The 72,089-nt window shown below is 41.7% G+C and overlaps 2 protein-coding genes across 5 annotated transcripts; both read left to right on the forward strand.

Annotated features, from left to right (window-relative positions):
• The first annotated feature begins 23,011 nt into the window (after positions 1-23,011).
• On the forward strand, positions 23,012-38,551 carry hcn3 (hyperpolarization activated cyclic nucleotide-gated potassium channel 3). Of its 3 annotated transcripts, none has more exons than XM_024444242.2 (9): positions 23,012-23,310; positions 23,640-24,198; positions 32,268-32,472; positions 33,469-33,693; positions 34,380-34,541; positions 34,800-35,018; positions 35,348-35,494; positions 37,203-37,443; positions 37,795-38,551. In XM_024444242.2, the coding sequence occupies exons 2-9, from the start codon at positions 23,672-23,674 to the stop codon at positions 37,995-37,997; spliced, it is 1,929 nt and encodes a 642-aa protein (XP_024300010.1). In that variant the 5' UTR covers positions 23,012-23,310; positions 23,640-23,671; the 3' UTR covers positions 37,998-38,551. The 3 variants fall into 3 exon arrangements, with proteins under 3 accessions (XP_024300010.1, XP_024300009.1, XP_024300011.1); XM_024444241.2 differs by having other exon boundaries at positions 23,012-23,152; XM_024444243.2 differs by having other exon boundaries at positions 23,012-24,198.
• An 8,262-nt stretch (positions 38,552-46,813) lies between these two features.
• ndufv1 (NADH:ubiquinone oxidoreductase core subunit V1) lies at positions 46,814-53,050 on the forward strand. Of its 2 annotated transcripts, none has more exons than XM_024444239.2 (11): positions 46,814-46,956; positions 47,696-47,814; positions 47,926-48,008; positions 48,211-48,381; positions 48,619-48,802; positions 49,209-49,398; positions 49,618-49,830; positions 50,181-50,347; positions 50,611-50,692; positions 50,835-50,980; positions 52,817-53,050. In XM_024444239.2, the coding sequence occupies exons 1-11, from the start codon at positions 46,854-46,856 to the stop codon at positions 52,892-52,894; spliced, it is 1,536 nt and encodes a 511-aa protein (XP_024300007.1). In that variant the 5' UTR covers positions 46,814-46,853; the 3' UTR covers positions 52,895-53,050. The 2 variants fall into 2 exon arrangements, with proteins under 2 accessions (XP_024300007.1, XP_024300008.1); XM_024444240.2 differs by having other exon boundaries at positions 46,882-46,904.
• Positions 53,051-72,089: the final 19,039 nt, after the last annotated feature.

A 72,089-nucleotide genomic window follows, 5' to 3' on the forward strand; every position in this document is an offset into this window, starting at 1 on the left:
ACACTGCCGATTTTGCAGGTTTTCCTACTTACAAAGCATGTAAAGGTATGTCATTTTTATCATAGGTACACTTCAACTGTGAGACGGAATCTAAAACAAAATTCCAGAAATTCACATTGTATGATTTTTAAGTAGTTCATTTGCATTTTATTGCATGACAAGTATTTGATACATCAGAAAACCAGAACTTAATATTTGGTACAAAAACCTTTGTTTGCAATTACAGAGATCATACATTTCCTGTAGTTCTTGACCAGGTTTGCACACACTGCAGCAGGAATTTTGGCCCACTCCTCCATACAGACCTTCTCCAGATCCTTCAGGTTTCGGGGCTGTCGCTGGGCAATACGGACTTTCAGCTCCCTTCAAAGATTTTCTATTGGGTTCAGGTCTGGAGACTGGCTAGGCCACTCCAGGACCTTGAGATGCTTCTTACGGAGCCACTCCTTAGTTGCTCTGGCTGTGTGTTTTGGGTCGTTGTCATGCTGGAAGACCCAGCCACGACCCATCTTCAATGCTCTTGAAGGGAGGTTGTTGGCCAAGATCTCATGATACATGGCCCCATCATCCTCCCCTCAATACGGTGCAGTCGTCCTGTCCCCTTTGCAGAAAAGCATCCCCAAAGAATGATGTTTCCACCTCCATGCTTCACAGTTGGGATGGTGTTCTTGGGGTTGTACTCATTCATCTTCTTCCTCCAAACACGGCGAGTGAAGTTTAGACCAAAAAGCTCTATTTTTGTCTCATCAGACCACATGACCTTCTCCCATTCCTCCTCTGGATCATCCAGATGGTCATTGGCAAACTTCAATCGGGCCTGGACATGCGCTGGCTTGAGCAGGGGGACCTTGCATGCGCTGCAGGATTTTAATCCATGACGGCGTAGTGTGTTAATAATGGTTTTCTTTGAGACTGTGGTCCCAGCTCTCTTCAGGTCATTGACCAGGTCCTGCCGTGTAGTTCTGGGCAGATCCCTCACCTTTCTCATGATCATTGATGCCCCACGAGGTGAGATCTTACATGGAGCCCCAGACCGAGGGTGATTGACCGTCATCTTGAACTACTTCCATTTTCTAATAATTGCGCGAACAGTTGCCTTCTCACCAAGCTGCTTGCCGATTGTTGAGTGTGGAGAGGTTGGAGTCTGAGTGTGTGGACAGGTGTCTTTTAAACAGGTAACAAGTTCAAACAGGTGCAGTTAATGCAGGTAATGAGTGGAGAACAGGAGGGCTTCTGAATGAAAAACTAACAGGTCTGTGAGTTGGAATTCTTACTGGTTGGTAGCTGTATATCTATCATTCTATTGGTTGCAAGAATTTTGTCAAATTCATATGGAAAAATTATACGTTTTGAATCCGGCGTCGTTTTGCGTATCAGTTCATAAACCATGTGCCATGGAATCGTTACAATGCAAAATAGTTGGAAAAATACTTTGAATCTATATGGTACAGCTGTCAATATTTTTGGTCCTTAAACGTATACTATTATAGGATACTTTTTTGTATGTAGTTAACCTTTTTCCTTTTCACAATTTTTTTTAACCAATTTTGGACTTTAAAGCAGGGCCGGCAAAAGTTCCTTACTCTACATTTATTTAAATTTACATCTGGCTGTTTCTGGTGGGATTTTGGCAAGATGCCGGCAAAGATGGCTGAATTTCCTGTAGACGGAAATGGACGATTCTGGGCAGTCATTCATTTTTGATTCTGAGCCGAGTCTGACACCCGATTCCGGGCCAATTCAATCAGTGTCGGCACCCCGGAAGTGGGCCGCTTCCTCATTGCTAGCTGGCATGTGTGATAAATCCACTAGTCCTGTTTATGATATAATTTACAAAGATTATACTTTAAAAATATATATTTTTTTTATTGTATCAAATAGTATATTGGCGTTGTATTTTCTGTCTTTTCTGGTGGATTAAATTGACAATGCAACCCATTTTCTATGGCTTGTTTTAAAAATAGCGCTATTTTTACTCAAATAACCGAAAGTAAGGGGTTGTAATCTGAATAAAGGGGAAAAAGCCATTCTTGAACATGTGGTGAGACATTCTTACTCATTTTCTAGAGAACCAGTTTGGATTTAAGTATAACTTTTGTATGACTGACACCTTTTAGTGAGGTCTAATGTTTTAATATTTAACTATTTCTGCCCTCCGAATTTATATTCATTATATAAATAGGCCCTTTTAATATTGTCTGGCTTACCATTCCAAATAAAATAAAAATCTCATATCATTTTAAACTGTTCGCTAGGTGTAGGCAAGGCATAAGCAAATAGGTAAACTGGGATATGACTAAAGAGTTAATCAGGGTGATTTTTCCACATAGACAGGCATTTTCCTTTCCGTGGTGGCATGATCTTGTCTATTTTTGGTAGATTTCTATAATGTATTGGCGTGATATATATATATATATATACCGATTTATGTCCACATCAGTCAGACCATTTTGCTGGTAAACTACATGGTAATGTAAATGTTTTGTTTTTTAGTGATCCAATGCGTAATACAGTGGTTCTTCCTGTAAAAGTGTAAACTCTTATGGCCCGACAATTAGTGGTAGATGGTGGCATTCTGTCATTGCACCACCATCGTCAGACTGACGATTTTTGGAAAATAGGCATGGTGGGCTTTTGGTTTCTCTCCCTCTAAAAACAGAAATAAATAACAAACTGGCTTTATTTACCACAGTGTGAAAGAGTGATAAGAGGGGCTATGTAAAGTGAGTTTCTGAAACACGGAGTCCGTTGCTGATGTGAAGAAACGGAATGAAAGTCCTGCGATTTGTCTCAATCTTTAATAAAGAAATGTTTTGACCAAGTTAAGCTGCTCATGATGTTAGTGTTCAAATATTTGTGACATTTCATTTATTGAAGATATGTGCCTACATGAGTTCTGAGACCTGATCTGCTATCCAACGATTATGATTAACACTGCATTATAATTATATAAAAGGCCGTTAGATATTCTCAGACCAGATTTGCCCTAGAATCCTCTACATTTCATTAGCTCTACAGGGACATTTTATTGATCTGAAAGTATTTTCATTTAGAAGCCAAGAGTTCCGAGAGCCGTGTCATACCAATTATTATTGGATTATTCACTAATGGCTTTGGATCAAAATAAATAAACCAACATTATTTCTGGTATTCTGTCACACCCTGACCATAGTTTACTTTGTATATTTCTATGTTTTGGTTGGTCAGGGTGTGAGCTGAGTGGGCATTCTATGTTTCATGTCTAGTTTGTCTATTTCTATGTCTGGCCTGATATGGTTCTCAATCAGAGGCAGATGTTAGTCATTGTCTCTGATTGGGAACCATATTTAGGTAGCCTGGGTTTCACTGTGTGTTTGTGGGTGATTGTTCCTGTCTCTGTGTTTTCACCAGATAGGGCTGTTTCGGTTTTCGTTACGTTTCCACGTTTGTTGTGTTTTTGTAGTTTTTGTATTGATTCGTGTTTTACGTTTGTTGATTAAACATGAATCGCAATCTACACGCCGCATTTTGGTCCGACTCTCCTTCACCAAAAGAGAACCGTTACAGAATCACCCACCGCAACGGGACCAAGCGGCGTGTCAACAGGCAGGAGCCACAGGAGAAGCAACAAAGGCAGCAACAGCGGCGCAATGAGGATTGGACATGGGACGATATATTGGATGGCAAGGGTTGCTATACATGTGAGGAGATCCTGGCGGGAAGGGATCGCCTTCCATGGGAACAGGTAGCGGCAGCGAGGAGAGCAGAGGCAGCCGGAGAGAGGAGCCGGCGATATGAGGGAACACGGTTGGCAAGGAAGCCCGAGAGTCAGCCCCAAACATTTCTTGGGGGGAGGCTCACAGGGAGTAGGGCTATGCCAGGTAGGAGACCTGCGCAAACTCTCTGTGCTTACTGGGGGGCTAGAGAGACCGGGCAGTCACCGTGTTATGCAGTGGTGCGCACGGTGTCCCCAGTGCGGGTGCATAGCCCGGTGCGGTATATTCCAGCTCCGCGTATCGGCCGGGCTAGATTGAGCGTCGAGCCAAATGCCATGAAGCCGGCTCTACGCATCTGGTCCCCAGTGCGTCTCCTTGGGCCGGCTTACATGGCACCAGCCTTGCGCTCGGTGTCTCCGGTTCGCCTGCATAGCCCAGTGCGGGCTATTCCACCTCGCCGCACTGGCAGGGCGACCGAGAGCATTCAACCAGGTAAGGTTGGGCAGGCTCAGTGCTCAAGAGCTCCAGTGTGCCTGCATGGTCCGGTCTATCCAGTACCACCTCCACACCCCAGCCCTCCGGTAGCAGCTCCCCGCACCAGGCTTCCTGTGCGTGTTCTCGGTCTAGTACCACCAGTACCAGCACCACGCATCAGGTCTACAGTGCGCCTCGCCTCTCCAGCGCTGTCGGAGTCTCCCGCCTGTTCAGCGCAGCCAGAGCCTTCCTCCTCTACAGCGCTGCTGGAGTCTCCTGTCTGTTCAGCGCAGCCAGAGCTGCCAGCCTGCATGGAGCAGCCAGAGCTGCCAGCCTGCATGGAGCAGCCAGAGCTGCCAGCCTGCATGGAGCAGCCAGAGCTGCCAGCCTGCATGGAGCAGCCAGAGCTGTCAGTCTGCATGAAGCAGCCAGAGCTGTCAGTCTGCATGGAGCAGCCGGATCTGCCAGTCTGCAAGGAGCTGCCAGTCTGCACAGAGCTGCCAGTCTGCAAGGAGCTGCCAGTCTGCAAGGAGCTGTCAGTCTACAAGGAGCTGTCAGTCTGCAAGAAGCTGTCAGTCTGCACGGAGCTGCCAGTCTGTAAGGAGCTGCCAGTCTGCAAGGAGCTGCCAGTCTGCACAGAGCCGCCAGAGCTGCCAGTCTGTAAGAAGCCGCCAGAGCTGTCAGCCTATATGGAGCAGCCAGAGCCGCCAGTCAGCGTGGAGCAGCCAGAGCTGCCAGCCTGCATGGAGCAGCCAGAGCTGTCAGTCTGCATGAAGCAGCCAGAGATGTCAGTCTGCATGGAGCAGCCGGATCTGCCAGTCTGCAAGGAGCTGCCAGTCTGCAAGGAGCTGCCAGTCTGCAAGGAGCTGCCAGTCTGCACGGAGCTGCCAGTCTGCAAGGAGCTGTCAGTCTGCAAGGAGCTGTCAGTCTACAAGGAGCTGTCAGTCTGCACGGAGCTGCCAGTCTGTAAGGAGCTGCCAGTCTGCAAGGAGCTGCCAGTCTGCACAGAGCCGCCAGAGCTGCCAGTCTGTAAGAAGCCGCCAGAGCTGTCAGCCTATATGGAGCAGCCAGAGCCGCCAGTCAGCGTGGAGCAGCCAGAGCCGCCAGTCAGCATGGAGCAACCAGATCAGTCAGTCTGCCATGATCCGCCAGGCAGCCAGACTCTTCCAGATCCGCCAGTCAGCCAGACTCTTCCAGATCCGCCAGTCAACCAGACTCTTCCAGATCCGCCAGTCAGCCAGACTCTTCCAGATCCGCCAGTCAACCAGACTCTTCCAGATCCGCCAGTCAGCCAGACTCTACCAGATCCGCCAGTCAGCCAGACTCTTCCAGATCCGCCAGTCAACCAGACTCTTCCAGATCCGCCAGTCAGCCAGTCTCTTCCAGATCCGCCAGTCAGCCAGACTCTTCCAGATCCGCCAGTCAGCCAGACTCTTCCAGATCCGCCAGTCAGCCAGACTCTTCCAGATCCGCCAGTCAGCCAGACTCTTCCAGATCCGCCAGTCAACCAGACTCTTCCAGTGCCGCCAGTCTGCCCAGCGCCGCAAGTGCCGTCAGTCTGCCCAGCGCCGCCAGTGCCGCCAGTCTGCCCAGTGCCGCCAGTCTGTCCAGCGCCGCTAGTGCCGCCAGTCTGCCAGGATCAGTTAGATCCGCCAGCCAGCCAGGATCCGCCAGTCTGCCAGGATCCACCAGTCTGCCAGGATCCGCCAGTCAGCCAGGATCTGCCAGAACTGCCAGTCAGCCAGGATCCGCCAGTCAGCCAGACTCTTCTAGATCCACCAGTCTGCCAGACTCTTCCAGATCCGCCAGTCTGCCAGACTCTTCCAGATCCGCCAGTCTGCCAGACTCTTCCAGATCCGCCGACTCTCCTTCACCAAAAGAGAACCGTTACATATTCTTTTAATAAATAAAGTTTTGGCCAAATTAATCGGCTCAAGTTGCATGTGTTCAGTTATTTGTGAAATTCTGGTTACAATGAACAACATTTCTAACTATCACAGACCACATTTGCCCTATCAAAAAATGCATCAAGCATTATGTGCATTTTTATATTTGAATCAAATTAAATTATATTTGTACCACTTTAGATGCTGTGTTTCTATTTACAGTAGTGGACAGCTGGAGGCATTTTAAAAATGTGTTTTCAAACACTTGTTGTTGACAAGTGTAGCAGGTGGGGCCCATCATGCAATGTTTCCATGATGGGCTATTAGTAGGACAATAGACTCTTCATAATTTATTTACAAAATGGTAGAAATCTGACTTGCTGGCTAGATGAACAAGGTGTTTATCTTTCATTTGAGCTATTGGACTTGTTAATGTGTGGAGGTTAAATATTTCTAAGAATATTTTTGCCTTCCATGCGCCACGTCCCAGTTAACGTCGGAAGGGATCGTTCCTAAATGGGAACCCTAACCCGTCATCAGGTTAATAGCCTGGCTACTGTAGGGGAGAAAATCCCCCCCCCTCCCCAATTTCAATTTATTCGATGCTTAAGTACTCAAGTTTTACATTTCTAACTCAACCTCATGCAACTGCAAAATGCTGGACAAAGCATACAGTATCTGTTCAACATCTTTATGCTTTCGTTAATAAAATAACTAGACTTTCAAAATGCAATGTTTATTTCAGCTATTGTACATCTCAGTTACATTTTAGTTGCACTTCCACCCAGCTACACCCAGCTACAAGCCAAAACGTATTGATGGCCTTGACCAGTTCATCTTTGCTTGGTAGAGGTACGGATGAATGTTTTCAGTTGATGCCAAACAAGTTTGATCGGGTTTAAATCAGGAGACTTGCATGTAGAAATGAAAAATATACTCTAGGCCTACCGTAGGTGAGATGAGTCTCACTAGTGTTGTGTAATCTGCTGTTAAAAGTGTTGTAGGACTTTTATTTATTTAACTACATAAAGGTGTACTTACCCTGCTGGCGTCTTGACCCAGTTTATGCCCTCATTTTCAATGCAGACCCAGGCGGCAGTGTGTTTTGGGTCATTGCCTGCATTTTTTTTTTTTTTTGCCTAACAGCCAACATTAGGTACAATACTAGAAATATACATGTAAATAGACCAAAACATAACAAAATATTGCCATAATCCTTCCTTGACAGAAACGATGTGTTCCCAGAAACACCTCTGACTGTCACGACTTCCGCCGAAGTCTGTCCCTTTTCTTGTTCGGGCGGTGTTCGGCAGTCGACGTCTCCAACCTTCTAGCCATCACTGAGCCATTTCTCATGTTTCATTGGTTTTGTTTCGTCTTCCTTCACACCTGGTTCCAATTACATGTGTATTTAAACCTCTGTTTGATTGGATGTGATGCGCTATTTCGTGTTGGTGTGCAATGGGTTTTGTACCCACTTGTTTTGTTCATTTTGTTTTTTGGAGTTTTGTCAGCATTTATTAAACGACTCTGTTTATACCAAGTTTGTTCTCCTGCGCCTGACTTCCCTGCCACCAACATGCACCCCTTACACTGACATAGTGTCCAGCATATCTCGATGATTTCTTCCTCAAAGAAATCTCGAGCTGTGATAGCTGAAAAAGGAGGCAACAGTGAATTATTGTGGAACACATAGCAGTCTGTGAGGTGTTGGCAACAATATTGTATGTACATTTAGCTTTGCAAATAGCAAAACTTACCATCAAACATGGGCCTGATTCCTGGCGAGAATTGCCCTCCACACATGGAGTTCGACAGGATGCTTGGGACTCGGCTTGCTTGATCTTTTTTTTTCCCTGTCGCAATTGCTCAAAGACTACCGTTGATCCGTCTGTGAAAATTACATTGAATGTCTCACCAGCTTTGGTCCATTCCTGGTCCTGCAGCACAGTTTTTGTCAGACAAATCATTGGGTCGACACTTCAGAATAGTACAAAACAAGAGAACGCACATGGTTAATGTTCTGAAAAAAATGCATTCTATTTACACTACCGTTCAAAAGTTTGGTCACTTAACTTGAACGAAAAGCAATTTCTTGTCCATTAAAATGACATCAAATACAGTGTAGACATCGTTAACGTTGTATATGACCATTGTAGCTAGAAACATCTGATTTAATGGAATATTTACACAGGTGAACAGAAGCCCATTATCGCTAACCATCACTCCTGTGTTCTAATGGCACATTAGCTAATCCAAGTTTATAATTTTAAAAGGCTAATTGATCATTAGAAAACCCCTTTGCAATTGTTAGCATGCTGTTTTGATTAAAGAAGCAATAAAACCTTCAAACAAGTTGAGTATCTGGAGCATCAGCATTTGTGGGTTCGATTACAGGCTCGAAATGGCTAGAAACAAAGACCTTTCTTCTGAAACTCGTCAGTCTATTCTGAATTTTTAAATTATTATTTCACCTTTATTTAACCAGATGGGCTAGTTGAGATGTTCTCATGAGCAACTGCGACCTGGCCAAGATAAAGCAAAGCACTTCGACACATACAGAGCTACACATGGAATAAACAAAAATACAATCAATAATACAGTAGAAAGATCTATAAACAGCATGTGCAAATGAGGTAGGATAAGAGGTAAAGCAATACATAGGCCATGGTTGCAAAGTAATTATAATATAGCAATTAAACACCGGAATGGTAGGATGTGAAGATGAATTTGCAAGTTGAGATACTGGGGTGCAAAATGAATGAATGAATACAGTATGGGGATGAGGTAGATTGGATGAGCTATTATGTACAGGTGCAGTGATCTGTAAGCTGCTCTGACAGCTGGTGCTTAAAGCTAGTGGGGGAAGTAAGTCTCCAGCTTCAGATATTTTTGCAGTTTGTTCCAGTCATTGGCAGCAGAAAACTGTAAGGAAAGGCGACCAAATGAGGAATTGGCTTTGGGGGTGACCAGTGAGATGCGTGCTACGGGTGGGTGCGTGCTGCTATGGTGAGCTGAGAGAAGGCGGGGCTTTACCTAGAAGAGACTTGTAGATGACCTGGCGCCAGTGTTTGGCAACTGAAGCCAATGAGAGCATACAGGTCGCAGTGGTGGGTAGTACAGTATATGGGGCTTTGGTGACAAAACAGAACGCACTGTGATAGACAGCATCCAATTTGTTGAGTAGAGTGTTGGAGGCTATTTTGTAAATAACATCGCCGAAGTTGAGGATAGGAAGGATGGTCAGTTTTACGAGGGTATGTTTGGCAGCATGAGTGAAGGATGCTTTGTTAAGAAATAGGAAGCGGACTCTATTTTTAATTTTGGATTGGAGATGTTTAATGTGAGTCTGGAAGGAGAGTTTACAGTCTAGCCAGATACCTAGGTAGTTGTCCACATATTAAGTCAGAACTGTCCAGAGTAGTGATTCTGGACGGGCGGGCAGCGATCGGTTGAAGAGCATGCATTTAGTTTTTTTTTGTATTTTATTTATTTTTATTATCATTTATTTTTTTTACAGCGAAAACACAACATATATTTATGTTAGACCACCACCAAATCAAAAGAAAAACACAGCCATTTTTTTCAGCCAAAGATAGTCACAAAAGCAGGATTAGAGATTAAATGAATCACTAACCTTTTGAAAATCATCAGATGACACTCATATTATATGTTACACAATACATTTATGTTTGGTTCGATAATATGCATATTTATATCCACAAATCTCGGTTTACATTGACGCCATGTTCAGAAATGCCTCCAAAATATCCGGAGGAATTATAGAAAGCTATGCCAGATAACAGAAATACTCATCATAAACTTTGACTAAAGATACACGTTGTTACGGTTTTCTTCCGTCGAAGGAGAGTCGGACCAAAATGCAGCGTGGTTCATTCGATACATGTTTAATGACGAAGAAAAAACACGAACAATACAAAAACAACAAAGAGAACGTGAAAACCTATACAGCCTATCTGGTGACAACTAACACAGAGACAGGAACAATCACCCACGAAACACTCAAAGAATATGGCTGCCTAAATATGGTTCCCAATCAGAGACAACGAGAATCACCTGCCTCTGATTGAGAACCACCTCAGGCAACCATAGACTTTGCTAGAACACCCCACTAAGCCACAATCCCAAAACCTACGAAAAACCCCAATACAAAAACACACCACAAAATAAACTCATGTCACACCCTGGCCTGACCAAATAAATAAAGAAAACACAAAATACTAAGACCAGGGCGTGACACATGTTCTATATATAATTAAAGATCCACTGTTTCTTAATGTAACCGCTGTGTCAGATTTTTTTAAACTTTACGAAAAAAGCCTACCTTGCAATAATCTGAGACTGCGCTCAGACGTAAATATATTTCTCCGCCATGTTGGAGTCAACAGAAATACGAAATTTACATCATAAATAATCCCTTACCTTTGATCTTTCATCAGAATGCAGTGCAAGGAGTCCAAGGAGTTCCACAATAAATCGTTGTTTGTTCCATAATGTCCAATACTAGTGTCCAATTAGCTGCATTTGCTAGCACTTTCAGCTCACGTGCCCAAAAGCTGAAGCTGGTCCAGGAAAACTCGGACGAAAACTTCAAAAAGGTATATTCCAGGTCGAATAAACTGGTCAAACTAAGTAGAGAATCAATCTTCAGGATGTTATTTTCATATATATCCAATAACGTTCCAACCGGAGCATAAGTTTTCTTCTGCAGCCAAATGGAACGATGGTGACACCCACAGACAAATGCTCCACAGGGAAATGGCATTCTGTCGGGACAGTGACTATTTCCCCTCCCATTCGGTCAAAGTTCACACCAAAGCTCCATTCCATGATCTACTGAATGAGGACATCTAGTGGAAGCCGTAGGAAGTGCTACCAGATCCATATCTTATTTGGAAGTGGATAGGCGATGACTTGAAATTAGACATGTATTCAGAATTTCACTTCCTGTTTGGAAGATTGCCTGCCCTATAAGTTCTGTTATACTCACAGACATAATTTAAACAGTTTTAGAAACTTCAGAGTGTTTTCTATCCAATAGTAATAATAATATGCATATATTAGAAATCTAGGACAGAGTAGGATGCAGTTCACTATGGGCACGCAATTCATCCAAAGTGAAAATACTGCCCCCTATCCCCAACAAGTTATTAACTTGGCTTTCAAAGACTTTAGAAAGGCAGGGCAGAATAGATATAGGCCTGTAGTATTGTGGGTCTAAGAGTCTCCCCCTTTGAAGAGGGAGATGACCGCGGCAGCTTTCCAATCTATGGGAAATGAAGGCTATTTCATAACAGAAATTGCCAAGAAACTGGAGATATCGCACACAGCGTTGTACAACTCCCTTCACAGAACAGCGCAAACTGGCCCTAACCAGAATTTAAAGTGTGAGGCCCACATGCATCTCGTACAACGCAAGTATAAAAACCATGGGACTACGCAGCCGTCATACCGCTCAGAAAGGAGACGCGTTCTGTCTCCTAGAGATGAATGTACCTTGGTGCGAAAAGTGCAAATCAATCCCAGAACAGCAAATTACCTTATTAAGATGCTGGAGGAAACAAGTAGAAAAGTATCTATATCCACAGTAAAACAAGTCTTATATCGACACAACCTGAAAGGCCGCTCAGCAAGGAAGAAGCCACTGCTCCAAAACCGCAATAAAAAAGCTAGACTACGGTTTGCAACTGCACATGGGGACAAAGATTGTACTTTTTGGAGAAATGGCCTCTGGTCTGATGAAACAAATAGAGCTGTTTGGCCATAATGACCATCTTTATGTTTGGAGGAAAAAGGGGGATGCTTGCAAGCTGAAGAACACCATCCCAACCATTAAGCACGGGGGTGGCAGCATGTTGTGGGGGTGCTTTACTGCAGGAGGGACTGATGCCCTTCACAATATAGATGGCATCATGAGGCAGGAAAATTATGTGGATACAGTATATCACAAGTGAGTACACCCCTCACATTTTTGTAAATATTTTAGTATATCTTTTCATGTGACAACACTGAAGAAATGACACTTTGCTACAATGTAAAGTAGTGTGTACAGCTTGTCCTGTTAAGCCTACCCCCTACTTTTTCGAACATTCTGTTAAAAATCGCGCAACATTTCAGCGCCCTGCTACTCAGGTCAGGAATATAGTATATGCATATGATTAGTATGTGTGGATAGAAAACACTCAGACGTTTCCAAAACTGTTTAAATCACGGCTGTGACTATAACAGAACGTCTGTTTCATCGAAAAGCGCAGGAAAATCTGATCACTGGAGATGGAAAAAAATATCCATGCGCCACTTCAACCCATTGTTAAAGGTGAACCGTATTAAATGAGGCCGAGGTTGCAGTACCTACAGCTTCCACAGGATGTATAGAGTCTTCTCATTTGATTCTGATTTGATTCTTGGTAGAACCGACCAAAGGGAACCGATTCCCTCCGACCACCAATTTGATGCATCGTCTCTGTGTTTTTCCGGACATTTTTTCCAGACGACCAGCTATCGAATTTACATCGCCTCCTGATGATTTTTATAGCTTATTAGGTGTAGTAATACCTAAAGTTGCATTAGAAAGGTATTTCGAAGTGTTTTGTGAAAGTTTATCGTCGACTTTTTAACTTTTAAAAAATGACGTTACGTTATGAAACGCTATTTTTTTCCGTTTATCACACAGTCTTCATAGATCGATATCTAGGCTATATATGGACCGATTTAATCGAAAAAAAGACCCAGTATTGATTATGGGACATCAAGGAGTGCCAAGAAAGAAGATGGTGAAAGGTAATGAATGTTTTATATTTTATTGTGCGGTTTGTGTAGCGCCGACTATGCTAATTCTTTTGTTTACATCCCCTACGGGTCTTTTGGGGAGTTACATGCTATCAGATAATAGCTTCTCATGCTTTCGCCGAAAAGCATTTTAAAAATCTGACTCGGTGCCTGGATTCACAACGAGTGTAGCTTTATTTCAATACCAAGCATGTGTATTTTAATGAACGTTTGCGTTTTAACTAATACTATTAGCGTTTAGCGTAGCGCATTTGCATTTCCAGAGCTCTAGGTGGGACGTCTGCGTCTCAAGTAGGAGCAAGAGGTTTAACAGTGTAAATTTGCTGTCCCCTCAAAATAACTCGATACACAGCCATTAATATCTAAACAGCTGGCAACAAAAGTGAGTACACCCCTAGGTGAAAATGTCCAAATTGGGCCCAAAGTGTCAATATTTTGTGTGGCCACCATTTTCCAGCAATGCCTTAACCCTCTTGGGCATGGAGTTACCAGAGCTTCACAGGTTGCCACTGGCGTCCTCTTCCACTCCTCCATGACGACATCATAGAGCTGGTGGATGTTAGAGACATTGCACTCCTTCCGTTTGAGGATGCCCCACAGATGCTCAATAGGGTTTAGGTCTGGAGACGTGCTTGGCCAGTCCATCACATTTACCCTCAGCTTCTTTAGCAAGGCAGTGGGTGTGTTTGGGGTCGTTATCATGTTGGAATACTGCCCTGCGGCCCAGTCTCTGAAGGGAGGGGGATCATGCTCTGCTTCAGTATGTCACAGTACATGTTGGCATTCATGGTTCCCTCAATGAACTGTAGCTCCCCAGTGCCGGCAGCACTCATGCAGCCCTAGACCATGACACTCCCACCCCCATGCTTAACTGTAGGCAAGACACACTTGTCTTTGTACTCCTCCCCTGGTTGCCGCGACACACGCTTGACACCATCTGAACCAAATAAGTTTATCTTGGTCTCATCAGACCACAGGACGTGGTTCCAGTAATCCATGTCCTTAGTCTGCTTGTCTTCAGCAAACTGTTTGCAGGCTTTCTTGTGCATCATCTTTAGAAGAGGCTTCCTTCTGGGATGACAGCCATGCAGACCAATTTGATGCAGTGTACGGCGTATGGTCTGAGCACTGACAGGCTGACCCCCCACCCCTTCAACCTCTGCAGCAATGCTGGCAGCACTCATACGTCTATTTCCCAAAGACAACCTCTGTATATGAAGCTGAGCACGTGCACTCAACCTCTTTGGTCGACCATGGTGAGGCCTGTTCCGAGTGGAACCCGTCCAGTTAAACCGCTGTATGTTCGGCCACCGTGCTGCAGCTCAGTTTCAGGGTTTTGGCAATCTTCTTATAGCCCAGGCCATCTTTATGCAAAGCAACAATTCTTTTTTATCAGATCCTCAGAGTTCTTTGCCATGAGGTGCCATGTTGAACTTCCAGTGACCAGTCAGTATGAGGGAGTGTGAGAGCGATGACATCAAATTTAACACACCTGCTCCCCATTCACACCTGAGACTTTGTAACACTAACGAGTCACATGACACCAGCGAGGGAGGGAAAATGCCTGATTAGGCCCAATTTTGACATTTTCGCCTAGGGGTGTACTCACTTTTGTTGCCAGCGGTTTAGACATTAATGGCTGTGTGTTATTTTGAGGGGACAGCAAATTTACACTGTTAGACAAGCTGTACACTCACTATTTTACATTGTAGGAAAGTGTCATTTCTTCAGTGTTGTCACATGAAAAGATATACTCAAACACATTTTAGAAGCTAAAATCCCGTTTCATCCCATCACAAATAATTTCATATTCAAACATTTAAATTGAACAACAATTCCATGTGAATCCGATAACTCTGTGTAGACTTTCCACTGTCGAGTTTGTCATCTTATCATTGATGAGAATGTCTCAGATGACAACCGAACTGACATCATTATTCATTAAGTACCACCACACATATGTTCAATTGGTCGGATTACCAGAATATAGTTAATTTCCCCCCACCTTCTGATGTTCCTAGAATCTCTGTTAACCAAGGGGTTTGCAAATGTAACATCAGTAGGGTAGAGAGGAATAAGAGGGGATGACTGTCATAAACCTACCCCCAGGCCAACGTCATGACAACTGTATTTATTAGTTTAGACTATGCGATATTTAAGGATGACACCAATTCCCTTCAGTATCTAGGATTGTCAGATGGTATACTGTTCCATCAGTGTTACTTTCTCTTTCAATGTTCACAGTTAAACGGTAAGAAGGTGACTCTACCACGCCTGATGAGTAATGAGGTCTCAGTGAAGGTCTCTGACAAGACCGTGATGATTGAGAGGATGTCCGGCCTTCTCGTGTCATACAGCCTCTCTCAGGAGATCATAGTGACAGTGAGTGCCCACATGGCTGACAAGGTGTGTGGAGCTTGTGGAAGACTGAATCCTTCAGGAGACATCCCGGGCCCTAGTCTCAACCGGACTATGCAGGAATACATGGATGGCTGGAATGCACCGGACTTCCCAACCTGCAGCTGAGTAACTGTATAAATCTGGAACTGATTCAAATCTGAAAAGCAATCAATAACATTCAAGTTGTGAAAATGTATACTTCATTAGGGTTAACGCTACCTCAGTTGTAGGCTCTTTGACCCCTTACAGTGGCGGCCTTTGAACACCTTGGAATATTCTTTCATCCACAAGACAATTCAACTACCCAGATTAATCACCTCTGATAGAGAATCAATCTTCCATAAATGTTTGATAACTTTAATTCTATTCTTACCGAACATTTACATTTAGAAATTATTCTGTAAAAACCAAACAATAAAATGTTGACATGAAAGCATCAAGAACTGATGTATTATCTCTATTGTACTTCTCCAGATAATTCATTCCATGTTCTGCAATGGGGATTACATTAGGGACAGGTTATAGAAAATAGTTGATTATGTACACAGAAATATGGCTTCCTTGTGATGTCATGGCAGGACATACAGTGCATAGTGGAAGTCTATACACCCCTTGCACAATCTTCACATTTTCCTGTTTTAAAATTTTATTTTAAAAGGGATTCAATTAGAATGTTTTTCTGCCTACAGATCTCCACAATCTCCTCCACATTTTTAAAGTGAAAGAAAATTATAGAACATTTTCCTAATGAGCAAAGATGTTTTGATCGTGTACAGGCTAACCACACCGCTCACGTCGCGTTGCAAAATAAATGTAGAAATCTGTTATTCAATTATTGTACCCACACTGCTCGTGCGTGCCAATGAGCTTCTGTGTTGCCAAGGGCTAAAATAGAAATCAGTTCTATTTCTGATGCGGATCGCACTGCAAGTCCTGCCTCTCCCATCTCCTCATTGGTTTATAGAAAGGTACCCACGTGCCATATCCTCATTGGTTATACCCATGTGGGTGACTGAAAGACGAATGAGGTCAGGGGCGGTAAATGCACCTAATTTATGAAAGTTGCCAATCGCAGAGCAGAAAGGGAAGAGAAGAAAAAGCCTGGAAGGAAGAGATGACTAGAAATGATTCAGTTGACTGTTTTATGTGTGGATTAATTGGCGGAGTAGAGGACCTTGTGCATTTCAGGCAAAATAACAACTCAATGTTTATATCCCATGACAAATTAGCTAGCAACAGCAAGATAGCTAAATAGGACAAATTAGCTAGGAAGTGCAAGCTAACTAGCTAAATTGCCTTAAATGTTTAATGCTTTTTGACCTGTCCCCAAATTAATATAATTGGTTCAGAGTTTTTGATATTTTAACCTGTGTGTCGTGATCGTGTTTGGTGTGGGGACAAAATAAATGAATGCACGATGGCGCACGCTCACAGCCGGTTTGGGTCCGTGTAAGAATAAAGGCTCCAATAGGGTTATTCGGCTGTCCCCATTGTGTTCCCGAAAAGGTTCTACTTTGAAACAGGTAGACAGAAAAAATATATACTAAGAGAATGTCTTCACACACCAGAGTTAATACTTGATGGAAGCACCTTTGGCAGCCATTACAGCTGTAAATCATTTTGAATAATATTCCACCAGCCTTGCCAAACTCTTATGGCAACATTTATCCATTGTTTTTGTCAAAATTGCTCATTACATTTTGTTGGGAATCATTGGACAGCAATATTCAAACTTTGTCTGATTTTCAAGCTAATTTAAAATCAGGACTGAGACTGGACTACTCAGGAACACTCAACACCTTTTGGAAAGCCGTTCTGGTGTGTCATTGGCATTAAACCTTGTGAAATTGTCCCTCTGACTGTTAGGATTTCAGAAGACTGAACCAGGTTTTCCTCTAACTTTTTACCTGGGCTTTGCTCCTTTCATGTCTTTTTGATCCTGAAACATTTTAGATTTCATTTTAAGGCAGCAAAACGTGAAGTCTGTGCAAGGGGTGTGTAGACTTTCACTGGTGACTAGTGTTTTCTGGGCATGGGGAATGTTTCACATGATCAAGGAACAAGCTTGTATTTGACTGGTCACCACAGCACTATTTCCTTGATGTAATATACAAGTTTATGAACTGAGATTTAATTGTGTTTTTTGTTACAAGAATGTGTATTCGAAAGGATACTTCTCTCAGAACACTAATTTATAATTCAGTATAATTTAGATATCAAATTACATCTAGAGATAATGAATCCAGCAAATCCAGTTTAGTACTTTCTATTATATAGTAAATATTTAAATCGACTTGATTACCATTGTAATGATTTGACCATTCCAAATCGGAGGCGAGGTTTTGGCAGAAAATGTGATTCTACAAATATTTGAATTACTATTTGTACGAATCATTGAGAAATGGTCAATGAGGCAATATGCATTCTTGGTGGGATTCTCCAATAGCAGATTGTTCTTCAGTTATAGCATAGTCAGTTCTCTCATATCACTGTACAAGGGAAGGGGAGAGTTGTTGTGAGTGCATATAATTTCCAACTGGAAGCTGTCATGTAAGCATGAATGCTAACACCTGTTTTCAAAAGACGGTGTGTACTAACTTTCAAACCTTCATTATGGAAGTTAAAATCACAAGTTTCAAGTCCATAATCCCACAAACACCATTGTTTGACACCGTGATGGTAAGCTAAGGTTCTATATTTTGATTCCTTAGCCTGAATAACAGTCCTTCAGTCTCATATATTGAAGGTTAGTTTCATAATCATATAATAATTCATTAGTGAAGTGGCTCACCATTGGGGAAAGTCGGAGGCTACTTATTTAACCATGTATCCCTGCATTAAACTCTCTGCGCACCGAACCCGTTAGCGGGATGAAATTCGACAACATACGGTGATCGCTACATAAATAGTCATATTAAACATTCATGAAAATACAAGTGTCTCACATGTTTCGAAATCCTAGAATCTTGCTAATCCAACTGCGTTGTCAGATTTAAAAAAGGATTTACTGCGAAAGAATACGATGCGATTATCTGAGGATATATCCCCATAAAAAAATACTCTTTCAACCAGCACAGGCGTAACAAAATCACAAACTGCAATAAATTTACCTTTGACGATCTTCCTCTGTTTGCAATCCCAATGCTCATTGTTACACAATGAATGGTCTTTTGTTTGATAAAATCCATTTTTATAGCCTAACACGAAACATTTTGTGAACCGCTTGTGTCGTGAATTCCGTCTCATTCCATTTTCGATGACACATTCGATGTAAATACACACACTAAACGTGACTTTTCCAGTCATGTTTGGTTTCATTGCAATCAACTGGTTTGTTTGGAACACAACCAAACTTGATGGGTCATTTCGCGGGACGTATTGACTGAAAGAAACCGATTTGAAATCAACAAGTAATGATATCATTGTGCACCAATGATATGACCACTGTTTCGTTGATTGACTGTATTTTAACACAATGACCACTGATCGTCTTGAAATCTAGCTGGGTAGATAGCCAATGAGCTGAGGTAAACGGCAATATGTAATGTTTATGTGTTGGAAGACCAACCCATGTAGTAAACTCCGGCGTAAAGAGGGTCATTCGCCATTGAAGTTTCATACTGGAAGGAGCAACGCATGTTACGCACAGCGTTGTTTTGGTAAAGCGCATTTTCAGCTGTTTATATATCAATCAGTATGGCGACTAAGTCAGGGAAAGCTAAATCTATGTCTATATATTTAGATGTACACACAGATTGTTGGAGGATGATTCATTTAACAATTCCCAAATGGAGGAATATTTTTTGGACATTGTTTTTGGACTGGTGAATTCTTCTCATGCTAATGCCGTTGTTTGAAATTAATAAAATATTATTTGTGATTTTTATTTTATTTTAATTTTAGTAGCAATATATAAAAATGTAATGTAATGTAGTGAAATGTGTGATGCGTGTGTCTGCCGCCCCAACCCACCCCCCACCTGAAATAGCCTATTTGAGGCTGTTGAGGGGAGGGCAGGCCCACAACAATGGCCAAAGTGAAATGGAGACAGTAGATACAGCTGGTCTGTTGTAATATAATAAAGACAGTAGATCTAGCAGGTCTATAATAATATATTGAACCTTATGTTCCCTGTACTCTATATACAGTGCCTTGCGAAAGTATTCGCCCCCCTTGAACTTTGCGACCTTTTGCCACATTTCAGGCTTCAAACATAAAGATATAAAACTGTATTTTTTTGTGAAGAATCAACAACAAGTGGGACACAATCATGAAGTGGAACGACATTTATTGGATATTTCAAACTTTTTTAACAAATCAAAAACTGAAAAATTGGGCGTGCAAAATTATTCAGCCCCTTTACTTTCAGTGCAGCAAACTCTCTCCAGAAGTTAATCTCTGAATGATCCAATGTTGACCTAAATGACTAATGATGATAAATACAATCCACCTGTGTGTAATCAAGTCTCTGTATAAATGCACCTGCACTGTGATAGTCTCAGAGGTCTGTTAAAAGCGCAGAGAGCATCATGAAGAACAAGGAACACACCAGGCAGGTCCGAGATACTGTTGTGAAGAAGTTTAAAGCCGGATTTGGATACAAAAAGATTTCCCAAGCTTTAAACATCCCAAGGAGCACTGTGCAAGCATAATATTGAAATGGAAGGAGTATCAGACCACTGCAAATCTACCAAGACCTGGCCGTCCCTCTAAACTTTCAGCTCATACAAGGAGAAGACTGATCAGAGATGCAGCCAAGAGGCCCATGATCACTCTGGATGAACTGCAGAGATCTACAGCTGAGGTGGGAGACTCTGTCCATAGGACAACAATCAGTCGTATATTGCACAAATCTAGCCTTTATGGAAGAGTGGCAAGAAGAAAGCCATTTCTTAAAGATATCCATAAAAAGTGTTGTTTAAAGTTTGCCACAAGCCACCTGGGAGACACACCAAACATGTGGAAGAAGGTGCTCTGGTCAGATGAAACCAAAATTGAACTTTTTGGCAACAATGCAAAACGTTATGTTTGGCGTAAAAGCAACACAGCTCACCCTGAACACACCATCCCCACTGTCAAACATGGTGGTGGCAGCATCATGGTTTGGGCCTGCTTTTCTTCAGCAGGGACAGGGAAGATGGTTAAAATTGATGGGAAGATGGATGGAGCCAAATACAGGACCATTCTGGAAGAAAACCTGATGGAGTCTGCAAAAGACCTGAGACTGGGACGGAGATTTGTCTTCCAACAAGACAATGATCCAAAACATAAAGCAAAATCTACAATGGAATGGTTCAAAAATAAACATATCCAGGTGTTAGAATGGCCAAGTCAAAGTCCAGACCTGAATCCAATCGAGAATCTGTGGAAAGAACTGAAAACTGCTGTTAACAAATGCTCTCCATCCAACCTCACTGAGCTCGAGCTGTTTTGCAAGGAGGAATGGGAAAAAATGTCAGTCTCTCGATGTGCAAAACTGATAGAGACATACCCCAAGCGACATACAGCTGTAATCGCAGCAAAAGGTGGCGCTACAAAGTATTAACTTAAGGGGGCTGAATAATTTTGCACGCCCAATTTTTCAGTTTTTTGATTTGTTAAAAAGTTTGAAATATCCAATAAATGTCATTCCACTTCATGATTGTGTCCCACTTGTTGTTGATTCTTCACAAAAAAATACAGTTTTATATCTTTATGTTTGAAGCCTGAAATGAGGCAAGAGGTCGCAAAGTTCAAGGGGGCCGAATACTTTCGCAAGGCACTGTATATGTTTATTATACCTGTTGATACAGGGCTCATATGTGAAACTATTCTAACTGAACATTTTCTTTCACAGTGACACTGACTCCGAATGGGAGCCCCCAGTGCCAAGGTGTCCATCCCCCACTGAAGCTGGTTCATCCAGCTCCTGCCACAAGTGGTGTTCATTTGCCCAAATGTATTTCTGCAGGCATGGATGTGCCTCAGGGCCAAAAGGGCACAGCATGGAGGCGTCGATGTGTTCTTTGCTAAATGAAGTCCCACATCACCTGCACCACATGCTTGGTGACCCTCTGCTTCACAACAGAAAGAGACTGCTATGGCACCTGGCATCAGCAGCACAATATTGTGTAGAGGACTGAGGGTCTTCCAAATATTGAAAGTGTTATTTTGTAAATTTATATATTTTTTCTTAATGTTTTTTCTCCATTTTTTGGGGGGGGGGGGTGTGTTAGAATACCATTTTGGTATTTTGTATATAGTTATTCCATTCAATGTATAACTTCACCAATTTGGCCACTTGGGTACATTTGGGCTACTTGTGTGGGACACCTGGGTGACTTCATGATAAATGTCACATAAGCACACTCATTTTGGAAGTTATCATTCTGAAACTTTGCACAAGTACTGTTGCCTTCTTATGTTTTTCACCGAAATTGTCCCCATCCTCTATCTGAATGTTTGTTTTGTCTTGTTCATTTTAAAGATGATACAACAATAAAATGTTTTTTTCATTGTATTATCTAAACCAGATCTATTGTGTTATATTCTCCAACATTAAATTCACATTTACACAAACTTTTCTTTCAAATTATATCAAGAATATGCATATCCTTGGTTCTGAGCCTGAGCAGTTAGATTTGGGTATGTCTTCAGGTGGAAATTGAAAAAAGTAGGGGGGTAGCTGTAAGAGGTTATTAAAGAAATGGGTGGGGCTGGCTTAAGAGGGTGTGAACAATGCTGAATTGGTGTAGACAAAGGAGAGCTCTCCAGCAGTAGTACCAAAACATTCAAAGGCCATTTTCTCAATATTGAAGTTTATCAACTTTCAAAGCCGAATTACTTTCCCATTGTTCCTCAAATACAGTGTATAATATACCATTTTGTAGCTCTTTCTCTGCTTTCATTCAAAGTTTTTAAAAAACAACACAATTTCCAATGTTGCTACATAAGACCGAATCAAGGTGGTCGGTCACATATGGACTTGATATTTTACCAAGTAGGGCAATCTGTATACCACACTAACCTTGTCACAACACAAATGATTGTCTCAAACATATTAAGAAGGAAACAAATTCCACAATTGAACTTTTAAAAAGGTACTGTTAATTGAAATACATTCCAGGTGACTACCTCATGAAGCTGGTTGAGTGTGCAAAACTGTCAAGGCAAAGCGTCACTACTTTGAAGAATCAAAAATATATTTTGATGTTTTTAACATTGTTTTGGTTACTACATGATTCCATGTGTTGATTTCCATGTGATGATTTAATTATTCTACAAAATAGTAAAAATAAAGAAACCCTTGAATGAGTAGGTGTCGACACTTTTGACTGGTACTGTATATATTTACAAAAAACATCTGGGGGATTGGAAATAAAACTACAATCTGCAATAATAAAGCTGATCTACCCCCTAAAAAAATATGTATAGTTTTCTAAAGTATCTAATCTGATTACAATATTTTTGCTTGTAATGTAACTTATTACATTCACCTTGAATAATCAGCAATAGGGGTCAAGATGTTGCAATAAATCTTCAGTTAGTTTAGTTTAGCCTACTCTTTGTTAGTAACTTCAGGCGGTACTTAATTTTTTAAAAGGAAGATTACCCCTCTAAGATCTCCATCTACTTGTGCAATGTTGGTATTGTCCCCCTGTCATTTGTTGCTCCTGCAGCAACAGGTAAACTTTGCAAATCCGACACGTGCGCCTTCGAGACTCGCGAGTCTCCGTCGGAGCGGGACATTCCGTAGTAGAAGGATGAGAGAGGTGACAGGAACTCCGCCGTCATGACAACAATCCGATTACATTGAGACACTTATCTGTGCAGGCTATTTATGCGCATACCAGCAGTGCTTAGGAGCAAGACCCACTTAGAAGAACCGTCGCATGCACTGAACAAGGGGTATTTATTTGTATTTTTATACTAATTGTAATAGAACTAAAGAGAAAGTATTTATTGAGCAACATGGCAACTTTTCTTTGAGCTAGCCTACCTATGTATGGAGGAATTATCTGTGGACATTTAGGCTATCAAGTGGAGGACACTGCGCGCAAGAAAAGGTTGCCAAATTTTAAGGATTTAATCAAATGCATATTGTTGATTCGAAGTTTTCTTTTGAACAGTAATCATGTCAAATGTACGCATCAAGCTATATTTATGTTGGGTTTTGTTAGAAATTAGATATGTAGACGGGCGAGTCGGTCAGTTTTAGCTTGCATTCGCGCGTTTCGACGGGCTGCATTATAGGCTGACCAAAATAGGCATAGGCCGATTTGTTTTTACTGTCGTCTTGTTCCTTGAGGCAAGTTCTGAAAAACATATATAGAAATCTAGTTTCTGTGTTTTATATTGGAAGAAAAAGAGACTGTGCTCATCCTCTGTCATTCAGGGGCTGATGAAGGTAACCTACATGGTGTAAAGATGGATACTAGTCCTACAAGAAGTATTGATGGACAGACAGGTGTGGGGGAGAGCCCTGCCCGCAATGGGGAGTCCAGGCACCGAGGCAGCACCAGGGGCAGCTTCCACGCAGTTGCCACATGGAGCTCATCCTCCCAGTCCTCCCAAAAGGAAGATCTAGGGAGCAATGTTAGTAAGAGACTTAATTCTATTGTCAACTCCCAATACAATGACCATCACAGCACCACAGCAGATCCCAAGGGCCAACTGTGGGTGTCAGCAGAACCTGACACAACCACCACCAATACCGCTACTACCACATTCTCCAAAGGAGCAGAAGTCATCACTTCTACTCAGGCCTCAGAGACGGAGGAGAATGACCATGTGGACCAGTCCACCTACTTTCAGAGGCAGTTTGGGGCGCTGCTCCAGCCAGGGGTCAACAAATTCTCCCTGCGCATGTTTGGTAGTCACAAGGGCGTGGCAGCGGAGCAGGCCAGGGTCAAATCCTTTGGAGTGTGGATCATCCACCCCTACAGTGACTTCAGGTAACTCAGAGAAGTGGGAGTGGAACAGGGCTACATAGAGAGCACAGAGGATTGGAAAAATAAAAAGAAGCCTAGACTGGCAAGACCAATGGGGGAGGACAAAAAGATTTTTCAATGACTCAGATTAATAATCCAGTTCAAATTAAACCATCCATGATGCAATTTTTGTTCAGATTAGATAGAACCATCCATGATAACATGCTATTTCTTGTCCATAACTTCTAAACATTTCATAGAAACTCAAAAATGCTTTATTATTTAGGCCTATCACAAACTAGTTACATCAAGGGCAGTGTTCTGGACTCAGATTACACCTAGTCCTGGAGTCAAAAGCAAGAAAATGCTTTTTAGTCTAGAAAAAGCAAGATCAATGGAGAATCTCCATTGAAAAAGCTTTTTAGTCCAGGAGTAGGCTTGACTTCTGTACTGGAAACTGTCCCCAAGTGTACAGGAAGTAGACAGATGTTAGAGGGTAAAAATCTGCTATGATTTATTTTTCAAGGTCAGCCTGCACTGTCGATAAGAAGATAAAGGGATTTGATTAGTGATACAGTATATTGAATGAGATCATCTGGATTAGAGCAGAACCCTGCATACCTTTGTCTCGCCCTGTCTGTAAACCTAACCCTAAAGGAAATGTTAAAATCCCATGCATGTACTAATCCAAACTCCCACAAAAGTTGCAATCAATTGAAGAATCTTATCGTTTTCAATTGGAGTGGGTTCAGTTTTTAAGATTTTTATCCAAACACTTTTCATGGAACATATAGTAAAGCCAGTCAAAGGCTGTGGCAGTGGCTTTAATGTCTATATATACACGTCCTACATTTTCCACACATACTCAACAATATATAGGTCAATGCCAGACAGTGAGGTTAAATCCATGCTAAGGGATTATTGCCAACAAGAAGAAACCCCATAATTTCAATCTTGCCCTGTCATAAATACTGAGACAGATGAGAGGAAGATTACTGTAGGTCTGCCCTCTGCAACCTTATGTTCAACCTTCACTTTAATGGGGGTGGGTTTTGAAAACATACATCTACACATCCAATTGATTGCTTTACCAATGTTATCAATCTAAAAAGGAAATACTGTTCTGAAACAGTATTTCACGTGCTCAAATAAGGGCAAGTGAGAATATACTGTCTTGTTGTGGATTTACAGTACAACTACAAACAGCTACTTTTAAACTGCCATTACTTGAGTGCAGGTAAAAAAAACTTAGAGGAAGGGAGGCCGGGGGAAAGTAAGCCGGTAAGGTCTGGTATGGTACGGTATGGAGTAACGGCAAAATAAAAAAACAAATAGTGTCCGTACAGGGTAACGTACCGGTAAGACATGAGCCTATTACAATAATTAAAACAAAGATGTCAAGAAAACTATTAGGCTATTACACTATAATTTATCATTACTGCCTGTCAGCCGCATGAAAACTTTTTCCAAAGTAACTTCAATTAAGAAAACTATATTTTACTTGCTTTGGTGTAGATCAACTTCTTCCAGTTTGATGTAATTGGTAGCTTGGTAAACTATATTTTCAGAGCAGCTTCCCCAACACTGCTTTTAAGCCAATAGAAAATGTTTGTACACACACAAGTGTGTGCACACATATGAGGTCCCGTACCAGGAAGAAATTAAATCTACTTTCACCACTGCTTACATCCCAAGTGGCACTCTATTCTGGCACTCTATTACCTTTTATAGTGCACTTCTTTTGACCGTAGCTCAAAGGGCCCTTGTCAGAAGTAGTGCATAGGGTGCCATTGGACGCAGGCATTCAGTGGCAAAGAGATCCACTGAGTGACTGAGACCACATTGGACAGCAATTACACCCAAACCAAGTACACATTGAAAACCTAGACATGAGACAATGAGAGCTTATGTGACGACATGCAGTCATCTCTGTATGTACTGTAGAAGTCTTGGAGTGTTCAGAGCTTTAGTGTACTAACTAGTGCATTATTAAACCAATTTATATTGTACTGTAGCAGACCCTCTGTTTCTCTTCATGGAAGTTTGCTGAGGATGCTGTAGGCCTACTTGGTGTAATGTACATTTTTAATGAATGGCTTTCCTTTTACAGCAGGGAGTGTCTGTGTTAGGCTCAGTAGCACTCAGAAACAACTCATTGGACATCTATCACTGTTCTGAGTGGATGGGCTTGCTTGGCCTTTATCTTTGTGACACTATTATGTCAAGGGGTACTCCTGTCACTTGAGTTCAAATTTCACTCAACATACATTTAAATTTAGTGGCAACAAGTGTCTGACAGTTACGAGAGCATTTAGAACAGGGGAAATGCTGATGTCATACAATAGATATGGGTCTTTCTATAAATAATGGGGCCAATGTGTGACATTGGGATCAACATTTCAAAATGGGTAGAATTTAAAAAAATAAATGTATGCAGTTCCACATGAGTATTTCGAGGAATATATGTAAATTGACCCATAACTCCACCTATACAACAACATACATCCTTCAAGCAGGGTTCATACGGACATTGGCAAGTCAAATTCAAGGACTTTCGGTGACTTTTTCGAAAACTTAATTGTAATTTAAGGACCTCAATATTATACAATTGTATAATTGATTTAATTGTACATATAAGGCCTAATATAGAACCCCCCACCCCCCCAAAAAAGCATGTAAAAATTGTACAAGAAGTAGGCCATCGCCACTTTAAGAATGATTACTTGCATTGATATTCAAATTATTATTACATTCTAAAAGATGTGAGAATAATGTGGACTTGCCTGACTAAATAAATTGGATTCATTTTTCTGTAGCCTATGTGTGTGTGTGTGTATATATATATATATATATATATATAAAGTGGGGCAAAAAAGTATTTAGTCAGCCACCAATTGTGAAAGTTCTCCCACTTAAAAAGATGAGAGAGGCCTGTAATTTTCATCATAGGTACACTTCAACTATGAAAGACAAAATGAGAAGAAAAAAAAATCCAGAAAATCACATTGTAGGATTTTTAATGAATTTATTTGCAAATTATGGTGGAAAATAAGTATTTGGTCACCTACAAACAAGCAAGATTTCTGGCTCTCACAGACCTGTAACTTCTTCTTTAAGAGGCTCCTCTGTCCTCCACTCGTTACCTGTATTAATGGCACCTGTCTCTCATCTTTTTAAGTGGGAGAACTTGCACAATTGGTGGCTGACTAAATACTCTTTTGCCCCACTGTATATATATATATTTTTTATATTTTTATTATTATTATTTATTTTATTTTATTTAACCTTGATTTAACTAGGCAAGTCAGTTAAGAACAAATTCTTATTTACAATGACAGTCTACCGGGGAACGGGCAGAACGCCAGATTTTTATCTTGTCAGCTCGGGGATTCAATTCAGCAACCTTTTGGTTACTGGCCAAGTTGAAGCCAGCATTGGATATTGTTGTCCTCGTAATAACCGCACATGGTTTTACGGCAACAGAGTAGCGCAACACCACTCAATTGAAGTGACGGGAAAAAAACAAAAATGTCCAGGCACATCTCTAACAAAAACTGATTCACGGAAACGTATAAGGGACCAGGAGAACTTATACATTGGCTACGCTAATTACAAGGCCTTTTCAAATACCACATGTATGATTTTCAGGTAGGCCTTGAAGGTCAAAAAAATATAGTTCAAGTAACGTTAGACTACTTCAAGCCCCTTGTATTGTTTAAAATAGCAGGTTAACTTATTCTGTTGGGGTGAAACCATTTCATTACTAGATCATATTTTGAAGAAGCCCACTAGGCATGGTAATTTGTTGTAAATATAATTAATTTGGGATACCGTAAGATTTTGCGCATTACACAATTGCGCACACTGCACAGTATGACTCGCGGTGTCCAATCCGAGGCACAAAAACATTACCTTGATGCTTTTTCTGTTAAATCTAACGAGACCATACTGTAAATCAAGCAGACAACAACAGATGATCAGCATCAATTCGCTAGGGATATTAGATCCAACGTGGATCCAGGCACAACTGTCTTCACCGGTGTAACGAATAAGACACCAAAGTATTCTGGACATTCCTCCAGAACACCTTTTTTTCCTGCACTTGGGCTTTTGTTGCATCGCATGCGCTATGACTATGACAACAGCCAGGGCCGGCGTTATGGGCGGGCCTTACACGGAACCCAAACCGGCTGCGCGCGTGTGCCATCGTGCATACATTTATTTTGTCCCCCCACACCAAACGCGATCATGACATGCAGGTTAAAATATCAAAACAAACTCTGAACAAATTATATTAATTTGGGGACAGGTCGAAAAGCATTAAACATTTATGGCAATTTAGCTAGTTAGCTTGCACTTGCTAGCTAATTAGCCTATTTAGCTAGCTTGCTGTTGCGAGCTAATTTGTCCTGGGATATAAACATTAAGTTGTTATTTTACCTGAAATGCACAAGGTCCTCTACTCCACCAATTAATCCAAGCATAAAACTGTCAACCAAATCGTTTCTAGTCATCACTCTTCCTTCCAGGCTTTTTCTTCTCTTGACTTTATATTGCAATTGGCAACTTTCATAAATTAGGTGCATTACCGCCACTGACCTCGTTCATCTTTCAGTCACCCACGTGGTTATAACCAATGAGGAGATGGTACGTGGGTACCTGCTTCTATAAACCAATGAGGAGATGGGAGAGGCAGGACTTGCAGCGCGATCTGCTCAGAAATAGAACTGATTTCTATTTTTGCCTTTGGCAACGCAGACACTCATTGGCGCACGCGAGCAGTGTGGGTGCAACAATAGAATAACATAGATTTCTACATGTATTTTGCAACGCTCGTGCATGCGACGCGAGCGGTGTGGTTAGCCTATTAGGGGGCCTGGCCACTCTAACGTACTGCCTTGCCCATCCAAAAACATTGAAATAATGGTAATTTAGTTGACCGAGACACTATAACACCAGAGAAAGCATCCGAGCGAGCGAAACAGCGCCCCTCTGTATCAGTACGTGTATGTATCTGATGCTGTTTGGACCAAAAGACTATGCCATGTCATACTATTTCTGTCCAGACAGCATCAGACACATGGGCTACATATTAGAGGGGCGCTGTTTTGCTCGCTCGGATGCTTTCTCTGGTGTTATAGTTTTAGCAGAGTGGATGAGGTGAAGCGAGAGGGCTCACTCTCGCCTAAATCTGTCCAGTATAAACCCAATGCATTTCTATGGGAATAATATGCAGACCCAAGCTTGTCGCTTGGACAAATATCCATTGTTTGGGCGGAGACATGAGCATCTCGTCATTATATATTGATCTCTGGTTTCAACCTCTTGCGAATTGGAAAGGAAAGTTGGCGGGAGCACAGTGCAATGTTAGGATGCTGGATTGCCCTAAAGTTAATAGATGATTCGCCAAAATTCTACAATTACTTCTGTCTAAATACAAATCATTCAAAATACTTCCCCAGGGAGCATGACTTAGCCTCAGAGGATCATTCGCTTCTTACATTTTTTTTGTGGTGGATTGTTTCAAATCACAAGTGTGTTTGGGAAGCCCGAAATGTGGGTAGTGCACGTGACAATAGGTCTAGCTGATTGAGTAGCACCTGTCAGTGAAACACGTCTAAAATATGTGTGAAGATAATGTGAGAAAGGTTAACAATAAAAAAGGTTGCCTCATTAAGAGGATGGAACTGTGGCGAAGATGGTGCGTCTCCAGAATGCATGCATACAGTACTGTATGTAGGAAAGTGCCCATTTGGCAATGTATTTTTCCTGATTGGTTTAGCTCACCACTAATTTTTTCTTCGCCTCAAACAAGTCAACAAAGTCGGATTTTTTTAACATCCATTGGGAATGATAGTTCCTCAGTATTTGAAAAATCACTCCCTGCCTCGATAATCACCAAGCCTCGATGTGAAAGAGCAATATATCATGATCTGATGACCCCATATATCCAGTGGAAATGTCATTAAAAAAATATATCAACCGGGAATGTAGCTTCTTTAATAGGAGAGAGAGAAAATGGCTGCTCCAAGCTGTTGCGCATACAAAACGCTGCTGGCACCCAGCCATGTGATCTTTCTCGCTAATTTTTAAAAATAAAAGCCTGCAACTATGTCTAAAGACTGTTCACACCATGGGGAAGCCATAGGAAAAGGAATCTGGTTGATATCCCTTTAAATGGAGCAAAGGCAGGCAATGGAACATGGAGCTTTCAAAATAGAGGCCACTTCCTGGTTTGATTTTCCTCAGGTTTTCGCCTGCAATATCAGTTTTGTTAGACTCACAGACAATATTTTGACAGTTTTGGAAACTTTAGAGTGTTTTCTATCCTAATCTGACAATTATATGCATTTTCTAGATTCTGATTCTGAGAAATAGACAGTTTAATTTGGGTATGTTTTTCATCCAAAAATCAAAATACTGCCCCCTGCACTCAAGAGGTGTTAACTACAGCGTGAGCTCTTGATACAATGTTGAACTTCACAAGCCATAGCGCAAGTCAAGACAGATAGAAAGGGACAGACAGACAGAGAAGAGATTCATTTGATTGAAAGAACCAACATTTTCATCAGGATATTTTCTACTGTTTTTATTTTGTCGGCTTTAGTCCTATGTATTTTACTTAATGAATGATAGAGTATAGGCCTATAATTTCCATCTCTCAGTTACAGTATATGCTCTCTTTTATTTAGCCGCCAGCAGACAAACCAGAACACGCCATACACTCACCTAGATGAGCTGGATCACAGTCCAGGCCTAAAGGGTAAGGGGCGCAGAATTGAGACATAAGCCAACTGAAGGTGAGGCTTCTACCCCACCAAGCTCTCCAGCTCGTGGCCCTAATCCTACCCCTGTCAGAGCCAATAGTTACTCATGGGTTTGTCGGCTGTGCAAGCCACCGGACAGGCTTACTCTGTAAGCAAGAGACTGTGTTAACTTGTCCTCTGTTTGTATAAAAAAAGGAAGATGACAACTGAAGTAAAAATAAAATGTCATGCTTTTTCAAATGTTATGACTTGACTGTTAAGAACTTAACGTTATGCCGTTATGTTTGCACTTTCTATTGAAAAGGATGATGTTACGGAGTCTAGTTGATAAGTAATCGACTAGCAGATCACAGTGTATCAATTTGTCCATATTGCAGAGGCTAGATCACAGTGTATCAATTTGTCCATATGGCAGAGGCTAGGCTATAGCCATAGTTGGAATTTTACATTTTTATCATTTTACTTCAGATTTGTATGAGTAACCACGTGACAATGATTTTGAGAAACAAAAAGATTATTATGGAAATTAAACTGTTCCACGAAAATGTGCATATATAAATATTCATAACTGGCACGCAGAGCGGTAGAAATGGTAGGATAAATTGTAAACTTCCCCAAACCTGAAACTCACGAGTTGCCTATGGTCTTTACTATTACACCCATTTAAAAAATGCGTGCAAGTGCGCACATAGGAGGTCCCGTGAAAAAATGGGCCCGTCTATGGAAATCAAAGAAATGCCTGTCCAACTGATTTTGGGGGGAGTTGTGTGCCAATGAAAACTATTTTACCCCATAACCGGCCGTCATTGTAAATAAGAATTTGTTCCTAACTGACTTGCCTAGTTAAGGTTAAAGGTTAAGTAAAAAAAAAATTAAAAAATAAAAACAGCATATAGAGTTATGAAATGTTATGTAGTTACACTGCATTTTTGAGACCTCTATGCAAAAAAACTGTCCAACAACTATATCCAGGATTCTTACAGGGTTCAAGTTAGATGTGTGATTTCAGTGATTAATGCTTAATATATGATATAACAACAATTTACATTGCCATAAATGCATTGACAGAACAGTAATGTTTTTTGACACAGCTATAACAAGTTGCTCGGTGTAGTTAAGCCTCTCTGGTACCTACGTTTATAGAAAGAGCCATAGTCAATTTCACTATTTTGGATCCTGAAGTTTGACAGTAACTTTACATACTGTGGAAACACAATACTTTAATTTGATGTGGAAATACAAGATGTAACAATGGACTTCTCTCTCAGCCTGTTCCCAGATCTATTTGTGCTCTTCCCAACTCCCTGACCTCAACGTCCTATCCAGGTTCTATTGGGACATTGTGATGCTACTCCTGATGATGTGCAACCTGGTCATCCTCCCCTGGGGCATCACCTTCTTTGAAGACCAGAAAACTTTGCCCTGGATCTCGTTCAACGTCATCTCTGACACCTGCTTCCTGGTCGACCTGGTCCTCAACTTCCGCACGGGCGTCCTAGAGGGAGACGACCAGATCATCCTGGACCCCAAGGTTACATTTCACTCATTTTCAAAACAGCTGGAAACAAAGGGGGATATTGGCAAATGGGAGAACAGTAAGAAGGGTGGACACAGGTATTTCAAATCAAATTTTATTGGTCACATGTTGAGAATACAACAGGTGTAGATTTGACTTTGAAATGCTTACTTATGAGCCCATTCCCAACAATGCAGAGTTAAAAAGACAATTAATTGCTAAACAAAAAATGAAATAGTAACACAATTAAAACAATAAAGAGGCTATATACAAGGAGTACCAGTGCCGAGTCAATGTGCAGGGGTAAAAAGTAGTTGAGATAATACAGTATGTACATGTGGGTAAGGATAAAAGTGTCTAGGCAATCAGGATATATCATGTAAATTGTCCAGGTAGCCATGTTATTAACTGTTCATTCGTCTTAAGTCTTGAGGGTAGAAGCTGTTCAGGTGCCTTTTGGTCCCAGACTTGGCACTCCGGTACCGCTTGCTGTGCGGTAGCAGAGAGAACAGTCTATGACTTGGGTGGCTGGAGTCTTTGACAATTTTTAGGGCCTTCCTCTGGCACTGCCTGGTATATAGGTCCTGGATGGAAAGGAGTTCGGCCCCAGTGATGTACTGGGCCGTATGCACTACCCTCTTTAGCTCCTTACAGTCAGATGCCGAGCAGTTGCCATACCAAGCGGTGATGCAGCCAGTCAAGATGCTCTCAATGGTGCATCTGAACCCCAGTCTCCGGTGGGGAGTATATGTGCCTGGCCGGGAGTGTTATTGCTAGTGACAGGCTTTGCTGCATTAGCCTCTCAAGTCCACTGTTATTTTACTACCAATATCTATTTACACCTTGTCTAGAAATTATTATTATATATGTTTTATTTGTTATTATTCATTTTGTAGCTAGGTGAAACCCTTTGCACCGATGCATTTTATTGTATGAAATGTGCTTAATACAGTTTGAGTCAGTGATTTAATGAAGGTCAAATCAATCAGTCAATCAATAATTTAATCATAGGTGATCCGTATGCGTTATCTGAAGACTTGGTTCGTGGTGGACTTCATCTCCTCCATCCCAATGGACTACATCTTCCTGATAGTGGACCTGGAGGCCCAGATGGAGGCTTCGGATGTGTACCGCACGGCCCGTGCTCTCCGTATCGTCCGCTTCACCAAGATCCTCAGCCTGCTGCGCCTCCTGAGACTGTCCCGCTTCATCCGCTACATCCATCAGTGGGAGGAGGTGAGGGAGAGGGGGAAGGATAGAGTTTTATTGTGGACTGTGAGCATATTTCATGTAGGATAAGGCTATATACGTAAACGCTGTGTACTTACACACTCACATTGTAAAATCACTCGGTCAAAGATTCACTCATACTCATACTGTCTAGAAATTGATCCAATAGCCATACCTCTCTATTAGCATGAGCTCCAAAAGTATTGGGACAGTGACACATATTTGTTTATTACACTCTGTACTCCAGCACCTGCAGTTGAAATAATTTAACTTAAGGGTATTTTCATTCATATTAGGTGAAATAACAGCACTTGTTGTACATAGTCCCCCCATTTTAGGGTAGAAAAGGTTTTGTATAAAATATACAAAAAAATGTCACTGTCCCAATACTTTTGGAGCTCACTGTATTCATGCTAATAGAGAGGTATGGCTATTGGATCAATTTCTAGACAGTATGAGTGAATCTTTGACTGAGTGATTTTACCATGTGAGTGTGTATACCAATTAATCTGTGTCCCAAATGGCACTCTGTCACCTTTAAAATGCACTACTTTTGACCAGAGCCCTATGGCACCTGGTCAAAAGTATTGCACTAATAAGGGAGTAGGGTGCCATTTTGGAGACAACCATTGTAAGTCCTTGCCAGTGTTGAAATTCCTCTCTATAACTCTATAACAAATTCTCCCTCTCAGATATTCCACATGACCTATGACCTGGCCAGTGCTGTTGTGCGTATAGTAAACCTGATTGGTATGATGCTACTGCTGTGCCATTGGGACGGCTGCATGCAATTCATGGTGCCCATGTTGCAGGATTTCCCACCAGATTGCTGGGTTACCAAGAACAACATGGTGGTGAGTGAGGACTGGAAGTTGGCGAATTCTCATTGTGGTTTATAACAATAAATAATCATAATACATTTTATTTTAAGCACCTTTCAAAACACCTTCCACTATGTAAAGTAACACAAGTTACTTTACATAGTTAGCAAGATAATCAGCCAGGTAAGAAAGCAATCAAATTATCTTGCACATTGAATTCATCCTATTCAATATGACACCCCTTTGCTACTTCAGTCTTGCCTCCTCACCCCTTGTTTCTCTCTTTCACAGAATTCCACATGGCATTTACAGTACTCATATGCCCTGTTCATGGCAATGAGTCACATGTTGTGTATAGGATATGGTGCCCAGGCTCCCGAGGGCATGACGGACGTATGGCTGACTATCATGAGTATGATTGTGGGTGCCACCTGCTATGCCATGTTTCTGGGCCATGCCGCCAACCTGGTTCAGTCCATAGACGCCTCCCGACGACAGTATCAAGATAAGGTACCCAGCTCACATGAGCAGAGTACTTTTACAAATAGATGAGAAAAATCTACTCTAGTACATTGTTGTTCTTTCTTGTTGTTCACATAAATCTACATTTTACATCAAATATGTACAGTTTGCTGCCCTCTTTTTTAAATATTGTTTTAATTAACCTTTATTTAACTAGGCAAGTCAGTTAAGAACACATTCTTATTTACAATGACGGCCCCTTAGCCAGGTCTCCCTTGTAAAAGAGTTCTTCTGACCTCAACAGGACTTACTGGATAAGGTTAAAACAAATTAAACACACCCACTCAATGTTCTCTGTCTGGAACCCATGTTTTCAGTATAAGCAGGTGGAGCAGTACATGTCATTCCATAAGCTGCCGGCGGACGTGAGGCAGAGGATCCATGAGTACTATGAGATTCGCTTCCAGGGCAAGATGTTTGACGAAGACAGTATTCTGGGAGAACTCAGCGACCCGCTCAAGGAGGTCTCTTCCATTACACCTCAATCTCTTCTCTGTCTCTCTCTCTCTTTCACTCTCTCTCTCTGTCTATACCCTTACATACTTGCCATTTCCCCTTTCAAAACAGTTGGAGCAAACATACACTAACGGACAAAAGTTTTAAAACACTTACTCATTCAAGGGTTTTTCTTTATTTGTACTATTTTCAACATTGTAGTAAAATAGTGAAGACATCAAAACTATTAAATAACACATATTGAATCATGTAATAACCAAAAAAGTGTTAAACAAATCAAAATATATTTTAGATTTTAGATTCTTCAAAATTGCCACCCTTTGCCTTGATGACAGCTTTGCACACTCTGGGCATTCTCTCAACCAGATTCACCTGGAATGCTTTTACAACAGTCTTGAAGGAGTTCCCACATATGCTGAGCAATTGTTAGCTGCTTTTCCTTCACTCTGCGGTCCAACTCATCCCAAACCATGTCAATTTGTTTGAGGTCGGGGGATTGTGGAGGCTAGGTCATCTGATGCAGCACTCCATCACTCTCCTTCTTGGTCAAATAGCCCTTACACAGCCTGGAGGTGTGTTGGGTCATTGTCCTGTTGAATAACAAATGATAGTCCCACTAATCCTCAACCAGATGGGATGGCATATCGCTGCAGAATGCTGTGGTAGCCATGCTGGTTAAGTGTGCCTTGAATTCCAAATAAATCACAGACAGTGTCACCTGCAAAGCACCCCCACACCGTAGCACCTCCTCCTCCATGCTTTTACAGTGGGAATTACACATGCCGAGATCATCCGTTCACCCACACCGCATCTCTTAAAGATATGGCGGTTGGAACCAAAAATCTCCAATTTGGACTCCAGACCAAAGGACAGATTTCCACCGGTCTAATGTCCATTGCTCGTGTTTCTTGGCCCAAGCAAGCCTCTTCTTCTTATTGGTGTCCTTTAGTGGTGGTTTCTCTGCAACAATTCGACCATGAAGGCCTGATTCACTCAGTCTCCTCTGAACAGTAGATGTTGAGATGTGTTTGTTACTTGGGCTGCAATTCCTGATGTTGATAACTCTAATGAACTTATCCTCTGCAGCAAAGGTAACTCTGGGTCTTCCATTCCTGTGGCGGTCCTCATGAGAGCAAGTTTCATCATAGGGCTTGATGGTTTTTGCGACAGCACTTGAAGAAACTTTCAAGTTCTTGACATTTTCCGTATTGACAGATGACTAAAGTCTTAAAGTAATGATGGACTGTCATTTCTCTTTGCTTATTTGAGCTGTTCTTTCCAAATGAACTTTTAAAGAAGGCATACCTGTTAATTGAAATGCATTCCAGGGACTACCTTATGAATGTGGTTGAGAGAATGCAAAGAGTGTGCAAAGCTGTCATCAAGGCAAAGGGTGGCTATTTGAAATATAAAATATATCTTGATTTGTTTAACACTTTTTTGGACACTACATTATTCCATATGTGTTATTTCATAGTGTGATGTCTTCACTATTATTCTACAATGTAGAAAATAGTAAAAATAAAGAAAAACCCTTGAATGAGTAGGTGTTCTAAAACTTTTGACCGGTAGTGTAGAAAGACAAAGAAAACTATTTATATTTGCCAAAGATGTGGTCTATCTCTGTTTCACTGTCACAGACTATCTACAGTACTCTTGTACTGTACAGACATTCTGTTCTTAATGATTCCTCTCTTCTCTTCTTTTCTCCATTAGGAAATTGTGAGCTTCAACTGCCGTGGGTTGGTAGCCAACATGCCACTGTTTGCCAATACAGATCCTCATTTTGTAACGGTGATTTTGACCAAGCTGCGCTTTGAGGTCTTTCAGCCTAATGACTTCATCATACGTGAGGGAACACTGGGGCGGAAGATGTACTTTGTCCAACACGGCTGTGTTACCGTGCTCCCCCGCGGAAAAAAAGAGATACAGCTTAGCGATGGAGCCTACTTTGGGGGTGAGCTGTTTGCGAGTTTGGTTTCAAAGCGCTCTTCACCAATGTGTTACACCCTCTTTTCTCATTCACCCCTTTGATTTACTCTTCTCTCAACTCTCTTCCTTTGTCCTCAAGTCATGTTTCTACTCTCCCCTTTCTCTTTCTTCTATCCTTGCCTTCCTCTATATCGCTACTCTTCTTCCCTACTCTTTACTCAATTCTGTTTAATACCCTAGCATCCTAACACTGCGAAACAATCAATGTAACTGTTTTATACAGACAACTTTATTGGGAAATATTATTTACCTTAAACATCACATGTATGTTGAGTACATGGGGATAAACTGAATTAAATCTCCTCTCCTCCCTTAGAGATCTGCCTGCTGACCCGTGGACGTCGGACGGCAAGCGTGAGGGCTGATACGTACTGCCGCCTCTACTCCCTGAGTGTGGACAGCTTCAACGAGGTCCTGGAGGAGCACCCGCTGATGAGGAGGGCCTTTGAGAGCGTGGCTGTGGACCGTCTGGACCGGGTACAGGGGCGAGAACCCTTCATGAGCTTCTACGCAGACTGAATGACACTTATGGGCTCATAGAGGAGAGCTGACACAGGCAGCACAGTGGAAACCTATGTGACAAGATGGAGGGCATTCAACTGATAAAAATCTGACAGTCAATGGACATGTTGCTCTTGTTTTTAGTTTGGGAACCTACTTATAAAAAGTTATGCTTCAAATATGTTTATTAAGAAGCATATTACAATGGAAACAAGTGTATAAACATATCAATGAGCTTCCCTTTTTAACAGATAAAATAACAGTAATGTACATCAAAACAAAATATTAAATAAAAATGTATAGTACCCCCCTCTTCACACCCAGTCCCCCACATACAGTGCATTTGGAAAGTATTTAGACCTCTTGAATTTTTCCACATTTTGTTACGTTACAGCCTTATTCTAAAATTGATTAAATAGGTTTTTTCCTCATCAATCTACACACAATACCGCATAATGACAAAGAAAAAACAGGGTATTCAGTCCCTATACTCAGAAATTTGTTGAAGCACCTTTGGCAGTGATTACAGCCTCAAGTCTTCTTGGGTATGACGCTACAAGCTTGGCACACTAGAATTTGGGGAATTTCTACCATTCTTCTCTGCAGATCCTCTCAAGCTCTGTCAGGTTGGATGGGGACCATCTCTGCACAGCTATTTTCAGGTCTCTCGAAATATCTTCAATCGGATTCAAGTCCGGGCTCTGGCTGGGCCATTCAACGAAATTCAGCGACTTTTCCCAAAGCCACTCCTGCATTGTCTTGGCTGTGTGCTTAGGGTTGTTGTCCTGTTGGAAGGTGAAGCTTTGCCCCAGTCTGAAGTCCTCAGCGTTCTGGAGCAGGATCTCTCTGTACTTTGCTCCATTCATCTTCCCCTCGATCCTGACTAGACTCCCAGTCCCTGCCGCTGAAAAACATCCCCACAGCATGATGCTGCCACCACCATGCTTCACTGTAGGGATGGTGCCAGATTTCCTCCAGATGTGATGCTTGGCATTCAGGCCAAAGAGTTCAATCTTGGTTTCATCAGACCAGAGAATCTTGTTTCTCATTGTCTGAGAGTCTTTAGGTACCTTTTGGCAAACTCCAAGCGGGCTGTCATGTGCCATTTACTGAGGAGTGACGTCTGTCTGGCCACTCTACCATAAAGGCCTGATTGGTGGAGTGCTGCAGAGATGGTTGTCCTTCAGGAAGGTTCTCCCATCTCCACAGAGGAACTCTGGAGCTCTGTCAGAGTGATCATTGGGTTCTTGGTTACCTCCCTGACCAAGGCCCTTCTCCCCCTCTTCAAGCTCTGTCAAGCTGGTTGTTGCCATAGATTTTCAAGCCGATTTAAGTCAAAACTGTAACTAGGCCACTCAAGAACATTCAATGTCATCTTGGTAAGCAATTCCAGTGTATATTTGGCCTTGTGTTTTAGGTAATTGTCCTTGTGAAAGGTGAATTTGTCTCCCAGTGTCTCTTGAAAAGCAGACTGAACCAGGTGTTCCTCTAGGATTTTGCATGTGCTTTGGTCTATTTCGTAAATGTTTTTCCTAAAAAACTCCCTAGTCCTTGCCGATGACAAGCAATACCCATAGCATGATTCAGCCACCACCATGCTTGAAAATATGAAGAGTGATACTCAGTGATGTGTTGTGTTAGATTTGCCCCAAACATAACACTTTGTATTCAGGACATGAAGCTAATTTCTTTCCCATGTTTTTTGCAGTTTTACTTTATTGCCTTATTGCAACGGGATGCGTGTTTTGGAATATGTGTATTCTATACGGGCTTCTTTCTTTTCACTCTGTCATTTAGGTTAGTATTGTGGAGTAACTACAATGTTTTTGATCCATCCCCAGTTTTCAGCCCAATCATAGCCATTAAACTCTAACTGTTTTAAAGTCCCCATTGGCCTCATGGTGAAATCCCTGAGCGGTTTCCTTCTTCTCCAGCAACTGAGTTAGGAAGGATGCCTGTATCTTTGCAGTGAGTCTGTGTATTGATACACCATCTAAAGTGTAATTAATAACTTCTGTCTGCCTTTTAATTTTTACCCATCTACCAATAGGTGCCCTTCTTTGCAAGACATTGGAAAACCTCAATGGTCTTTCTGGTGGAATCTGTGTTTGAAATTCATTGCTTGACTCAGGGACCTTACATATAATTGTATGTGTGGGGTACAGAGATGTGGTAGTCGTTCAAAAATCATGTTAAACACACAGAGTGAGTCCATGCAACTTATTATGTGACTTGTTAAGCAAATTGTTACTACTGAACTTATTTAGGCTTGCCATAACAAAGGGGTTGAATACTTATTGACACAAGACATTTCAGCTTTTCTTTTTTAATGAATTTGGAGAAAAAAAATCATTAAATGTAATTCAGCTTTGACATTATGGGGTATTGTGTGTAGGCCAGTGACACAACATTGCAATTGAATCCATTTTAAATATAGTCTGTAACACAACAAAATGTGGAAAAAAGTCAAGTAGTGTGAATACTTTCTGAAGGCACTGTACATGTGATGTTACTTCATCTCACGATGCCAGAGATAGTTTGCATTGGCTTCACTGGCTAGTAGTTTTCGGCATTAGGTTAGTGAGGACATTTGCGATAATGCTGTTTAATATTTTACCTTTTGTAACCCCTTAAATTAGGCTTTACCAATGCTCAACATAAATATAAATGCAACATGTAAAGTGTTGGTCCCATGTTTCATGAGCTGAAATAAAAAACAAAAAGATTATTTATCAAAAATGTATGTATATCCTTGTTAGTGAGTATTTCTTCTTTGCCAAAATTATCCATCCACCTGACAGGTGTTGCATATCAAGATGCTGATTAAACAGCATGAGAATTACACAGGTTCACCTTGTGCTGTGGACAATAAAAGGACACTCTAAAATGTGCAGTTTTATAACACAACACAATGCCACAGATGTCTCAAGTTTTGAGTGTGTGTGTGTTTTGAGTGTGTGCATACTGACAGCAGAAATGTCCACCAAAGCTGTTGCCAGAGAATTTATTGTTAATTTCTCTACCATAAACTGCCTCCAATGTCGTTTTAGAGAATTTGGCAGTACGTCCAACCGGCCTCACAACCACATGTGTATGGCGTCATATGGGCGAGCGGTTTTCTGATGCCAACGTTGTGAACAGAGTGCCCCATGGTGGCGGTGGGGTTATGGCACTGTATGTGCAGGCATAACAAATGGACAACGGACACAACTGCATTTTATCGATGGCAATTTGAGGTATCTGTGATGATGCATATCTGTATTCCCAGTCATTTGAAATCCATAGATTAGGGAATTATTTATTTATTTCAATTGACTGATTTCCTCATATGAACTGTAACTCAGTAAAATCTTTGAAATTGTTGCATGTTCCGTTTATATTTTTGTTCAGTATAGTTTATTTCTATTTACTTCTGTTGCCCAAAATGTAACTTATTTATCTATCCTCTATGTTACGTTTAGGTTCTATTGACATAGTCTGTCTTATCAAATCAAATCAAATGTATTTATATAGCCCTTCGTACATCAGCTGATATCTCAAAGTGCTGTACAGAAACCCAGCCTAAAACCCCAAACAGCAAGCAATGCAGGTGTAGAAGCACGGTGGCTAGGAAAAACTCCCTAGAAAGGCCAAAACCTAGGAAGAAACCTAGAGAGGAACCAGGCTATGTGGGGAGGCCAGTCCTCTTCTGGCTGTGTCGGGTGGAGATTATAACAGAACATGGCCAAGATGTTCAAATGTTCATAAATGACCACCATGGTCGAATAATAATAAGGCAGAACAGTTGAAATTGAAGCAGCAGCACTGCCAGGTGGACTGGGGACAGCAAGGAGTCATCATGTCAGGTAGTCCTGAGGCATCAGGTCCTCCGAGAGAGAGAAAGAGGGCTCAGGTCCTCCGAGAGAGAGAAAGAGAAAATTAGAGAGAGCACACTTAAATTCACACAGGACACCAAATAGGACAGGAGAAGTACTCCAGATATAACAAACTGACCCTAGCGCCCCGACACATAAACTACTGCAGCATAAATACTGGAGGCTGAGATTATCAATTTATTTCTCATTATCTGAAGATGATGCTTTATTTGATTGTATATTATGTGTATTATGGCACATGTAAATACAATTTATTTAGCTCTTATGGGGAAAGAAATTGCACTTATGAATTGAAAAAGAAGGACATTGCTAATGACCGATATGTTGACAGACAGACAGAGACAGATAGACACAAAATGAGGGTGCCTCGTTGAATAAAACATGAGGGGGTGGTATACACTCAGAGGCCAGTTTATTAGGTTTGCCGTTCACGAAAATGCTTCACTCCTACAGACAGTGAGTCACGTGGTCGTGGCTTGCTATATAAAGCAGGCAGACGGGCATTGAGGCATTCAGTTACTGTTTGATTGAACAAAAATAGTGACCTAAGCAACTTTGAGCATGATTTGATCATCAGTGCCAGGCGCACCAGTTTCAGTATCTCAGAAACGGGCTTTTCACGCACAACAGTGTCTAGGGTTTACCGAGAATGTTGCGACAAACAAAAAAGATCCAGTCAGCAACAGTCCTGTGGGCAAAAAAGAATCTTGCAAGCTAACAGGCGGGGCATAAACAGGCAAATAATGGCACAGTATAACAGTGGTGTGTGTTCAATCTAATACTTACAACTCGTATTAAGTTAAGATATTATACTGAATGAAATTAACCAGACTCAGAGGTAAACTTCATGTCTTTACTCCATCACTATCTGTGTAATCCCCACATTCCTTTACTGACGTGGTGATGTCCTATCTCAGTATGTCATGTCAATACACGACATCCCTCCTTTACATGGATATGAACGTCAATGTCACCCTGACATACACAACAGCACTTATTCTTTATCTGTATAGCAACCTTTATCTTATCAATAAACAACTGAAATCTGTTCAAAGTCTTATTATTATTATAATTATTATTATATTATTATATTATTATTATTATTATATATTATAATAATATTATTATTATTATTATTATTATTATTATTTCTGTTCTCCTAATGGACTTCCCTTTCTTTTGTGACAAAACATTTTTCACATTTTCTTTTTCACAACATAACTCAAATATTCAGAGTCTTCGCATCAGGATAATTATTTAATGACAAAGTCTGTTAACTTCTGTGGCAGTTGAATTTGTCTGTGAGGCCTCTGACTGGCATGGGTGTCTGGTCTTTGTAGTGATCCCTCACAGATGGTCTCTGGCTTGGATTCTATGTACTGTCTCAGATTAGTTGTCCTTAGATTGTGGATCCGGCTCCTCAATTATATACCTCTTCACGAATGTTGTATTCCTTAAATACCTGGCTCCAGTTTGAGATTGAACAACCACATTGTTTCCCTCTTTATTGATCACCGTGTGTGGTATCTTGTTGAAAGTTGTTGTGAACTTGTCTGTTTTGTCCTGTTGTAGGAGAACCTGATCTCTGACGTCCACATCAGAGTGTTTGGCTCTGCGACGGTTGTCTGCATAGATTTTGGATTTTCCTTTCTGCTCGGCATCATAGTCCCGTGTCTCCAGGTAACTCTGTGGTGTAGCTATATCTGGGAGCTTTCCCCTCATTTTCCTTTTGAAAAGGAGCTCAGCTGGGCTCCTGCCCGTGGTAGAGTGATCAATGGATCTATATACTGTCACGTACTTGCGTAGCTCCCGCTTTCAGTCCAGCCCCTCAGCTTGTGCAATGCGAATCCATTTCATGAGGGAAGCATTTTGCCACTCCACTTCACCATTGCCTGTGCCCATTTTTACATTGTTTTTACCTGCTGTATCCCATTTTCCTGGCAGAAGTTCTGGAACTGGGATTATATGTACTGTGGGCCACAATCAGACCGGATTGTTAGTGGTAGACCATGACGACTGAAAATAGTCTCCAATCACCTTTTCTGTGGTAGTTGCATGATATCATATTCATAATATCTGCTGTAGTAGTCTACAACTACTAGTATTGAGTGTACTGTTGGTAGTGGACCCAATAGGTCAGTGGCAACGTCCTGCCACGGCCCATCAGGTAGCGCTGTGGGTCTCAGCGGTTTTGGCACATCTGGTCGTGGTACAATCTGACAACCATGGCATGACTTGAAGTGTCTCTTTGCAGCCTTGTCCGTGCATGGCCACCATACCTTACTCCTGAGGTTCAATGCTCGCTGATTTTGCTTTCCGATGCACAACAGAGCAATACAATTCCACCTCTGGTCACTCTCACAGACTCCACAGCACACAATGCATTCTTCACCATTTTGTAAACATAGAACAGATTCCCAACGTACATCTCCTTATCACAAAACCCTACTCCCACTACAAACTGAGAAGTTGGAGCATGAGCCTTCTGCTTACAAAACTGCATTTCAACTGACACTTTGGCTATCTTATCCGACGTTTAGCGACAGTCGTCCATCCAGAATTCTCATTCTCTTCACTCCTCTCACTGGTAGATGCATCAGGCTCAATCTTGACATCTGCCATTTCCCATGCATTCCTACAACCAACAATAGTCTGGTTAGTGCTGATCACCCAATCCCATAGGCCCAACATGTCATCTTCCTATCATACATTTTGTGTGGGTGGGGTTTAAGGATCACAAGTGCTGGTCCGCTAATACCGCTAAAGTGAATTTTCTGCATTCATCCCAAAACCCTGTTCTTTCCCCATTCATTTTCCCTATAGGAACGGATGAATGAACCTGAGGTAACTAATTTTTGGATGTTAGAAAAGTTTCAAATACCTTGCAATTGCGGCACCCGGACCATTTCCGAGGCGGACTGTTTCCGGGCGAGAGGTATTAGCTTCCGCTCATGAGGCGAAATGCTACAATTGTGGTGGCGAGCATGCGCCAGAATTCATGAAGTGCTCTGTTAGGGTGATGGAGACCGAGGTGGCAAGAATAAGGGCATGTCGCCTATCTGGAGGTGGTGAGAAGAGTGGAAGAAGGGAGTAGTAACATTGAAGAAACCATGGTAGTTGGATTAGAGACATCACTAAATATTACTCGCCAACAGGATCCTGAAATAAAAGGGTGGACTTTGTATTATTTATTGCATTGGTTATAAAGTGCACAGCGCAAACAACGATGAAATCGGAGAAAATAGGCATCGTTGTGTGAGTGCAGCTGAAGGTTTTTTGGGACTCAGGGATTTTACAGCAGAGGCATTACACGGAATCCCGTCGATGAATGTTGTGTCCATACAGGCACCTGGGCCTGTGTAGGGATGTGATTTGGATTAACACTGAAGGAGTGGGGTGGGGATGTTTTGGATTTATTAGATTTTTGTATTGTATAAGATGTTTATATTTCGTTCACTACCCATAGAGTAGGTGGTAGCAGTACACCAATAGGTGTAGACTGCCATGAAACCTTAAAGAAGAATAAAAAGCTAAAGAATGGAATGTTCAATGTAAAGGAAGGAAAATATGTGCCCAAGTGTTGGAGGCGAACATGATTATGGTGAATGTGGGAGCAATGTGAAGGTTACGTGTTGTAAATGTGGGGGGACAACATATGGTGTGGTAGAAGTTAGTAGGGATTTTTTTTTTTTTGTGACTTTTTTTTCATGGTAGTACAGAATTGGACAGATCCTGAGTGATCGTACAGATCATGAGTGATCGTAGGTGGCGGCATGCACTTAAACGATTGTTTGCGGACCGCCAAGCTATTACAGAAGAAGAATCTGCTGCTGCTGCTGCTTCTGCTCATTATTTTGTAGGGAGGTAAAGAAGCACATCAAGACGAAGCTGCTTTATGAGTGGGATGCACTGTTGAGCGCCACATCCCAAGGGGTTTGTGCTGATTGTATGGAGATTGTGACAGCCTGTTAAATGGCGTACCTTGAGAAGGCAAGAACAAGATGTATGTCAGGAGTGCAGTATTATCATGTATGAGCTTTTGTACCAAATACATTACATTGTTACAGGTGTCAAGCTTATGAGGATGTGGCAGCAGTGTGTAGGAGGGACGTTCCTAGGTGTGAGAAGTGTGCAGAAGGGCATGAGACAAAGGAATGTGTAGCATTGGGGAAAGTAGTGGAATGTGTTAATTGTAGGGGTGCCCATGGGGCTGGGGTTCAGAAATGTCCCGTGCGAGAGAGACAGGTTGAGGTTTCCAGGGTCAGAGTAGAGCAGAAGTTGTCATATGCTGAGGCAGTGAAGACAGTAGAGGAAGATGGGTCAAGGGGGAGGGATCCTGAGAGGAGTGGTGTGAGTAGTAGATCTGTACCAGTACAGAGGGATAGGCCATCAAGTGAATGTGTTTCAGTAAGATTGGATTTTTAGCATTTATAGTTATGGTTATCAATTGTACTGCAGTGATGGAATGTAAGTCACAGAACATTTAAGTTGTGGTGGTAGTTGCAGAGAGGTATTTGGGTGTACGAGATTTGACATCAAGAGTTACAGGGTGTGTGTTAAGTGGTGATGTCCCATCCTTTCCTTGGGGCTGCAGGTAGGCTAGTGGTTAGAGTGTTGGGCCAACACACTTTTCATGGCATGGAAAAGTTGCTTGATCAAATCCCTGAGCTGACAAGGTAAAAATATGTTGTTCTACCCCTGAACAAGGCAGTTAACCCACTGTTCCTAGGCTGTAATTGTAAAAAATAATTTATTCCTAACCGACTTGCCTGGTTAAATTGAAAACAAATTAAATTTAAATTCAGGATGATGAGGTAGGAATAAATGCGTTTAATTAGTGCAGTAGGGTGGTGTAAATTGTATTTGATATAATTTTGACATTTGTGAGCGTAGTTTTAGAGGGTATGGTATTTATTTTGTTACATTTTATCTATCAAGCGAAGTGTAAATTAGGGAGTTGTACTCCAGTCTAGTAGGTGGCGATAATGCAACAAATTGGATGCCTCATAGAAACCTCATAGAAGAAGAAGAATTTAATTTTGTAACACAGGTACGGGATTCAACACCAAGGAACGAAGACCGCTTTTGCAACAAAAACATTGGTGATTTTGTTGTTTTCATAGCTACATTAATATATCATGCAAAACGTAACAAAAATAATACGATTATTATGAGACTTGAAGCAGTTTTATGCATCAGAAGTCGATTGTCGTAGCCTGTTTAGCATGCTAGCTAGCTACTGTAACGTTAGCTATCACAAAGTGGAGGTCATGGTGGGACGTTTGCAGGTCCTGGTAGTGCTGTGCCAGGGGAAATGTGTTTGGCTTTTAGCTAGATATTTGACAATGTCTCCTACACACCTTTGGACATTTGGCCCGTGAAAGGTTACAATTTCAGTGCTATGCATCCTTATCTAGCTAACACCTTACACACCTTTGAACATTAGGCCCGTGAAATGTTACAATTTCAGTCCTATGCATCCTTATCTAACTAACACATCTGATTAGCTATATTGAGTTGACAATGACAACAGTATTCTTTGTTCAGTGGCGACGAAAAGAGTTGCCTGACATAAGCAATCGGTATGCTTCCTTGGCATGGATTTTATGATGGACATTGATGCTATTCATGTAACGGCGCCTAATGTTTTTGTGTTGTATTTGGGTCGTGTCACATTGCCATTGGGTTTTGTAATGTTGTTGCTTGAGCTTTTGTAATGGGGATGGAACTGAAGCCTGCCCTGGATGTTGACCAATGAATATAATTGTATTGTGGCTACATTTGAAATTATTTGAAATTGAAATTATTATTTGACTTGACTGCTTCCTGTCCTGCAAAAAGGTATCAGGATGCTGTCCCTGTCCCGGTTGGCTTTGGTCTGTGCTGCGGCTCGGGGCCCAGTTGCTGTCTGTCAAGGCAGAGTGACGTCCATCACACGATTTAACAGCACAACTGTTGAGGTATCCTTCCACAAGCTGTGGAAAGTGCAAACTTGACAGTTCCAGACTATTGGTAGCAAATATTCTGTATTGTAATTAGACTATTAGGCCTAATGTTTGCAATCTCTTTAGGCACCACCAAAGAAGACAACATTTGGACCCCTGGCTGACCAGGATAGAATTTTCACCAACCTGTATGGCCGACATGACTGGAGGTACCATTACAAACTGTTCTCTATACACAATAACACTCTACACAATGTCAGAAATGCTGGCCTTTGGGGTATGAGAGCTTGGACCATCATTTTTCATCTTTACAATTATATAACATTCCATGCATATTACTTAATAAATCAATCGTATAGTATTCTTAGGAATTAGGTGTCATATTATTTCTCTCTCCCTATGTCGCTCCAGGCTAAAGGGAGCTCAAAGTCGTGGTGACTGGTACAAGACCAAGGAGATCCTGCTGAAGGGAGTGGATTGGATCCTCAACGAGATCAAAGTTTCAGGGCTGCGGGGGAGAGGTGGAGCAGGGTTCCCCACCGGCATGAAGTGGGGCTTCATGAACAAGCCCAGTGATGGCAGGTCAGTGGTACTGCCTATGTTGCTCATGTGATGCTCCGTTGTGACGTTTCCCCTAGGTACTGATCTAGGATCAGCTTTCCCTCCCCCAATACTAATCTTAACCATTAGTGGGGAGAATGCTAAGCTTACCCAAAATCAGAATCCAGGTGCAACTTTACCCTACACCCCCATTTGACACTGCCAACTTTGACCTGAAAGGAATCTAAAACTCCTATCCCCCCTTCATCTGATCCTTAGACCAAAGTACCTGGTGGTGAATGCTGATGAAGGAGAGCCTGGCACCTGTAAGGACAGGGAAATCATGCGTAACGACCCCCACAAGCTGGTGGAGGGCTGCCTGGTGGCCGGGAGGGCCATGGGAGCCCGCGCTGCCTACATTTACATCAGGGGAGAGTTCTACAATGAGTCCTCCAACCTGCAGGTGAGAGCGTGGACTGCATGAAAGGGGAAAACAAATTCATAACTACAATGGTTTAGAGGTTGATCTCTAAACAGTTATGCTTACTCTTCTTACTTTTTCACCTTTTCCAATGTTCCTAGTACGTTCAACACATATGGTTCCTTTTAAAGTAATTGATTTTGGTTTTGAATGATGTCTTCTTTGATCTTGGCCATCTCCACCCGGCACAGCCAGAACAGGACTGGCCTCTCGGTTTCTTCCTAGGTTCTGGCCTTTCTAGGGAGTTTTTCCTAGCCACCATGTTTCTACACCTGCATTGCTTGCTGTTTGGGTTTTAGGCTGGGTTTCTGTACAGCACTTTGAGATATCAGCTGATGTAAGAAGGGCTTTAGAAATAAATTTGATTTGATCCTGGTTTTGACCTCAGGTGGCCATCAACGAGGCCTATGGAGCTGGTCTGATTGGTAAGAACTCCTGCGGCTCTGGCTATGACTTTGACGTGTTTGTGATGCGTGGGGCTGGTGCCTACATCTGTGGAGAGGAGACGGCACTCATCGAGTCCCTTGAGGGCAAGCAGGGGAAGCCCCGCCTGAAGCCCCCATTCCCTGCTGACGTTGGTGAGTTTCTGAGGTGGAGAGGAAGATGGAGTCCCCCCATGATGTAGTAATACCAGAATATGGAACTAATCATGGCATGGCAATGATATCTTTTTGATGATAATAGGTTAATTTAGAGGTTCAACAGAACACCCTCTACATCTATAACATCCAAATTTCCTTGAACTTTTCTTCTAAAAGTTTAGTTCTAAACTGGTTGACCATTTTGTTCCCTCCAAGGTGTGTTTGGTTGCCCAACAACTGTCGCCAACGTTGAAACGGTAGCCGTGGCGCCCACTATTTGTCGCCGTGGTGGCACGTGGTTCCTAGGCTTTGGCAGAGAGAGGAATTCAGGCACAAAGCTCTTCAACATCTCAGGTCATGTCAACACCCCCTGCACAGTGGAGGAGGAGATGTCTATTCCTCTCAAGGACCTCATCGAGAGACACGCAGGTACGTCCTTACCGTACACCACGTGAGCATTTAAAACTGAGCTGCATCTCTCTTCCCAATGTATAATAACCACCTCACTATTGTTGCTACAGTTAGCAAACATGTCAGTTCAAAGATATCCAATATATGTACTGTATGTTATCTTAAATTAGTAATAAAGCAATCCAGAGGATTTTAACATTATCAGGTGGTTGTGTATCAAAGCCCTCAATCAGGTTTCCTAGTAAACACTAATGCCACAACAGACCTTTCTCAGTATTAAGGTACAGTATATATATCGTACTTGCTCATTAACACACATGTGCAGCCTCAATTCAACTGACCAAAGTGAATGTCTCTCTCTCTCCCAGGTGGTGTGCGCGGTGGCTGGGACAATCTGTTGTGTGTGATCCCTGGAGGCTCTTCCACACCCCTCATCCCCCGTTCAGTGTGTGACACCGTGCTGATGGACTTTGACGGCCTGGTCCAGGCTCAGACTGGCCTTGGCACTGCCGCTCTCATCGTCATGGACAAATCTGTAAACTCTCATCCACACTGTATGGGCTGGTTTCCCATACAGTTGTCAAGCCTAGTCCTGGAATAAGAAACACTTTCAATAGAAAATCTCCATTGAAAAGGATATTTTGGACAGGTCTAGGGTTAATCTGTGTCTGGGAAACCGGCCCTGTATGTATACGTATCAATATAACACTGATGAGAAAGTGATTCTTACATATAGGGTAATTGAAATTAGATCTGACACATTGAGATATGTTGTTGAGAGATGTACTCTCATTGCAGACTGACGTCATCAGAGCCATCGCCCGCTTGATTGAGTTCTACAAACATGAGAGCTGTGGCCAGTGCACCCCCTGCAGGGAGGGTAAGGAAAGCTACTTACTTAACTATTTTGATCCATACATTGTGCCTTTTAAAGACCGCTTACAAGTCTGTTTGTCTCTCTTTCTACCCTATTCCCATATTTATCTTACTTATTTTCTCCATCTCTCTTTCCCTCTGTGAAGGAGTGGACTGGATGAACAAGATGATGTGGCGCTTTGTGAAGGGTGATGCGCGGGCGGCTGAGATCGACATGATCTGGGAAATCAGCAAGCAGATTGAGGGGCACACCATCTGTGCCCTGGGTGATGGAGCCGCGTGGCCCGTACAGGTAAATACACGAGATACTGTATACAAAGTGCATTCGGAAAATATTCAGACCCCTTTTTTCACATGTTGTCATGTTACAGCCTTATTCTAAAATGAATTAAATAGTCCCTCCCCCCTCCCCTCAATCTACACACAATACCCCATAATGAAAGCAATAACAGGTTTTGAAATTTTTGCAAATGTATAAAAAAAAAAAACTGAAATCACATTTACAGAAGTATTCAGACCCTTTACTCAGTACTTTGTTGAAGCACCTTTGGCAGCGATTACAGACTCAAGTCTTCTTGGGTATGACACTACAAGCTTGGCACACCTGTATTTGGGGAGTTTCTCCTATTCTCTGCAGATCCTCTCAAGCTCTGTAAGGTTGGATGGGGAGCATTGCTGCACAGCTATTTTCAGGTCTCTCCAGAGATGTTCGATCGGGTTCAAGTCCTGTCTGTGGCTGGGCCACTCAAGGACATTCAGAGACGTGTCCCGAAGCCACTACTGTCTTGTCTGGGCTAGAGATCGACCGATTTATGATTTTTCAAAGCTGATACCGATTATTGGATGATATTGTTTTATTTATTTGTAATCATGACAATTACAACAATACTGAATGAACACTTATTTTAACTTAATATAATACATCAATAATATCAATTTAGCCTCAAATAAATAATGAAACATGTTCAATGTGGTTGAAATAATGCAAAAACAAAGTGTTGGAGAAGAAAGTAAAAGTGCAATATGTGCCATGTAAAAAACGCTAACATTTAAGTTCCTTGCTCAGAACATTTGAAAGCTGGTGTTTCCTTTTAACATGAGTCTTCAATATCCCCAGGTAAGAAGTTTTAGGTTGTAGTTATTATAGGACTATTTCTCTCTAAACGATTTGTACATAATATACCTTTGACTATTGGATGTTCTTATAGGCACTTTAGTATTGCCAGTGTAACAGTATAGCTTCCGTCCCTCTCCTCGCTCCTACCTGGCCTTGAACCAGGAACACATCGACAACAGCCACCCTCGAAGCAGCGTTACCCATGCAGAACAAGGGGAACAACCACTCCAAGTCTCAGAGCGAGTGACGTTTGAAACGCTATTAGTGCGCACCCCACTAACTAGCTAGCCATTTCACATCGGTTACACCAGAATAAATGTTTTGTTTCCGGATACGACCATATTAATGACCAAAGGCTCGTATTTCTGTGTGTTATTATGTTATAATTAAGTCTATGATTTGATAGAGCAGTCTGACTGAGCGGTGGTAGGCAGCAGCAGGCTCGTAAGCTCTTCGCAATTCTTCAAGCATTGCGCTGTTTATGACTTCAAGCCAATCAACTCCCGAGATTATTGCAAAGAGCTGCTGGCAAACGCACGAAAGTGCTGTTTGAATGAATGCTTATGAGCCTGCTGCTGCCTACCACCGCTCAGTCAGACTGCTCTATCAAATCAGACTTAATTATAACATAATAACACACAGAAATACGAGCCTTTGGTCATTAATATGGTCGTATCCGGAAACTATCATTTCGAAAACAAAGTGTTTATTATTTCAGTGAAATGCCTGATTCACAATATAGTGCCAAACTAAACTATACTGGGCTGGCCTGGTTACACAATAATGCCTCATAGTGAAAATATCCAAGCCAGCACAGTATGGTTCGGGTCAGTCCTATAGAATGAGCAATTATTGTGCATTGGTGGTACGTAATACAGGGTTCTATGGACTGCCTGCATCTGTCCATAGAGACTGCTATTTAAACAGACTGTATTTGATTTGGTAATAGTGTAGTTGGCTGACTTGCCCTTTTCTTAACTCACTGCCCCATACTCTTCTTTCTCTCTATAGGGATTAATCAGACACTTCAGGCCTATCATGGAGACCCGAATTGCAGAGTTCCAGCAGAAGGACCAAGCCAGAGCTTAAATCACTCCTTCGTTCCCTTCCTCTACCCTTCATTCACAAATTATTTAAATAAGAATGCATTGCCTCATTCATTGTGAATAATTGCCTTCCCGTTTTTGCCTTTGTCTGAAGTCACCAATAAAGCTGTATGTAACTAAAATAAACAATTTAACAGTTGTGCTGTATATGTATTGTTCATTTAAGACTTACAAAATTCAATCTTGGAATTGGTATTTATTTGTTTCTTCATTTTGATGAATCGGTGTTCGTCTCTCCTGTCGTTTAACAGAAGGAACATTGTTGAGGAGCATGGTACATGCAATTGCAGCTGTTGATGATGCAAATGAACTACTGTATGAATATCAGTATCCTGCAATTGCCTTATGAGGTCATTTACATTTCTCACAGCAGAAATAGATGAATCCAGTCCACCATGTCAGAGTGAAACAGACCAAGAACAGTCTGGCATGTGATCTGAGTTAGGACCCCCCACCCCCAATTTTTATTTTTATTTTTTATATATATATAATTTTTGATTGGGCTCTTCAGATAGTATATGAACATTTCATAAGCATTTAAAAATATATATATATATATATTACAGAAAATTTGTTTTAAAAATGCAACATGTTCTCTCATCCTCATGGCAAATGTGTAAAATAGCATGAGTTAGCGATAAAACTGCAAATGTTTCTCTGCCCCGTTAACTTTGCTGGGCCCGCGAAACAGAGGTACGCCACTGTTAGGACCGCATGGTCTATTAAGCACTTACAATGCCACAGATTCATAATACCCATAAAACCTAGCATTCAAACAGGAAAATGGTTCCAATTGTTTTTTGTTTTTTTGCATTAAATTTTAGAAACACTTAAAATAAGGGTTGTGTTTTCTGTAGGCTTGCCCTAACGTGCCCTTTTGATAATCGTGTAAATCTCTCGGGCAAGGTGACATAAATATATTCGGCTTTCCTCTGATTCGAAAATGCTGTTTAGCAGTAGAAGTAGACATCGTGCAAGACTACAAATCCCTGCATACTCCGGCAGTCGTTACTAGCTACCTTGATCCAAAACGAAAGATATATTGAACATTTTAATTTACTGTTCCATATTAACTAATGTCTTATTTGTCTATTTAGTCTTGTACAGAATACTTTCCTAGTAGCAGTCAGATATTTATAGTGTGCCATGAATACTAGGCTAAGTTTTTTTTGCAAAGAAGCTATGTTGCTAGCTACCTACAGTACCAGTCAAAGGTTTGGACAGATCTACTCCTTCCAGGGTTTTTCTTTGTTTACTATTTTCTGCAGTGTGGAATAATAGTGAAGACATCGAAACTATGAAATAACACATATGACATGTTGTAACCAAAAAAGTATTGAATCAAAATATATTTGAGATTCTTCAAAGTAGCCACCCTTTGCCTTGTAGACAGCTTTGCACACTCTTGGCATTCTCTTAGCCAGCTTCATGAGGTAGTCACCTGGAATGCATTTCAATTAACAGTTTTGTCTTGTTAAAAGTTAATTTGTGGAATTTCTTTCCTTAATGCGTTTGAGGCAATCAGTTATTTTGTGACAAGGTAGGGGTGGTATACAGAAGATGTCTCTATTTGGTAAAATAACAAGTCCATATTATGGCAAGAACAGCTCAAATAAGCAAAGAATTGACAGTCCATCATTACTTTAAGACATGAAGGTCAGTCAATGCGGAAAATTTCAAGAACTTTTAAAGTTTCTTCAAGTGCAGCTTCAAAAACCAAGCGTCCTCTTATGAGGACCGCCACAGGAAAGGAAGACCCAGAGTTACCTCTGCTGCAAAGGATAATATTTTTTGCAGGAATCTCCTTGTGAATGATTTTGCCGAAGATTCTATCTCTGCTGGGCTGGGCAACCTGCTTTTGCGATCTCGGATTGCAGCCCAAATAAATGCTTCAAAGAGATCAAGTAACAGACATCTCAACATCAACTGTTCAGAGGAGATAGTGAATCCGTCCTTTGTGGTCGAATTGCTGTGAAGAAATCATTACTAAAGGACACCAATAAGAAGAAAATACTTGCTTGGGCCAAGAAACATGAGCAATGCACATTGGACCGGTGGAAATCAAATCCAATTTTATTGGTCACAAACACATGGTTTGCAGATGTTAAGGCGAGTGTAGAGAAATGCTTATGCTTCTAGAGCCGACAGTGGAGCAGTATCTAAGAGATAATATCCAACAATTCCACAACAAAACCAAATATCTAACAAATTCCACAACAAAACCAAATACACACAATCTAGTAAAAAAAGGGATAAGAATAAGTATAAAATATATGGATGAGCAGTGACAGAACGGCAAGATGCAATATAACTCTATAACTATCTATTGTTTTTATTTTTGTTGTTGTGTGATTTGGATTAATCCCCTCTACCACACGGAACCCCACTAATCTACTGACGGAACGCAAGAGGTGGCTAATAACAGACATCCATCCTATGCTAGCTTGCTACCGATGGCCTGGCTAGCTGTCTAAATCGCCGTGACCCCCAACCAACCTCTACACTCACTGGACCCTTTTGATCACTCGACTAAGCATGCCTCTCCTTAATGTCAATATGTCTTGTCCATTGCTGTTCTGGTTAGTGTTTATTGGCTTATTTCACTGTAGAGCCTCTAGTCCTGCTCACTATACCTTATCCAACCTATTAGTTCCACCACCCACACATGCAATGACATATCCTGGTTTCAATGATGTTTCTAGAGACAATATCTCTCTCTTCATCACTCAATACCTAGGTTTACCTCCACTGTATTCACATCCTACCATACCTTTGTCTGTACATTATACCCTGATGCTATTTTATCGCCCCCAGAAACCTCCTTTTACTCTCTGTTCCAGACGTTCTAGACGACCAATTCTTATTGCTTTTAGCCGCACCCTTATTCTACTCCTCCTATGTTCCTCTGGCGATGTAGAGGTGAATCCAGGCCATGCAGTGCCTAGCTCCACTCCTATTCCCCAGGCGCTCTCTTTTGACGACTTCTGTAACCGTAATAGCCTTGGTTTCATGCATGTTAACATTAGAAGCCTCCTCCCTAAGTTTGCTCTATTCACTGCTTTAGCACACTCTGCCAACCCGGATGTTCTAGCTGTGTCTGAATCCTGGCTTAGGAAGACCACCAAAAATTCTGACATTTTAATTCCAAACTACAACATTTTCAGACAAGATAGAACTGCCAAAGGGGGCGGTGCTGCAATCTACTGCAAAGATAGCCTGCAGAGTTCTGTCCTTACTATCCAGGTCTGTACCCAAACAATTTGAACTTCTACTTTTAAAAATCCACCTTTCTAAAAACAAGTCTCTCACCGTTGCCTCCTGCTATAGACCACCCTCTGCCCCCAGCTGTGCTCTGGACACCATATGTGAACTGAATGCCCCCGATCTATCTTCAAAGCTCGTGCTGCTAGGCGACCTAAACTGGAACATGCTTAACACCCCAGCCATCCTACAATCTAAACTTGATGCCCTCAATCTCACACAAATTATCAATGAACCTACCAGGTACCTCCCCAAAGCCTTAAACACGGGCACCCTCATAGATATCATCCTAACCAACTTGCCCTCTAAATACACCTCTGCTGTCTTCAACCAAGATCTCAGCGATCACTGCCTCATTGCCTGCATCCGTAATGGGTCAGCGGTCAAACGACCTCCACTCATCACTGTAAAACGCTCCCTGAAACACTTCAGCGAGCAGGCCTTTCTAATCGACCTGGCCGGGGTATCCTGGAAGGATATTGATCTCATCGCGTCAGTAGAGGATGCCTGGATATTTTTTTAAATGCCTTCCTAACCATCTTAAATAAACATGCCCCATTCAAGAAATTTAGAACCAGGAACAGATATAGCTCTTGGTTCTCCCCAGACCTGACTGCCCTTAACCAACACAAAAACATCCTATGGCGTTCTGCATTAGCATCGAACAGCCCCCGTGATATGCAGCTGTTCAGGGAATCTTGAAACCATTATACACAGGCAGTTAGAAAAGCCAAGGCTAGCTTCTTCAAGCAGACATTTGCTTCCTGCAACACTAACTCAAAAAAGTTCTGGGACACTGTAAAGTCCATGGAGAATAAGAACACCTCCTCCCAGCTGCCCACTGCACTGAAGATAGGAAACACTGTCACCACTGATAAATCCACCATAATTGAGAATTTCAATAAGCATTTTTCTACGGCTGGCCATGCTTTCCACCTGGCTACTCCTACCCCGGTCAACAGCACTGCACCCCCAACAGCAACTCGCCCAAGCCTTCCCCATTTCTCCTTCTCCCAAATCCGTTCAGCTGATGTTCTGAAAGAGCTGCAAAATCTGGACCCCTACAAATCAGCCGGGCTAGACAATCTGGACCCTTTCTTTCTAAAATTATCTGCCAAAATGGTTGCCACCCCTATTACTAGCCTGTTCAACCTCTCTTTCGTGTCGTCTGAGATTCCCAAAGATTGGAAAGTAGCTGCGGTCATCCCCCTCTTCAAAGGGGGGACACTCTTGACCCAAACTGCTACAGACCTATATCTATCCTACCATGCCTTTCTAAGGTCTTCGAAAGCCAAGTCAACAAACAGATTACCGACCATTTCAAATCTCACCATACCTTCTCTGCTATGCAATCTGGTTTCAGAGCTGGTCATGGGTGCACCTCAGCCACGCTCAAGGTCCTAAACGATATCTTAACCGCCATCGATAAGAAACATTACTGTGCAGCCGTATTCATTGATCTGGCCAAGGCTTTCGACTCTGTCAATCACCACATCCTCATCGGCAGACTCGACAGCCTTGGTTTCTCAAATGATTGCCTCGCCTGGTTCACCAACTACTTCTCTGATAGAGTTCAGTGTGTAAAATCGGAGGGTCTGCTGTCCGGACCTCTGGCAGTCTCTATGGGGGTGCCACAGGGTTCAATTCTTGGACCGACTCTCTTCTCTGTATACATCAATGAGGTCGCTCTTGCTGCTGGTGAGTCTCTGATCCACCTCTACGCAGACGACACCATTCTGTATACTTCTGGCCCTTCTTTGGACACTGTGTTAACAACCCTCCAGGCAAGCTTCAATGCCATACAACTCTCCTTCCGTGGCCTCAAATTGCTCTTAAATACAAGTAAAACTAAATGCATGCTCTTCAACCGATCGCTACCTGCACCTACCAACCTGTCCAACATCACTACTCTGGACGGCTCTGACTTAGAATACGTGGACAACTACAAATACTTAGGTGTCTGGTTAGACTGTAAACTCTCCTTCCAGACCCATATCAAACATCTCCAATCCAAAGTTAAATCTAGAATTGGCTTCCTATTTCGCAAACAAAGCATCCTTCACTCATGCTGCCAAACATACCCTTGTAAAACTGACCATCCTACCAATCCTCGACTTTGTCGATGTCATTTACAAAATAGCCTCCAATACCCTACTCAACAAATTGGATGCAGTCTATCACAGTGCAATCCGTTTTGTCACCAAAGCCCCATATACTACCCACCATTGTGACCTGTACGCTCTCGTTGGCTGGCCCTCGCTTCATACTCGTCGCCAAACCCACTGGCTCCATGTCATCTACAAGACCCTGCTAGGTAAAGTCCCCCCTTATCTCAGCTCGCTGGTCACCATAGCATCTCCCACCTGTAGCACACGCTCCAGAAGGTATATCTCTCTAGTCACCCCCAAAACCAATTCTTTCTTTGGCCGCCTCTCCTTCCAGTTCTCTGCTGCCAATGACTGGAACGAACTACAAAAATCTCTGAAACTGGAAACGCTTATCTCCCTCACTAGCTTTAAGCATCAACTGTCAGAGCAGCTCACAGATTACTGCACCTGTACATAGCCCACCTATAATTTAGCCCAAACAACTACCTCTTTCCCAACTGTATTTAATTTATTTATTTATTTTGCTCCTTTGCACCCCATTATTTTTATTTCTACCTTGCACATTCTTCCATTGCAAAACTACCATTCCAGTGTTTTACTTGCTATATTGTATTTACTTTGCCACCATGGCCTTTTTTGCCTTTACCTCCCTTCTCACCTCATTTGCTCACATTGTATATAGACTTGTTTATACTGTATTATTGACTGTATGTTTGTTTTACTCCATGTGTAACTCTGTGTCGTTGTATCTGTCGAACTGCTTTGCTTTATCTTGGCCAGGTCGCAATTGTAAATGAGAACTTGTTCTCAACTTGCCTACCTGGTTAAATAAAGGTGAAATAAAAAAATAGATAGTGAAGGATACAGTATATACATATGAGATAAGTAATGCGAGATATGTAAACATTTTTAAAGTGGCATTATTAAAGTTACTAGTATTCCATTTATTTAAGTGGCCAATGATATCAAGTCTGTGTAGGTAGGTAAGGCCTCTTTGTGCTAGTGGTGGCTGTTTAACAATCTGGTAGTCTTGAGATTGAAGCTGTTTTTCAATCTCTGTCCCAGCCTTGATGCACCTGTACTGACTTCACCTTCTGGATGGAAACTGGGTGAACAGGTAGTGGCTCAGGTGGTTATTGTCCTTGATGATCTTTTTTCCCTTCCTGTGACATTGGGTTTTGTAGGTGTCCTGGAGGGCAGGTAGTTTGCCCCCAGCGATGCGTTGTGCAGACTACACCACCTTCTGGAGAGCCCTGCGGTTGTGGGCGGTGCAGTTGCCGTACCAGGCGGTGATGCAGCCCGACAGGATGCTCTCAATTGTGTAAAAGGTAGTGAAGGTTTTTGGTGGCAAGCCACATTTTTTCGCCTCCTGAGGTTGAAGAGGTGCTGTTGCGCCTTCTTCCCCACACTGTCTGTGTGTGTGGACCATTTCAGTTTGTCAGTGATATGTACACTGAGGGACTTAAAACTTTCCACCTTCTCCACTGCTGTCCCATCGATGTGGATAGGGGGGTGCTGCCTTTGCTGTTTCCTGAAGTCCACGATCATCTCTTTTGTTTTGCTGACATTGAGTGAGAGTTTTTTTTCCTGACACCACACTCCGAAGGCCCTCACCTCCTCCCTGTAGGCTGTCTCGTCGTTGTTGGTAATCAAGCCTACCAAGCCTATGGTGTTGAATGCTGAGCTATAGTCCATTAGCAGCATTCTAATGTAGGTATTCCTCTTGTCCAGATGGGTTAGGGCAGAGTGCAGTGTGATGGCGATTGCATCGTCTGTGGACCTATTGGGGCAGTAAGCAAATTGAAGTGGGTCTAGGGTGACAGGTAGGGTGTAGGTGATATGATCCTTGACTAGTCTCTCAAAGCACTTCATGATGACAGAAGTGAGTGCTACGGGGCGATAGTAATATAGTTCAGTTACCTTAGCTTTCTTGGGAACAGGAACAATGGTGGCAGGCTTTAAAAAATATATATATTTCACTTTTATTTAACCAGGTAGGCTATTTGAGAACAAGTTCTCATTTGCAACTGCAACCTAGCCAAGATAAAGCGTAGCAATTTGGCACATACAACAACACAGAGTTACACATGGAATCATACTACTCCAGTGCTAGCCTCCCTACACTGGCTTCCTGTCAAAGCAAGGGCTGATTTCAAGGTTTTACTGCTAACCTACAAAGCATTACATGGGCTTGCTCCTACCTATCTCTCTGATTTGGTCCTGCCGTACATACCTACACGTACGCTACGGTCACAAGACGCAGGCCTCCTAATTGTCCCTAGAATTTCTAAGCAAACAGCTGGAGGCAGGGCTTTCTCCTATAGAGCTCCATTTTTATGGAACGGTCTGCCTACCCATGTCAGAGATAGCCTCATGGCCGGGTGGACTGGGGACAGCAAGGAGTCATCATGGCAGGTAGTCCTGAAGCATGGTCCAAGGGCTCAGGTCCTCCGACAGAAAGAAGGAGAGAAAGAGAGAGCAGACTTAAATTCACACAAGACAGGAAAAGTACTCCAGATATAACAAACTGACCCTAGCCCCCGACACATACAAAACTGCAGCATAAATACTGGAGGCTGAGACAGGAGGGGTCAGGAGACACTGTGGCCCCATCTGATGAGACCCCCGGACCCCCACTTGGTTGGTTTGTTTCTCATGTACTGTTTGAGGCCAATTCTGACCTTTGAGGCTACCATCAAATAGGCTATTTCATGTGGGGGTGGGGTGGAGCCGTAGACACACGCATCTCAACCATGCTCCCTCTAATCCATAATATTTAGACTGAGAGGAGGAAGCATAGTTGCTGTGTTGCGATGTGTGGGTTTGCTGTTACATTCTACTCCATTCTATATATATATAGAATGGAGTAGAATTTAACAGCAAACCCACACATCGCAACACAACGACCATGCTTCCTCCTCTCAGTATATGTATATATATATATAGAATGGAGTAGAATGTTTTTCTGGGGCTTTATGGGGCTCTTAGGCTCTATGCTCAGACAATCGCATCGTGTTCTGTCGCAGTAAATCCTTTTTTAAATTTGACAATGCAGTTGGATTAGCAATATTCTAGGCTTTCGATACATGTGAGACACTTGTATTTTCATGAATGTTTAATATGACTATTTACATAGCGATCACCGTATGTTGTGGAATTTCAGCCCGCTAGCAGGTTCCGTGCGCAGAGAGGTTAAATCGCTCTCGCTCGAGAACAGTAGACCCAATTTTAAAAGCGTTTCCACCCTTGAGAAGCAGAGAAGTAGAGGAAGATTTTATGCCAAACTACATTTGTGTAACTGTTTGTTTAGTGGTCAAAACGATAGTTGTTTGGAAAGTAATGAATTGCCTTGCTGCTGGCATGATTTACAGACACTTGAAAGTGAGGCGACGGGTTACGAAAACGGCTATAGTTACAGATTGGTAGCACCGATTTGAAATCCGCCTTTTTCTATGAAGAGGGGAAGATTTTAGCTTGCGGAACTTTTTTCCTCAAAAATGCTCCGAAAGTGGTCAAAACGACCGTTGTTTGGGAAGATTGAAAAACACGTTGTAATGCAGTTACAAAACAGCTGTACCGTAAATTCCGTATGGAATATTTTGATTCTGCACACAGCTATGAATAGCAGAGAAGTAGACGAATATCCCATTCACTCTAACTTCTTGTCTAACTTGTTGCAGTATTGGTCAAAATAGACACTGCTTGCCAAAATGTTACTCATGCCAGGAATATATGCATATGATTAGTAGGTGTGGATAGAAAACACTCTGAAGTTTCTAAAACTGGTTCAATCATGTCTGTGACTATAACAGGACTTATGTAGCAGGCAAAACCCCAAGGAAAACCCCAGAATTATTTATTTATTTTTCCTCTGACCGCTCCCTCAGTTGTCTTTGCCAAGGGAAATTTGATAGCGCCCATTTTACAGTTCCTACGACTTTCACGGGATGTCACCAGTCTTTGGAATTGGGTTGAAGTTAATCATTGGTGCAACGAAGAAGAAGGACATCCTGGAACAACGTTACACTGTTGAGAGTTAAGCAATAGGGAAAAAGGGGCATGTTTTGTTTACTTGCTCTATCGAATACAGATTCCCCCGTCTACAATTTGATCGATTATTAACGTTTAAAAATACCTAAAGTTGCATTACAAAAGTAGTTTGAAATATTTTGGCAAAGTTTATAGGCAACTTTTGAAATGTTTTGTAGTGACGTGTTTTGGAAAGCTGTTTTTTTCCGGATCAAACCTGCTTTATAAATGGACATTTTGGGTATACATGGACGGAATTAATTTTTAAAAAGGACCAATTGTGATGTTTATGGGACATATTGGAGTGCCAACAAAGAAGCTCGTCAAATGTAATGCATGTTTTATATTTTATTTCAGCATTTTGTGTAGCGCCTGCTAACGCTAGTTCTTTTGTTTACAACTGGTTCAGCTGGTTCAAGGGGGTGCATGCTATCAGATAATAGCTTCTCATGCTTTCGCCGAAAAACCTCTGCTATTCATAGCTGTGTGCAGAATCAAAATATTCCATACAGAACTTATGGTAAAGCTGTTTTTGTAACTGCATTACCACGTGTTTTTCAACCTTCCCAAACAATGGTCGTTTTGACCACTTTCGGAGCATTTTTGAGGAAAAAAGTTCCGCAAGCTAAAATCTTCCCCTGCTTCTCTGCTCTTCATAGAAAAAGGCGGATTTCAAATCGGGACTAACAATCTGTAACTATAGCCGTTTTCGTAACCCATCGCCTCACTTTCAAGTGTCTGTAAATCATGCCAGCAGCAAGGCAATTTATTACTTTCCCAAACAACTATCGTTTTGACCACTAAACAAACAGTTACACAAACATAGTTTGGCATAAAATCTTTCTCTGCTTCTCAAGGGCGGAAACGCTTTTAAAATTGGGTCTACCGTTCTCGAGGGAGAGCGGTTTAAGAAACCCCTCACCTGCTCTTCACTAACAGCTCTCTGTGTCAATACTGATATTCCAAAATGGAACCGTTGGCTAGGATACTCGCAGACGCTGCAGGGCCAAAATCATGAGGAGACACTCCTCCTACACCGTTTAAGCTAGAAATGCCGTTCCAATATCAACAAATTTGCAACGGTCTCAATCAAGTTGTTTGTATAGAATTTTTGATATCTGTTGTAATGTTTCTGTTTTTCACTTACTTGTCCTCTTTATTTCCTCCTTCCACTTTCATTGGATCTCTCAAGAAACTCAAGGGCCCCATTGTGACATCATCACTTCCAAGTGACATTCTTTGTAAGTGAAATCAAGCCATTTCTGACACAAATCAGTGAATAAATCCACTTTGCAACCACTTAGACAAGAAATGTCAAGTGTTCCAGCTTCGTCTACTTCTCTGCTACTCAAATCTGGAGTTTGGAGACAAAAATGATGTTCGCATCAAAAGTTACAGGAGTTTAAGTAACACCACCAACATCAGTTTCTGTAACAGTTTGGCAAGCAGTGTCTATTTTGACCAATACTGCAACAAGTTAGACAAGAAGTTAGAGTGAATGGGATATTCGTCTACTTCTCTGCTATTCATAGCTGTGTGCAGAATCAAAATATTCCATACGGAACTTACGGTACAGTTGTTTTTGTAACTGCAAACCCACTTGTTTTTCAACCTTCCCAAACAACGGTCGTTTTGACAACTTTCGGAGTATTTTTGAGGAAAACAGTTCCGCTTCTCTGCTCTTCATAAAAAGCTAGCTTTCCATTAAACATCTGAATCATTTTGACAACTTTCGGAGTATTTTTGAGGAAAAATGTTCCGCAAGCTAAAATCTTCGCCTGCTTCTCTGCTCTTCATAGAAAAAGGCGGATTTCAAATCGGGACTAACAATCTGTAACTATAGCCGTTTTCGTAACCCATCGCCTCACTTTCAAGTGTCTGTAAATCATGCCAGCAGCAAGGCAATTTATTACTTTCCCAAACAACTATCGTTTTGACCACTAAACAAACAGTTACACAAACATAGTTTGGCATAAAATCTTTCTCTGCTTCTCAAGGGCGGAAACGCTTTTAAAATTGGGTCTACCGTTCTCGAGGGAGAGCGGTTTAAGAAACCCCTCACCTGCTCTTCACTAACAGCTCTCTGTGTCAATACTGATATTCCAAAATGGAACCGTTGGCTAGGATACTCGCAGACGCTGCAGGGCCAAAATCATGAGGAGACACTCCTCCTATACTGTTTAAGCTAGAAATGCCGTTCCAATATCAACAAATTTGCAACGGTCTCAATCAAAGTTGTTTGTATAGAATTTTTGATATCTGTTATAATGTTTCTGTTTTTCACTTACTTGTCCTCTTTATTTCCTCCTTCCACTTTCATTGGATCTCTCAAGAAACTCAAGGGCCCCATTGTGACATCATCACTTCCAAGTGACATTCTTTGTAAGTGAAATCAAGCAATTTTTGACACAAATCAGTGAATAAATCCACTTTGCAACCACTTAGACAAGAAATGTCAAGTGTTCCAGCTTTGTCTACTTCTCTGCTACTCAAATCTGGAGTTTGGAGACAAAAATGATATTCGCATCAAAAGTTACAGGAGTTTAAGTAACACCACCAACATCAGTTTCTGTAACAGTTTGGCAAGCAGTGTCTATTTTGACCAATACTGCAACAAGTTAGACAAGAAGTTAGAGTGAATGGGATATTCGTCTACTTCTCTGCTATTCATAGCTGTGTGCAGAATCAAAATATTCCATACGGAACTTACGGTACAGTTGTTTTTGTAACTGCAAACCCACTTGTTTTTCAACCTTCCCAAACAACGGTCGTTTTGACAACTTTCGGAGTATTTTTGAGGAAAAATGTTCCGCAAGCTAAAATCTTCGCCTGCTTCTCTGCTCTTCATAGAAAAAGGCGGATTTCAAATCGGGACTAACAATCTGTAACTATAGCCGTTTTCGTAACCCATCGCCTCACTTTCAAGTGTCTGTAAATCATGCCAGCAGCAAGGCAATTTATTACTTTCCCAAACAACTATCGTTTTGACCACTAAACAAACAGTTACACAAACATAGTTTGGCATAAAATCTTTCTCTGCTTCTCAAGGGCGGAAACGCTTTTAAAATTGGGTCTACCGTTCTCGAGGGAGAGCGGTTTAAGAAACCCCTCACCTGCTCTTCACTAACAGCTCTCTGTGTCAATACTGATATTCCAAAATGGAACCGTTAGGGATACTCGCAGACGCTGCAGGGCCAAAATCATGAGGAGACACTCCTCCTATACCGTTTAGCTAGAAATGCCGTTCCAATATCAACAAATTTGCAATGGTCTCAATCAAGTTGTTTGTATAGAATTTTTGATATCTGTTATAATGTTTCTGTTTTTCACTTTCTTGTCCTCTTTTCCTCCTTCCGCTTTCATTGGATCTCTCAAGAAACTCAAGTGCCCCATTGTGACATCATCACTTCCAAGTGACATTCTTTGTAAGTGAAATCAAGCCATTTTTGACACAAATCAGCTAATAAATCCACTTTGCAACCACTTAGACAAGAAATGTCAAGTGTTCCAGCTTCGGCTACTTCTCTGCTACTCAAATCTGGAGTTTGGAGACAAAAAATGAGATTCTTATCAAAAGTTACAGTAGTTTAAGTAACAGCACCAACATCAGTTTCTGTAACATTTTGGCAAGCAGTGTCTATTTTGACCAATACTGCAACAAGTTAGACAAGAAGTTAGAGTGAATGGAATATCCGTCTACTTCTCTGCTATTCATAGCTGTGTGCAGAATCAAAATATTCCATACGGAACTTACGGTAAAGCTGTTTTTGTAACTGCAAACCCACGTGTTTTTCAACCTTCCCAAACAACGGTCGTTTTGACCACTTTCGGAGTTTTTTGAGGAAAAATGTTCCGCAAGCTAAAATCTTCCCCTGCTTCTCTGCTCTTCATAGAAAAGGCGGATTTCAAATCGGGGCTACCAATCTGTAACTATAGCCGTTTTCGTAACCCATCGCCTCACTTTCAAGTGTCTGTAAATCATGCCAGCAGCAAGGCAATTTATTACATTCCCAAACAACTATCGTTTTGACCACTAAACAAACAGTTACACAAACATAGTTTGGCATCTACTTCTCTGCTTCTCAAGGGCGGAAACGCTTTTAAAATTGGGTCTACCGTTCTCGAGGGAGAGCGGTTTAAGAAACCCCTCACCTGCTCTTCACTAACAGCTCTCTGTGTCAATACTGATATTCCAAAATGGAACCGTTGGCTAGGATACTCGCAGACGCTGCAGGGCCAAAATCATGAGGAGACACTCCTCCTATACTGTTTAAGCTAGAAATGCCGTTCCAATATCAACAAATTTGCAACGGTCTCAATCAAAGTTGTTTGTATAGAATTTTTGATATCTGTTATAATGTTTCTGTTTTTCACTTACTTGTCCTCTTTATTTCCTCCTTCCGCTTTCATTGGATCTCTCAAGAAACTCAAGGGCCCCATTGTGACATCATCACTTCCATCACTTTCTTTGTAAGTGAAATCAAGTAATTTTGACACAAATCAGTGAATAAATCCACTTTGCAACCACTTAGACAAGAAATGTCAAGTGTTCCAGCTTCGTCTACTTCTCTGCTACTCAAATCTGGAGTTTGGAGACAAAAATGATATTCGCATCAAAAGTTACAGGAGTTTAAGTAACACCACCAACATCAGTTTCTGTAACAGTTTGGCAAGCAGTGTCTATTTTGACCAATACTGCAACAAGTTAGACAAGAAGTTAGAGTGAACGGGATATTTGTCTACTTCTCTGCTATTCATAGCTGTGTGCAGAATCAAAATATTCCATACGGAACTTACGGTACAGCTGTTTTTGTAACTGCATTACCACGTGTTTTTCAACCTTCCCAAACAACGGTCGTTTTGACCACTTTCGGAGTATTTTTGAGGAAAAAAGTTTCACAAGCTAAAATCTTCCCCTGCTTCTCTGCTCTTCGTAGAAAAGGGCGGATTTCAAATTTGGGCTACCAATCTGTAACTATAGCCATTTTCGTAACCCATCGCCTCACTTTCAAGTGTCTGTAAATCATGCCAGCAGCAAGGCAATTTATTACTTTCCCAAACAACTATCGTTTTGACCACTAAACAAACAGTTACACCAACATAGTTTGGCATAAAATCTTCCTCTACTTCTCTGCTTCTCAAGGGGAAACGCTTTTAAAATTGGGTCTACCGTTCTGGAGGGAGAGCGATTTAAGAAACCCCTCACCTGCTCTTCACTAACAGCTCTCTGTGTCAATTCTGATATTCCAAAATGGAACCGTTGGCTAGGATACTCGCAGACGCTGCAGGGCCAAAATCATGAGGAGACACTCCTCCTATACCGTTTTAGCTAGAAATGCCGTTCCAATATCAACAAATTTGCAATGGTCTCAATGAAGTTGTTTGTGTCGAATTTGTGGTATCTGTTATACTGTTTCCGTTTTTCACTTTCTTGTCCTCTTTATGTCCTCCTTCTGCTTTCATTGGATCTCTCAAGAAACTCAAGTGCCCCATTGTGACATCATCACTTCAAAGTGACATTCTTTGTAAGTGAAATCAAGCAATTTTTGACACAAATCAGCTCATAAATCCACTTTGCAACCACTTAGACAAGAAATGTCAAGTGTTCCAGCTTCGTCTACTTCTCTGCTACTCAAATCTGGAGGTTGGAGAGAAAAATGATATTCGCATCAAAAGTTACAGGAGTTTAAGTAACAGCACCAACATCAGTTTCTGTAACATTTTGGCAAGCAGTGTCTATTTTGACCAATACTGCAACAAGTTAGACAAGAAGTTAGAGTGAATGGGATATTCGTCTACTTCTCTGCTATTCATAGCTGTGTGCAGAATCAAAATATTCCATACGGAATTTAAGGTACCGCTGTTTTTGTAACTGCATTACCACGTGTTTTTCAACCTTCCCAAACAACAGTCGTTTTGACCACTTTCGGAGCATTTTTGAGGAAAAAAGTTCCGCAAGCTAAAATCTTCCCCTGCTTCTCTGCTCTTCGTAGAAAAGGGCGGATTTCAAATCGGGGCTACCAATCTGTAACTATAGCCATTTTCGTAACCCATCGCCTCACTTTCAAGTGTCTGTAAATCATGCCAGCAGCAAGGCAATTTATTACTTTCCCAAACAACTATCGTTTTGACCACTAAACAAACAGTTACACCAACATAGTTTGCATAAAATCTTCCTCTACTTCTCTGCTTCTCAAGGGCGGAAACGCTTTTAAAATTGGGTCTACCGTTCTGGAGGGAGAGCGATTTAAGAAACCCCTCACCTGCTCTTCACTAACAGCTCTCTGTGTCAATTCTGATATTCCAAAACGGAACCGTTGGCTAGGATACTCGCAGACGCTGCAGGGCCAAAATCATGAGGAGACACTCCTCCTACACCGTTTTAGCTAGAAATGCCGTTCCAATATCAACAAATACGCAACGGTCTCGATCAAGTTGTTTGTGTCGAATTTGTGGTATCTGTTATACTGTTTCCGTTTTTCACTTTCTTGTCCTCTTTATGTCCTCCTTCTGCTTTCATTGGATCTCTCAAGAAACTCAAGTGCCCCATTGTGACATCATCACTTCAAAGTGACATTCTTTGTAAGTGAAATCAAGCAATTTTTGACACAAATCAGCTCATAAATCCACTTTGCAACCACTTAGACAAGAAATGTCAAGTGTTCCAGCTTTGTCTACTTCTCTGCTACTCAAATCTGGAGGTTGGAGAGAAAAATGATATTCGCATCAAAAGTTACAGGAGTTCAAGTAACAGCACCAACATCAGTTTCTGTAACATTTTGGCAAGCAGTGTCTATTTTGACCAATACTGCAACAAGTTAGACAAGAAGTTAGAGTGAATGGGATATTCGTCTACTTCTCTGCTATTCATAGCTGTGTGCAGAATCAAAATATTCCATACGGAACTTACGGTACCGCTGTTTTTGTAACTGCATTACCACGTGTTTTTCAACCTTCCCAAACAACAGTCGTTTTGACCACTTTCGGAGCATTTTTGAGGAAAAAGTTCCGCAAGCTAAAATCTTCCCTGCTTCTCTGCTCTTCGTAGAAAAGGGCGGATTTCAAATCGGGGCTACCAATCTGTAACTATAGCCATTTTCGTAACCCATCGCCTCACTTTCAAGTGTCTGTAAATCATGCCAGCAGCAAGGCAATTTATTACTTTCCCAAACAACTATCGTTTTGACCACTAAACAAACAGTTACACCAACATAGTTTGCATAAAATCTTCCTCTACTTCTCTGCTTCTCAAGGGCGGAAACGCTTTTAAAATTGGGTCTACCGTTCTGGAGGGAGAGCGATTTAAGAAACCCCTCACCTGCTCTTCACTAACAGCTCTCTGTGTCAATTCTGATATTCCAAAACGGAACCGTTGGCTAGGATACTCGCAGACGCTGCAGGGCCAAAATCATGAGGAGACACTCCTCCTATACCGTTTAGCTAGAAATGCCGTTCCAATATCAACAAATTTGCAACGGTCTCGATCAAGTTGTTTGTGTCGAATTTTGATATCTGTTATACTGTTTCCGTTTTTCACTTTCTTGTCCTCTTTATGTCCTCCTTCTGCTTTCATTGGATCTCTCAAGAAACTCAAGTGCCCCATTGTGACATCATCACTTCAAAGTGACATTCTTTGTAAGTGAAATCAAGCAATTTTTGACACAAATCAGCTCATAAATCCACTTTGCAACCACTTAGACAAGAAATGTCAAGTGTTCCAGCTTCGTCTACTTCTCTGCTACTCAAATCTGGAGTTTGGAGAGAAAAATGATATTCGCATCAAAAGTTACAGGAGTTTAAGTAACAGCACCAACATCAGTTTCTGTAACATTTTGGCAAGCAGTGTCTATTTTGACCAATACTGCAACAAGTTAGACAAGAAGTTAGAGTGAATGGGATATTCGTCTACTTCTCTGCTATTCATAGCTGTGTGCAGAATCAAAATATTCCATACGGAACTTACGGTACAGTTGTTTTTGTAACTGCATTACCACGTGTTTTTCAACCTTCCCAAACAACAGTCGTTTTGACCACTTTCGGAGCATTTTTGAGGAAAAAGTTCCGCAAGCTAAAATCTTCCCCTGCTTCTCTGCTCTTCGTAGAAAAGGGCGGATTTCAAATCGGGGCTACCAATCTGTAACTATAGCCATTTTCGTAACCCATCGCCTCACTTTCAAGTGTCTGTAAATCATGCCAGCAGCAAGGCAATTTATTACTTTCCCAAACAACTATCGTTTTGACCACTAAACAAACAGTTACACCAACATAGTTTGCATAAAATCTTCCTCTACTTCTCTGCTTCTCAAGGGCGGAAACGCTTTTAAAATTGGGTCTACCGTTCTGGAGGGAGAGCGATTTAAGAAACCCCTCACCTGCTCTTCACTAACAGCTCTCTGTGTCAATTCTGATATTCCAAAACGGAACCGTTGGCTAGGATACTCGCAGACGCTGCAGGGCCAAAATCATGAGGAGACACTCCTCCTACACCGTTTTAGCTAGAAATGCCGTTCCAATATCAACGAATTCGCAATGGTTTCAATCAAGTTGTTTGTGTCGAATTTTTGATGTCTGTTATACTGTTTCCGTTTTTCACTTTCTTGTCCTCTTTATGTCCTCCTTCTGCTTTCATTGGATCTCTCAAGAAACTCAAGTGCCCCATTGTGACATCATCACTTCAAAGTGACATTCTTTGTAAGTGAAATCAAGCAATTTTTGACACAAATCAGCTCATAAATCCACTTTGCAACCACTTAGACAAGAAATGTCAAGTGTTCCAGCTTTGTCTACTTCTCTGCTACTCAAATCTGGAGGTTGGAGAGAAAAATGATATTCGCATCAAAAGTTACAGGAGTTTAAGTAACAGCACCAACATCAGTTTCTGTAACATTTTGGCAAGCAGTGTCTATTTTGACCAATACTGCAACAAGTTAGACAAGAAGTTAGAGTGAATGGGATATTCGTCTACTTCTCTGCTATTCATAGCTGTGTGCAGAATCAAAATATTCCATACGGAACTTACGGTACAGCTGTTTTTGTAACTGCATTACCACGTGTTTTTCAACCTTCCCAAACAACGGTCGTTTTGACCACTTTCGGAGCATTTTTGAGGAAAAATGTTCCGCAAGCTAAAATCTTCCCTGCTTCTCTGCTCTTCATAGAAAAGGGCGGATTTCAAATCGGGGCTACCAATCTGTAACTATAGCCATTTTCGTAACCCATCGCCTCACTTTCAAGTGTCTGTAAATCATGCCAGCAGCAAGGCAATTTATTACTTTCCCAAACAACTATCGTTTTGACCACTAAACAAACAGTTACACCAACATAGTTTGCATAAAATCTTCCTCTACTTCTCTGCTTCTCAAGGGCGGAAACGCTTTTAAAATTGGGTCTACCGTTCTGGAGGGAGAGCGATTTAAGAAACCCCTCACCTGCTCTTCACTAACAGCTCTCTGTGTCAATTCTGATATTCCAAAATGGAACCGTTGGCTAGGATACTCGCAGACGCTGCAGGGCCAAAATCATGAGGAGACACTCCTCCTATACCGTTTAGCTAGAAATGCCGTTCCAATATCAACAAATTTGCAATGGTCTCAATCAAGTTGTTTGTGTAGAATTTTTGATATCTGTTATACTGTTTCCGTTTTTCACTTTCTTGTCCTCTTTATGTCCTCCTTCTGCTTTCATTGGATCTCTCAAGAAACTCAAGTGCCCCATTGTGACATCATCACTTCAAAGTGACATTCTTTGTAAGTGAAATCAAGCAATTTTTGACACAAATCA

This window comes from Oncorhynchus tshawytscha, linkage group LG13 (assembly GCF_018296145.1).
Source record: "Oncorhynchus tshawytscha isolate Ot180627B linkage group LG13, Otsh_v2.0, whole genome shotgun sequence".
Lineage (NCBI taxonomy): Eukaryota > Metazoa > Chordata > Actinopteri > Salmoniformes > Salmonidae > Oncorhynchus > Oncorhynchus tshawytscha.

Bases quoted from the DNA above. Each gene is read 5' to 3' on its own strand.
- ndufv1 (XM_024444239.2), top strand. From the start codon at position 46,854: ATGCCTCATAGAAACCTCATAGAAGAAGAAGAATTTAATTTTGTAACA. The intron at 47,815-47,925 runs GTATCCTTCCAC...CAATCTCTTTAG, and splicing joins TTAACAGCACAACTGTTGAG to GCACCACCAAAGAAGACAAC. The intron at 48,382-48,618 runs GTCAGTGGTACT...TCTGATCCTTAG, and splicing joins AACAAGCCCAGTGATGGCAG to ACCAAAGTACCTGGTGGTGA.
- hcn3 (XM_024444243.2), top strand. From the start codon at position 23,672: ATGGATACTAGTCCTACAAGAAGTATTGATGGACAGACAGGTGTGGGG. The intron at 24,199-32,267 runs GTAACTCAGAGA...CGTCCTATCCAG, and splicing joins CACCCCTACAGTGACTTCAG to GTTCTATTGGGACATTGTGA. The intron at 37,444-37,794 runs GTGAGCTGTTTG...CTCCTCCCTTAG, and splicing joins CGATGGAGCCTACTTTGGGG to AGATCTGCCTGCTGACCCGT.